General features: G+C 43.0%; 1 protein-coding gene across 1 annotated transcript; it reads right to left on the bottom strand.

Moving 5' to 3' along the window:
- Nucleotides 1-715: 715 nt before the first annotated feature.
- On the bottom strand, nt 716-36,693 carry LOC121002446 (histamine H3 receptor-like). Its single transcript, XM_040433903.1, has 4 exons — nt 36,444-36,693; nt 28,681-28,850; nt 24,198-24,536; nt 716-913 (listed from the first exon to the last, which is right to left on the bottom strand). Exons 1-4 carry the CDS (start codon nt 36,691-36,693, stop codon nt 716-718), a joined length of 957 nt encoding a protein of 318 aa, XP_040289837.1.
- Nucleotides 36,694-61,284: the final 24,591 nt, after the last annotated feature.

Raw genomic sequence — 61,284 nt, 5'->3', positions numbered from 1 at the left:
TTGCCTCTACCTAGACATTAGTAGCTTACACCACGCATACATTTTTTCAGACATGCTGTTCAGGAGTGGCTCTAAATTGTTTTTCACATAATGCCCAATGTTCGATGAAACCACTATTCCCAAATACTTGAAGTTGTGGGCGACTTGCAGCTGAGTGGATGGAAGAGAGGAGCTAGCCGAGGTCGGGTCCAACGGGAACAGAATGGACTTGTCCCAATTTATACGAAGGCCAGACCTTTCTCAAAAGTCATTTATATGAGACATTATGGGGCCCAGCGATCCTTTCACATCTCCCACGTATATGAGCATGTCGTCTACATACAGGGACACGCGTTCCTCCCTTGATCCCATGGGAAATCCCATAATTCTATCTGAAGAGCAAAGTAAGAATGCAAGCGGCTCTATTGCAATGGCGAATAGAAGAGGGGACAGCGGGCATCCCTGATGTGTACCTCTTCCCTACTCAAAGACTTCTGATGTACCACCATTAGCTCTGATCCTAGCTTTAGGGCCATAGTATAATAGTTGGACTCAAAAAATAAATGTGCTCCCGAATCCCATGACTCGCAGCACCTCCCACATATTCAAGTCTTTGGCAGCATCAAGGGACAATACAGCCCGCTGTCCTGCCGACACTTATATATTGCACTTATCAGGCACATCTCTCGATCCGGACAAGATCCATCAGAGTCCCAGGAACTAGCAATGGACAAATTCATCCCGTGCTTGTTAAGGATTTAAGAGAACGTTCGTTGGTCTCCAGCCACTGCGCTGCATCCATCGGTGTTTCAAATATGCAGACCTCTCCGTGCGCCACCACCCGCAGCTTGGCCAGATACAGCATAGAGTAGGGAATCTGTAAATCCTGAAGATAGCGTTTCACATCCTGGAACTTCACTCTTCTGCGCTGAACCTGGAAAATCTGGAAAAATTTATACTTTATTTCCATTGATTAGGAGATCAGGGTGATCCCTGGCTTTCTTAAGAATATTATTTCTGTCCCTGAAATGCAGCAACTTCAAGATTCGACGAGCGGGGGCCCCTGGTGGTGGACTGTGAAATGGCACTCTATGTGCTCTCTCAATGGCAAACACTCGAGACAGAGAGTCCTTGCCAAATTTAAGGATCAGCCAATCTTCAAAAAATACAACTGGATAAGATCCCTCCGCCTTTTCAGGGAGACCAATCACCCTGAGATTGTTTCTGCTCGACCTTTTTTTTAGGTCGTCAGTTTTGGACATCAGTAAAGACACATTATTAATAATATGAATAATTCTGCCGAGATCTCCCTTAACTGGGGGTATCTGATCCTCAATTGTGCTCACTCTCTTTTCCACCTCTTTGATCCTTTCATTCACTTGCCTTAGGTCCTGCCTCATGAGGGAGACATTTTCCTTTAAGCTACACATATTGGTATTAAGAATATGTAATGAACTGCTCAGCTCCAGGAGCAGTAGAATTCTCCAAAGCCATTGATGTGACTGGTGTCTCAGGTTGTGGGGTGCTTTCCTGTATATTTTGTGTTAAAGGGAGTATTAATTATTGATATTTAGGGTAATCTCAATAATTAATATTTATGACTCCGCCTATTTATAACTAAAATATAACTATAAATTATGACTACCTCTGTTGCCTCACTTTACACTTTTTCCCTGAACTAACTTACTACTGCGACGACCATAAAAGACTATACACTGTACTATGAACAATAAAGTACCGGGTATATTTATTAATACAATAACAAGCTTACAGTCCAATTAGTGCTATAATTATATATATCTATATCAAAGGACATATAAATATATATACTTATAGTCGCACACCGTAATATTAACAACACTACAATACACACCTAGCTACACTACACACAGTACAATATAATATACAATTCCAATTTTATTGCAACAGGAGGCTCTCATTGTGCTAAACTTTCTTTTACTACTCCCATAGCAGGTGCATGAAAACTTTTTTCAAACAGATAATCAGTAATGTAAATAAGGAAGGCAGGTGACCAATCAGTGTGTGTCTCAGTGCATATAAGGTGATGCCTCTTTCTTGCTGCTCCCAACTAGAGAAAGGATACGTATAGATTTTCTTTGATAATTGTGTATCTATTGTTATTTGTCACTTGTTATTTCTTTATTTTTTCACTTTCCCACCTCTCTGCCGCCGATATTCCATTGTAGTCACTCTGTCTACTTACTTTTATCCTGCTTCTGGGTCCCAGTTTCTTACCCTGCGTCCGGCGGCATCATCATCTTAAGCAGAGCGCCGAAGTCTCGAATATCGCGAGACTTCGAGCGCTCCTCAAACTGTGAGTTAATTTGCGCGCACTGCTGTGTTTCTCTGCAGCGCTCAGCTGATTTACCTCACAGTGCATCTTCTCCACTCCTCTCCCTACTGTATACCAATATTTTCAGTCATACATTTACATATATTATCCCAATTTACATTTGTAAGTATAATTAATTTACTGCTTATGTGTGTATATATATATATATATATATATATATATACAGTACAGACCAAAAGTTTGGACACACCTTCTCATTCAAAGAGTTTTCTTTATTTTCATGACTATGAAGGCATCAAAACTATGAATTAACACATGTGGAATACATAACATAACAAACAAGTGTGAAACAACTGAAAACATGTCATATTCTAGGTTCTTCAAAGTAGCCACCTTTTGCTTTGATTACTGCTTTGCACACTCTTGGCATTCTCTTGATGAGCTTCAAGAGGTAGTCCCCTGAAATGGTCTTCCAACAGTCTTAAAGGAGTTCCCAGAGATGCTTAGCACTTGTTGGCCCTTTTGCCTTCACTCTGCGGTCCAGCTCACCCCAAACCATCTCGATTGGGTTCAAGTCCGGTGACTGTGGAGGCCAGGTCATCTGGCGCAGCACCCCATCACTCTCCTTCATGGTCAAATAGCCCTTACTTTCAAAGTTTTCCCAATTTTTCGGCTGACTGACTGACCTTCATTTCTTAAAGTAATGATGGTCACTCGTTTTTCTTTACTTAGCTGCTTTTTTCTTGCCATAATACAAATTCTAACAGTCTATTCAGTAGGACTATCAGCTGTGTATCCACCTGACTTCTCCTCAACGCAACTGATGGTCCCAACCCCATTTATAAGGCAAGAAATCCCACTTATTAAACCTGACAGGGCACACCTGTGAAGTGAAAACCATTTCAGGGGACTACCTCTTGAAGCTCATCAAGAGAATGCCAAGAGTGTGCAAAGCAGTAATCAAAGCAAAAGGTGGCTACTTTGAAGAACGTAGAATATGACATATTTTCAGTTGTTTTACACTTGTTTATGTATATAATTCCACATGTGTTAATTCATAGTTTTGATGCCTTCAGTGTGAATCTACAATTTTCATAGTCATGAAAATAAAGAAAACTCTTTGAATGAGAAGGTGTGTCCAAACTTTTGGTCTGTATTGTATATATATGTTACCTAGATAGCATTAACACAGCTGGTATATGATACATACACTGATCAAAAAAATAAAGGGAACACAAAAATAACACATCCTAGATCTGAATTAATGAAATATTCTTCTGAAATACTTTGTTCTTTACATAGTTGAATGTGCTGACAACAAAATCACACAAAAATAAATAAATGGAAATCAAATTTTTCAACCCATGGAGGTCTGGATTTGGAGTCACACTCAAAATTTAAGTGGAAAAACACACTACAGGCTGATCCAACTTTGATGTAATGTCTTTAAAACAAGTCAAAATGAGGCTCAGTAGTGTGTGTGGCCTCCACGTGCCTGTATGACCTCCCTACAACACCTGTGCATGCTCCTGATGAGGTGGCGGACGGTCTCCTGAGGGATCTCCTCCCAGACCTGGACTAAAGCATCTGCCAACTCCTGGACAGTCTGTGGTGCAACGTGACGTTGGTGGATAGAGCGAGACATGATGTCCCAGATGTGCTCAATTGGATTCAGGTCTGGGGAACGGGCGGGCCAGTCCATAGCATCAATGCCTTCGTCTTGCAGGAACTGCTGACACACTCCAGCCACATGAGGTCTAGCATTGTCTTGCATTGGGAGGAACCCAGGGCCAACCGCACCAGCATATGGTCTCACAAGGGGTCTGAGGATCTCATCTCGGTACCTAATGGCAGTCAGGCTACCTCTGGCGAGCACATGGAGGGTTATGCGGCCCTCTAAAGAAATGCCACCCCACACCATTACTGACCCAATGCCAAACCGGTCATGCTGGAGGATGTTGCAGGCAGCAGAACGTTCTCCACGGCGTCTCCAGACTCTGTCACGTCTGTCACATGTGCTCATTGATAACCTGCTTTAATCTGTGAAGAGCACAGGGCGCCAGTGGCGAATTTGCCAATCTTGGTGTTCTCTGGCAAATGCCAAACGTCCTGCACGGTGTTGGGCTGTAAGCACAACCCCCACCTGTGGACGTCGGGCCCTCATATCACCCTCATGGAGTCTGTTTCTGTCCGTTTGTGCAGACACATGCACATTTGTGGCCTGCTGGAGGTCATTTTGCAGGGCTCTGGCAGTGCTCCTCCTGTTCCTCCTTGCACAAAGGCGGAGGTAGCGGTCCTGCTGCTGAGTTGTTGCCCTCCTACGGCCTCCTCCACGTCTCCTGATGTACTGGCCTGTCTCCTGGTAGCGCCTCCATGCTCTGGACACTACGCTGACAGACACAGCAAACCTTCTTGCCACAGCTCGCATTGATGTGCCATCCTGGATAAGCTGCACTACCTGAGCCACTTGTGTGGGTTTTAGACTCCGTCTCATGCTACCACTAGAGTGAAAGCACCGCCAGAATTCAAAAGTGACCAAAACATCAGCCAGGAAGCATAGGAACCACGCCTTTATTGGGGGTGTCTTGCTAATTGCCTATAATTTCCACCTGTTGTCTATCCCATTTGCACAACAGCATGTGAAATTGATTGTCACTCAGTGTTGCTTCCTAAGTGGACAGTTTGATTTCACAGAAGTGTGATTGACTTGGAGTTACATTGTGTTGTTTAAGTGTTCCCTTTATTTTTTTGGAGCAGTATATATATATATATATATATATATATATATATACACAACTATTGTTCTTAATTACACTATTCCATACACACATACAGTCAGGTTTATAAATATTGGGCCATTGACACAATTCTAACATTTTTGGCTCTATACACCACCACAATGGATTTAAAATGAAACGAACAAGATGTGCTTTAACTGCAGACTGTCAGCTTTAATTTTAGGGTATTTACATCCAAATCAGGTGAACGGTGTAGGAATTACAACAGTTTGCATATGTGCCTCCCACTTGTTACGGGACCAAAAGTAATGGGACAGAATAATAATCATAAATCAAACTTTCACTTTTTAATACTTGGTTGCAAATCCTTTGCAGTCAATTACAGCCTGAAGTCTGGAACGCATAGACATCACCAGATGCTGGGTTTTATCCCTGGTGATGCTCTGCCAGGCCTCTACTGCAACTGTCTTCAGTTCCTGCTTGTTCTTCGGGCATTTTCCCTTCAGTTTTTTCTTCAGCAAGTGAAATGCATCTCAATCGGATTCAGGTCAGGTGATTGACTTGGCCATTGCATAACATTCCACTTATTTCCCTTAAAAAAAACCTCTTTGGTTGTTTTTGCAGTATGCTTTGAGTCATTGTCCATCTGCACTGTGAAGCGCCGTCCAATGAGTTCTGAAGCATTTGGCTGAATATGAGCAGATAATATTGCCCGAAACACTTCAGAATTCATCCTGCTGCTTTTGTCAGCAGTCACATCAATAAATACAAGAGAACCAGTTCCATTGGCAGCCATACATGCCCACGCCATGACACTACCACCACCATGCTTCACTGATGAGGTGGTATGCTTAGGATCATGAGCAGTTCCTTTCCTTCTCCATACTCTTCTCTTCCCATCACTCTGGTACAAGTTGATCTTGGTCTTATCTGTCCATAGGATGTTTTTCCAGAACTGTGAAGGCTTTTTTAGATTTCATTTGGCAAACTCTAATCTGGCCTTCCTGTTTTTGAGGCTCACCAATGGTTTACATCTTGTGGTGAACCCTCTGTATTCACTCTGGTGAATTCTTCTCTTGATTGTTTTTTTATTTTATTTTTTTTAAATCTTTATTTTCAAATTTTTAGCAATACAAAACAGTACAGTATAGTAGAACAACATCTTAACTGCTCCATATGTAAGACAAATCATCACTGGCCATTTGAGTCAATAATTGAGTATACATGCAAGGATACATTACAATCAGGTATAAAAGCAAATGACAACCTAATTCCATCAAATCCTTTCCACCCCAGTACATGGTGAAAAAGCTTCATTAATATTAATATGTTCTTAACCCCCATCGCAGAAATCCAACTATCTCATATTGAGGATGAGAGTTTGCTAGTCCCTCACTACTCCTATATCTTTCATAAGACGTAAGCTAGGATTCTACTACTCTAGAGCTTCTTGGGGAGTTCTCCTCTCTATTCTCCGTCTAATGCGGTTTTATACCATTCTTTCCACTTTCCCCAAGTCAAAAGGAATTTGTCATGGGATAACGATTCCCAGCTCGTTAATTCCTCAAGTTGGCACAATTCTTGAACTTTATACTTCCATTCCTGCATATTAGGGGTTTCCTTGGCCAGCCAATATTTTGGGATCAACAATTTAGCTGCTGAGATCAGGTGTGCTGAAAGAGAATGTGCAGTTAACTTGTAATTGCAGTCTGGTACATTAAGAATGGCTACTAGTGAAGTGATAGGAGCCCCTATCTTGCAAATATTTTGCACCCTACTGGACACCTTATCCCAAAAGACCTTTATTAGTGGACAGGACCACCATATGTGAAACATAGTGCCTCTAGCAGCCCCGCATCTCCAACAGTCTGCGGATACAGAGGGAGAGATTTTATGTAGTTTATCAGGGGTCTTGTACCACCTAGTTACAATCTTAAAGGAGTTCTCTTGTATTTTTATGCACCTTGAAAATCCATGAGTATGGGTGAGTATTTTCTCTGATGTTTTGTTATCAATAGGAACTCCCATATCCTTGGCCCATTGCTCTACGAACAGCGGTTTGGAGTCAGGATTAAATTCTAGGATTTTGTTGTACAGACGGGAGATTGCACCTTTATTACTTGCTGACTGACTCCAGATTGCATCATACCATGTAGGGACATAGTTTCCCTGAGTGATATCAAGGTAACTCTTACAAATCTTGGTAAACTGTGAGACATGTGACAAGGACCAAGGAACCCTATTAAAGGATTCTTTTAAAAATGCTACTTCTGGAATCTGACGATGTGTTAATAGATCACCTATTGCTATATCTCCCAAGGCCTCCCACAGTCCCATGTCGTCCTTATATCCATCTATAATTAGATAAGGCAAAAGTCTGATAGGAGTCATGTTAGAAATCATTCTGGAGGGATACAAAAATGGGGATAATTTACTCCATGAGTCAACGACACCCATTAATGTAGCAGGTATGTTTTCTTTATGTGTCATTTTCCTACCAACTTTCCATAACAGAGCTAGACCCTTGGATCCTAGTTGTTTCCTCGCTATCTGACATCCTAGCTTGTTAATTTTAGGGTTTATTAATTCTGAGTGGAGTCTCAATTGTATGGCCCTATAGTATCCACTTACGTCCGGTAAACCAAAACCACCCTTATGTTTTGGTAAAACTAATCTCCGATAAGCAATTCTGGGTTTGGCTTGGTTCCATACAAAACAGGAGAAAGTTCTCCTAATCTGTCCCAAAAATTGACGGGGTAAAGCTACTGGCAAGGCCTGCATTAAATATAATAGTTTGGGTAGAACATATGTTTTAATAACATTCTTTCTCCCCAACCATGTTAAGAAAGGTATCATAAGGTCTTTTAGTTGTTTTTTAAGGTCATCTAACAATTTGGGGTAATTCTGGGAGAAAAGTTGTTCTGGATTCTTAGTTATTTGGACTCCTAAGTAGGTGATATGGTCTGACTGCCATTGGAACGGGTAATTGGTTTTGAGATGAGATATGGTCGACTGCGGGGTATTAACTCCTAAGGCTACACACTTGGCTAAATTAATTTTAAAATTGGATAGTGCCCCGAAGTGCTCTAGTTGCTCAAGAAGCGCAGGAAAAGCCACTCTCGGGTTAGAAAGCAAAAGAAGCATGTCATCAGCGAAGGCTGCAACAGTATGCATTTGAGAACCTACTCTAAGTCCCTGAATGTCTTCATCTTGTCTAATAGCTTGTAAGAAAGTTTCTAAACACAATATGAATAGGGTGGGGGATAGTGGACATCCCTGCCTGGTCCCATTTCTGATAATAAAAGGAGAGGTGAGATTCCCATTAACTTGAATCCTCGCCGTAGGGGAGGAGTATAGGGACAGCACAGCCGCAACAAATTGAGACGGAAAGCCAAACTTGCTAAGGGTGGCTGCCATGAATTGCCAGTCCACCCTATCAAACGCTTTTTCAGCGTCAGTACTTAATAAGGTAATTTTTTTACCATGAGATTAGGCATATTGTTGAGCTAGAATGACTCGGAGTGTGCTATCCCTACACTCCCTACCCCCCACAAAACCAGATTGCTCCTGCGAGATCAAGTTTACCAGAAAGGATGAAGTTCTGTGAGCCACAATCTTCGCCCAAAGCTTGATATCAGCATTGAGCAAAGAGATTGGGCGATAACTGGAAGGTAAGTTGGGTCTTTACCCTGTTTCGGCAGGATCGTTATGTGGGCCTCTAATGACTGCTTGGGAAGGGGGGAACCACTTAACAGAGAATTGAAAAGCGACTCCTCTTGATTGTTGACTTTGACACACATACACCTACCTCCTGGAGAGTGTTCTTGATCTGGCCAACTGTTGTGAATGGTGTTTTCTTCACCAGGGAAAGAATTCTTCGGTCATCCACCACAGTTGTTTTCCGTGGTCTTCCGGGTTTTTTGGTGTTGCTGAGCTCACCGGTGCGTTCCTTCTTTTTAAGAATGTTCCAAACTGTTGTTTTAGCCATGCCTAATGTTTTTGCTATCTCTCTGATGTTTTTTTTTGTTTTTTCAGCCTAATGATGGCTTGCTTCACTATTAGTTTCAGCTCTTTGGATCTCATCTTGAGAGTTGACAGCAACAGATTCCAAATGCAAATAGCACACTTGAAATTAACTCTGAACCTTTTATCTGCTCATTGTAATTGGGATAATGAGGGAATAACACACACCTGGCCATGGAACAGCTGAGAAGCCAATGGTCCCATTACTTTTGGTCCCTTAACAAGTGGGAGGCACATATGCAAACTGTTGTAATTCTTACACCATTCACCTGATTTGGATGTAAATACCCTAAAATTAAAGCTGACAGTCTGCAGTTAAAGCACATCTTGTTCGTTTCATTTCAAATCCATTGTGGTGGTATATAGAGCTAAAAAATGTTAGAATTGTGTCGATGTCCCAATATTTATGGACCTGGCTGTATTTAGCAGCATGAATCCCTCAGAGGAACATTATAACCCCCTGACCAGTCAACCCATGTCTGTTAGCTATGAGGTATTAACTACGGATTCCATCCAACAGATGGTGGATCAATCCGTATCTAGATCAGTATCTGTGGCTATACAATCAGCCATGGTGTCTCTTCAGGACTCCATTACTAAGTCCTTTTCTTTAATGGTGAATCATGAAACACCTCAGGTTTACCCTTCTACCCCATCAGATAACTTCCTCTCAGCGGAAGATTCTATTACGGACCTAGAAAAAGGCTTAAAAAAATCTGTCAAATCTGTCAAGAAAAGTAAATTTTGTGATGACCCTATTGTCCCCAATATATCAAAATCCCACACCATGGGGACAGGTTCAAACTCAAATAAAAACCTGAATAATTTAGGCGATAAAAATGAACGTGGCGAAGAATCCCACAAAAGACCGTCCACCCGAGAGGAGACTACCAATATACGGGCTATGACAGCCAGTAAGAGGGCTAAGAACATCTCTTACAAATGAACATCTTCCACATCCCCATCCACTGAGTCTGACTCGGAAGACGAATTACCATTTTACTCTAATGACGACTCCTCAGATGATAATGAGAATTCAGCCTCAGCTAACAAACTCTCAGACTCCCTGGTCCTAGACAGTCAGGGTATCCCCTTTTTCAGCCCTGACCAAATAAAACATCCCAGATCTGGAGAGTGGGTTCCTGATCCTCAAATCTCAATTTTTTTTATCTCTATGGGTCAATAAATCCTTAGACAGATCCTCCAGAAACAAATTGAAAGCGGAATGTCCGAGACCTACCCTACCTCAGAAAGCATCCCAAACTCCGGAACTTGATCCCATTATTTTCAAATACTTAAATAAAACGGGAAAAAATCCCAAAAGAGGCCTAGATATATCCAGTGCTTTAAGTGGGCCAAAAGAGGTGCCGGTACTCTATTAGGCGCCGGTGCTCCCCCCCCCTGCACATCAGACCCCCCCATCACACACATATATATTAGTTCCTCTATGTACCAGTACAGTACCCCCCCCACCACCGCACATTCGTTCCTCTCTGTACCAGTACCCCCCTGCACATCAGACCCCCCCCCCCACTCATCACACACACACACATTAATTCCTCTCTGTACCAGTACCCCCCTGCCAGGGGGGTACTGGTACAGAGAGGAATTAATGTGTGTGTGTGTGTGATGAGGGGGGGGTCTGATGTGCAGGGGGGTACTGGTTCAGAGAGGAACGAATGTGCGGTGGTGGGGGGGGGGGGGGTACTGGTACATAGAGGAACTAATATATATGTGTGTGATGGGGGGTCTGATGTGCAGAGGGGTACTGGTACAGAGAGGCACTAATGTGTGGTGGTGGTGGGGGGGGGGGGGGGGTACTGGTAAAGAGAGGAACTAATGTGTGATGAGGGGGGGGGGTCTGATGTGCAGGGGGGTACTGGTTCAGAGAGGAACGAATGTGCGGTGGTGGGGGGGGGGGGGTACTGGTACATAGAGGAACTAATATATATGTGTGTGATGGGGGGTCTGATGTGCAGAGGGGTACTGGTACAGAGAGGCACTAATGTGTGGTGGTGGTGGGGGGGGGGGGGGTACTGGTAAAGAGAGGAACTAATGTGTGTGATGAGGGGGGGGGGTCTGATGTGCAGGGGGGTACTGGTACAGAGAGGAACGAATGTGCGGTGGTGGGGGGGGGTCCTGGTACATAGAGGAACTAATATATATGTGTGTGATGGGGGGGTCTGATGTGCAGGGGCCCCCTACACATCAGACCCACCCATCAGACACATATATATTAGTTCCTCTATGTACCAGTACCCCCCCCCCCCACCACCGCACATTCGTTCCTCTCTGTACCAGTACCCCCCTGCACATCAGACCCCCCCCCCCCCTCATCACACACATTAATTCCTCTCTGTACCAGTACCCCCCTGCCAGGGGGGGGGGGGGTACTGGTACAGAGAGGAACTAATGTGTGTGGGGGGAGGGGGGGTGCCTGTCACTCACCAGTACTCTTCAGAAGTTGGATTCCAAAGCAAAGTCGATGTTCTTTGCTGCACCGTCCGACTCCTGACTCCAAGGAGGACCAGTCACTGGTCGCCGCACTGATCGCTCCTCAGTCACAGGCGCGCGGGAAGGAGTTGACGTCACCTAACGTGAGGTCAACTCCCTGCCTGCGCCAGCCTGAGCCGTACTCTGCAACGACCCGCCCCCCTCCACTAGCTGCCCAGCCAACGACATTAGGGAGGAGATACTGCCAGCTCTCCGCTGCGCTCCGGCAGGGCCGGCCTTAGGTGTCCAGGCGCCCTGTGCGAGCTAACCTTGTGGCGCCCCCCCCCCCCCCCCCAAAAAAACAAAAAAACACTGCTTGTTGCTGGCATCATGGCATAGGCTGGCTGACTATCCAACCAAGTAGTTACCAGCCCGCACACCCCAAAGGCCGGTGTAATGTTATACTTCCCTACTTCGTGAGATTTCCCTACCTTCGTCACTTCCGGTCGCACCGGACATGACGTGAGGAGGTGTGCAGCGCCGCGCAGGCGCACAATGACAGGTTAGGGAAGTTTCACAGCAGAGTGCGCATGCGCCAGGAGTCTCGCCGGCGGTTAGGGTAGGGAAAAACTATGGGCCAGTGCGCAGGCGCAGTGATCGGATGGATGTTCTCAGCTGGACACCGGCCGACACTGCGCATGCACCGGGAGCCTCACCAGCGGTTAGGGAAGGGAAAAATTATGTACGGGTCAGTGCTTTTTCCCTACCCTAACCGCTGGTGAGGCTCCCAGCGCATGCGCAGTGTCGGCCGGTGTCCTGCTGAGAACATCCATCCGATCACCGCACCTGTGCACTGGCCCATAATTTTTCCCTACCCTAACCGCCGGCGAGGCTCCCAGCGCATGCGCACTCTGCTGTGAAATTTCCCTAACCCGTCATTGTGCGCAGTGCGCCCCCCCAATATAATAAACATTGGTGGCGCAGTGCGCCCCTCCCAACACTCCAGTATAATAAACATTGGTGGCGCAGTGCGCCCCCCCAACACCCCAGTATAATAAACATTGGTGGCGCAGTGCGCCCCCCCAACACCCCAGTATAATAAACATTGGTGGCGCAGTGCGCCCCCCCCAATATAATAAACATTGGCGCAGTGCGCCCCCCCAATATAATAAACATTGGTGGCGCAGTGCGCCCCCCGAACACCCCAGTATAATAAACATTGGTGGCGCAGTGCGCCCCCCCAACACCCCAGTATAATAAACATTGGTGGCGCAGTGCGCCCCCCCATCACCCCAGTATAATAAACATTGGTGGCGCAGTGCGCCCCCCCCCAATATAATAAACATTGGCGCAGTGCGCCCCCCCCAATATAATAAACATTGGTGGCGCAGTGCGCCCCCCGAACACCCCAGTATAATAAACATTGGTGGCGCAGTGCGCCCCCCCATCACCCCAGTATAATAAACATTGGTGGCGCAGTGCGCCCCCCCAACACCCCAGTATAATAAACATTGGTGGCGCAGTGCGCCCCCCCATCACCCCAGTATAATAAACATTGGTGGCGCAGTGCGCCCCCCCAACACCCCAGTATAATAAACATTGGTGGCGCAGTGCGCCCCCCCATCACCCCAGTATAATAAACATTGGTGGCGCAGTGCGCCCCCCCTCAATATAATAAACATTGGTGGCGCAGTGGGCCCCCCCTCAATATAATAAACATTGGTGGCGCAGTGCGCCCCCCCTCAATATAATAATCATTGGTGGCGCAGTGGGCCCCCCCTCAATATAATAATCATTGGTGGCGCAGTGGGCAGTGCCAATGAGGGTTAAAAAATAAAAATAATAATTAACTCACCTCCTCCAATTGATCGTCTTCTGTTCTTTCTTCATGACCTGTCAAAGGACCTGTGGTGACATCACTGTTAGCATCACATGATCCATCACCATGGTAATGGGTCATGTGATGAGCTCAGTGATGTCACCACAGGTCTTGAAGAAAACAGGAGAACGGCAGCTACGCGATCATCTGGAGGAGGTGAGTTAAAAAAAAATTATTATTTTTTAACCCTCACTGGCACTTCCCACTGAGCCACCAATGTTTCTTATACTGGGGTGTTTGGGGGGGAAAGCGCACTGCCTACCAACGTTTCTTATACTGGGGTGTTGGGGGGGGGGGGGGCGCACTGTGCCACAAACGTTTCTTATACTGAGGGGGGGGTAGGGGCGCACTGCCTACCAACGTTTCTTATACTGGGGTGTTGGGGGGGGGGGGGGGGGGCACTGTGCCACAAACGTTTCTTATACAAAAACAGGAGGCGGGTGCTGGAATCAAATAGCCGGCACCCGACCTTTGTGACAGGGGGCTGCGATCAGCTACAATTAACCCCTCAGGTACCGCACCTGAAGGGTTAACTCAACTGCAGCTGATCGCAGCTCCCTGTCACAGAGGTTGGCTGTCGGCTATTTGATTCCAGCACCCGCCTCCTGTTTTTGTATTCAGGTCAGTTATCTTCATTGGTGGCGCAGTGGCCACAGCCCCTCCCCTCCTCCTCCCGTCTCTCTTCTTATTGGCAGCGGCGGGGGCAGCAGGCAGGTCAGACAGGGGAGGAGGAACGAATCAGGTCAGACAGGGGAGGGCTAGATGGAGGGGGCGCCCCGAGGGAGAACACAAGTTCAGCCTCGCCTGCCGCATATTACATTGCGAGCTGTCGGCCGCCCAGCGCCCCTGTTACTATGGCGCCCTGTGCGGCCGCACAGCCCGCACACCCCAAAGGCCGGCCCTGCGCTCCGGTACCGGAAACCCACGTACTGGGCGCACGGAGAGGTGCTGGTACTCTCCAGGGCAATTTTTGGAAGTGGCGGTACTGAGTACCGCCGCGTTCCGGCCCACTTCAAGCACTGGATATATCATTCAAATTGTGCCAGGATAAACTCCTAGACCTTCTTCTAGGGCCTCTCACAAAAATATTGGACTTATCCGAACAAGCTGCTGCTACAAATCAACCTGAAGACACATCAGTCCTCCGCGGCTGGGCCCAAAGAGCCATATGTTTCTTTGGAAATATCAACTCTTCTCTCAGCGCGGAAAGAACACGTAATGTATTAATGAAATTAGACCTACAACTCACTCACCTGGCCAACTCAAAGTCTCGTCCATCTGCTGAGGGTCTTCTCTTCGGAGACACCCTCATCAAAGAAATAGGAAAGTTTGTCTGAGTGTTTACCTCTATTGACAAAGCTAAAACATCTCTGAAAAAAGTAGGTCAACCAAAATTTTTGGGCAGGGCTGGGAAAGGCAGGGGCCGCTTTCCCAGCCGAGCTTCACACTTCAGACAATTTCAGCAGGCCGCCTACCACACAGACAGACCTACTACTGCTACATCATCTGCCATACCTACACCATTCTTCCCTACCAGAGGACGTCCATGGAGAGCTTGAGGCCTTCGAGGTTTCCCTAGATCTAGACCATTGTCCACATACCTCTAGGGGGATGACTGAAACATTTTTTTCAGACTTGGGCGTCACTAACTTCAGACTCATGGGTCCTAAATACTATCTTAGGTTATCAGATAGATTTCCTATCCCCTCCTTCACAAATCCACACCCCCAACCAATACGCTTCTCTACTCTAGATCAGAACCTCATAGAGTCAGAGAAAAAAGACCTCTTGTACAAAGGAGCCATCATCCAAGTTCCCCCCCTATCTCTGGGTTTTATCAGCAACATCTTTCTTGTAAAAAAAAAAGATGGGGGTCACAGACCTGTCATAAATTTAAGAACACTCAACGATTTTGTCACTTACCATCACTTCAAGATGGAGGGAATCCATCTTCTCAGGGACCTGATACTTCACCAAGATTGGCTCATAAAAATTGACCTCAAGGACGCCTACCTTACTGTACCTATCCACCCTTGCCATCAACCTTACCTACAATTCTTCTGGAACAACCAAAAATGGCAATTTACTTGCCTTCCATTTGGCCTATCATCCGCCCCTTGGTGCTTCACCAAACTAATGAAACCAGTTGTTTCATCCCTAAGATCCCGAGGTGTACGTCTAATCATCTATTTGGACGACATCCTAATTATGGCACAATCCCTTCCACTAATCCAACTTCATCTACAATGGACTTTGTCCCTTCTAACCAATCTTGGTTTTCTAATCAACTCCAAGAAATCTATTCTTTCCCCATCCAAGGAAGCAGAATTCCTAGGTTTCGATATTAATTCTGTTTCAGCTCTCCTGAGTTATCCTACCAGGAAACTCTCGCTGATTCGGAAAGAAATCCGCTCAGTCTTAAAAATCTGGTATCACTACGCACTATTGCATGGATCGTGGGGCTGTTATCGGCCTCCATTCAAGCCATCTTCCCCGCTCCATTACACTACAGAGCCCTCCAACGCCTAAAGGCACAACATTTACGGGAAGGCCTACAATATTCGAACAAAATCCTCCTCTCCCCAGAAGCCAAGGAAGAACTTCTTTAGTGGCTCCAACACATCCAGGTCTGGAATGGAAAAATGATATTTAATTCCAGATCTGGTCTTAGAATCAGACGCCAGTCAATCAGGCTGGGGCGCTCGTTGCGGCCCTTATTCCACAGGAGGGAAATGGTCAGAAACAGAATCTCTCTTACACATCAACTGTTTGGAACTTCTAGCAGGTTCTTTCGCCCTGAAAAGTTTTGCTAAAGACAGATCACACTGCTGCATACTACTACGTATGGACAATATCGCAGCAGTACAATACATCAACCGTCTAGGGGGTACCACTTCCAAAATTTTAAATGATATTGCCAAGGAATTTTGGCATTTCTGCTTGGAAAGGGATATCCCCCTGAGAGCAGAATACCTTCCGGGTTTGATCAATTCAGTTGGCGATTGGAATTCCCGATACCTATCGGATTCCAGCGACTGGCAATTGAATCCTCTCATCTTCCAACAAATCAACAGCTTATGGGGCCCCCTCCACATGGATCTTTTCGCATCACGATTGAACAGCCAATTACCCATTTTCTTCAGCTGGTGTCCAGATCTGTATGCTCTGGCTCTGGATGCTCTTCGCCAAATCTGGCCACAGAAACTCCTTTACGCTTTTCCCCCCTTTGCCTTACTTCCCAGAGTTCTCCTTCCAGAAAATTTCCCAGAGATCAACATTAGTGATCATCACTCCTTGGTGGCCGTCTCAAGCATGGTTCCCCACACTACTCAGCCTGGCCATAGATATCCCAAGAGTTCTACCACTTTCCCAGGATCTTCTCTGAAATCCTTCAGGACATTCTCACCCTCTTATCTCGTCGGGACTCCTATCATTAATAGCCTGGTTGATCTCAGGCAATCAGCATTCGATCAAGGCCTTTCACAATCTACTCTTGACATCCTCTCTGACGCATGGGCCCCAGGTACCAGAAAGGCTTATAGATCAGCCTGGAAAATTTGGCTTCACTGGTGCTCTCAACGGGATTTGGATCTCGTTCACGCATCTTTTACCCATATCTTAAACTTCTTATCGGCATCCTTTGAATCTGGGAAGGCCTATAGAACCATAAACCTTTACCGTTCCGCGATATCAGCAGAACATGCCCCGTTAACTCCATCCCTGTTGGTAAACACCCAATGATCTGCAGACTTATGAAGGGCATACGTTTTAGGAAACCTCCTGAACCTAGGTAACACTCCACTTGTGATGTTACCCTCCTCCTAAACCTCTTCTCGTCTTGGGAAGACAACGAACTTCTACCCCTAAAACTACTTTCCTTTAAACTCACAGCTCTTTTATGTCTCATCTCCATTAAGAGAGTGTCAGACGGCAGAGCTTTAGACATCACTCACAGATATTTTTACCTCTAACGGAGTAACTTTCCGTATTGTTAGATGAACCAAAACCAACCTACACACGGTCTTCTACCCAGCTTTCCATTTTCATGATAAACTATGTGTTGTCCGCTGTCTAAAGACATATGAACTTATGACTCAACCTCTACGCAGCCCTCAATCTTCTCAACTTCTTATCTCCTTCCGTAAACCACATCTTCCAGTATCTTCTCCTACACTATCCAGATGGGTTAAACTTACCATGCAAATGGCTGGGATTAATACATCAATATTTGGTGCCCATTCAGTCCGAGGAGCAATATCCACCAAAGCCTTCCAAAAAGGAGGCTCTCTCTCGGATATTCTGAAGGCCACAGATTGGTCTTCAGAGTCCACTTTCAAAACATTTTATTTCTCCCATATCTCTATGTCCATTTTGTAAATCATTATTATTACCATGTTGTTTTTCTATACTGTTTAGCTTTAAACTTCCACAATGCGAGCCTCCTGTTGCAATAAAATTGAAGATTTTCCTAACTATTGTAACAGAAAATATAGATTTTATTAAAGACAGGAGGCAAACATTGTCCCTCCCTATTAACCCAACCCTGACTATATATATTTGTTTCCACAGCATACTAGAATACTTTGGATACCTCATCATTTCATCCATCCTCAGAAATTCCTGTTATTCCAATCTTTTATCACCTAGTTCTACGTTTATTCCATTGCCACCATATTCCGATTACTCCAAGCCGGTTCCATTTCTTCTCTGGTCGTCATCAAGAAAGAGGCGGGGTCTATACTCGCATCACCTTATATGCACTGAGACGCACACTGATTGGTCAACTGCCTTCATAATTTACATTACTGATTATCTGTTTGAAAAAAGTTTTCATACACCTGTTGTAATAATTCTTGCTGCTATGGGAGTAGTAAAAGAAAGCTTAACACAATGGTTCGTCTCCTGTCATCAATAAAATCTATATCTTCCATGATTTTGTAATTTCACAGATCTTACAGTTTTCACTTCTGCAAAGGTAGTTAACAGATCTTTCTCTAAAGCAAAGTTAAGTAATAAGGCCCCCTAAAATGCCCCCAAGTAGTAATAAGGCTCCCTAAAATGCCCCCAGTAGTAATTAACCCCCTAAAGAACCCCCAGTAATAATAACGCTCCATACAGTGCCTCCAGTAGTAATAAGGCCGCCCAGAAATTCTCCTAGTAGTAATAATGCTCCTCCATAAGGCCCCCTGCAGAACCCCCACTAGTTATAATGTTCCAATGTAGTGGCCTCAGTAGTTATAATGCCCTCTGTATAGCCCCAGTACATATGTCCGTATGTAGTGCTCCCAGTAGTTATGGTGTCCCTAGTAGTTATACTGCATCCCTGTATTGCCCCAGAACTGACAGAAGAAAAAATAGTCTCGCTCCATGCTTGAGTCTTTCACGCAGTCTTGGAAGCAGGCAATAGGTATCTTCCAGCCTGTGGCACTGCTTTATAGGCTTCAGGCCTAGTGCCCTGTGGCCTATGAGAGTGAATGGCGGAGCATGGGGACCAGCACTTTTTAGCTACATTGCCGTTCTGAGGACAGCAATACAGTTGTATTAGCGGGCACTATTTTTGGGACCCTGAGCAAAACATCCAGGGCCCAAGCTCCCAGATGTTTTGGCCTAGCAATGCTTCACAAGTGGGCAGCCCATCTGGCATTTGCCATAATTGCCAGATAGCCAGTCCGGCCCAGTATGTAAACAATATTTTTTTTTCAAATATATCTATGAATGATGCTTAGGAGTAAGCTGTACTGGAGTTGAATGTGCCAAAAATTTAATATTTTAAATACATTTTATGAGCATCAAGGTGTCTTATTTGAGGTGTGGAACAACAAATCCCAGCAGCTGTGTCTTTGCAAATAGGTTTCTTTTATTTCATCACAGGTTTCCAGAAAATGTCCTATAACCAGGACGCGTTTCGGCGTACAAGCCTTTCTCAACAGGTACTGTTGAACAAAACGGCGTACATATAGATTTGGTAACATTGCCAGCCTTAATGCCAGTAGTGCCAGCTGTAGTATATATACATGGTACAAAATAAAGCACATTCAGCTGAATAGCTATTATGCCTAGTTATACAGTGATAATTCCTCCCTTTACTGCCTGATTGTACAGATTTGCTTTTCAGCAGCTTTGGAAAGCTGGGTAGCACTCGGAAGTGTTCTGGAGATCAAACTACATATATAGTAAATGCTCATGGTTGCCTTGATGTTATATTTATTTATGTAGTGTATACAGAATGTAGTTACCAGGTCTGCCCTGCAGAGTGTTACCCAGCTTTCCCACACTGCTGAATTCCAAATTTAGTAATTTAATGTAGTGATAAATCCCTTCATAGAGCTGCATTGGTGTGAACAGATTATGTTGCCCTCATACAATATAATAGATTCACATAATTTATATGGGCAACATTGTGTGTATTTCATATATCCAATATGACCCCATCACTGACCCACAGAGATTGGTAACCAGCTTTCCCAGACTGCACAATGCTAGACTTTGGTGAACAGCAGTGAAAACAACATTGAGAGACTATAACATAACTATACTGCCGTCGCCCCGCTAATTCTGGTTATCTTAAATATCTCGGTACTATATATGAGAAACTGTCCGTCCATCTCCAGCCCAACATTCCAGATCTGGTAGCGGCACTTTACTTGGAACACGTGGGACGCCGAGGACTTAACAGGCGAACAAACCCATCAGCCGAGCGCTGCGGCCGGCAGCTGCGCATCATCCAGACAGGCTGCAAGGAGACTGACGGGGTATTGAGACCACGTGGGACCACGTGAGCTCACTGAGTAACGAACAGACATACAGACCAGCGGGAGGCAAATGATGAAGCAATAAAACTGCAGGAGTGGTAACGTACATTCAAATATATATAGTATCAAGTCATGACTAACCTGAAAAAGTAGCTACTATATATTGGATGAAAATATAACCATCAGAACTAACACCAAGATATACAGGATATAAGGAGTGTTATTATCTATTCGAGTATATGGACATTGTGGTGACTTTACCAAAGATTGCATAACTACTATAATTCAATATATGAATATTGTGTGACAATAACTACTTTTTATCCATTGATACTACAGAAAAAGGAATCTATTTCAGTGGACTTTTTTGGGAGGATATATGGAATATAGACAACACTTATAACTTTATCGCACATTTCTGAATACTTTTATCCATTTTTTTATTCAAAAATTTTTATGTTTATGTTTAGAATACTAGGTCACCTGGTCATATATAATATCTGCAATTTGGAGTATTTACATGTATGGAAGCTTGCCTTTAATACATTTTACATTTAAATATATACATCTCTCCGCCTGGTTCCAGATAGCAGAGTGTTCCCCTAATTTCTATTATTTCTCTCATTCTTAGGATCCATTCACATGTCCGTAAGTGTTTTGCGAATTGCCGATCCGCAAAACACGGACACCTGCAATGTGAGATCTGCAATTTGCGGATCGCACATCACAGACACTATAATAGCAATTGCGGACAAGAATAGGACATGTTCTATTTTTTTTCAGGAATGGAATTGCGGATCCCGAAAAAACTGATCCCGAAAAAATGGATGCGGATCCTGAAAATGAGGATGCGGATCCCGGAAATGCGGATTCGCATCCGTTCCAGCCCCATTAAAAGTGAATGGGACCCAAATTACGGACGTGTGAATGGACCCTTAGTACGACATTGGGTGTGTCGAGGGGTGAGCACCACACTGTTATTTATCAAATTGTTGAGCCACTATCACTTTTTTTATTACAATGCTAGACTAGCCTATTTAGGAATTTATAAGGCCTTAGTATTAGTAGTAAAATACCTAGCTGGATTTGCTAGGTCTGTAGGTACCTGGAAAAGCTAAGTTAGAATCCCAGTGACAAATCCTCTATACCAGGGGTGCACAACCTTTTCTGGTTGGGGGCCACATTGTCAGCCTAAACCAATTCCAAGGGCCGAAAATAAAACTTAAAGGGGTTCTGCAGTTTGCTTCCAGAGGTTAGCCCCGCCCAGGCCAGTTAATACAAATCGTGACGTCACTGGGCCTGCTGTAAACAGTGAGAGGGCTGCGGCGCTCCTGGAGTGCTGCTCTTAAACAAACTGCAGAACCCCTTTAAAGAGGTGCTACTAACTGAAATACTATATTTTTGGCATATTGAACATACAGTATATATCATAAATGTCTAGTCACACTTCTAGTACTCCCATCTACTGGGAGAATACATGTGAGCAGCCACAAGACATAGACATACATGTCTGTTACCAGATGGTTGGGGGCCACACAGAATGGTATCAAGGGCCGCATGTGGCCCCTGGGCCGCAGGTTGTGCACCCCTGCTCTATACTGTTGCATGGCTATTCATAATCGTCATTTGGGGTCCTGGAAAAGCTTGGTAATAAATTATATGGATCTGTAATAGGGACTAAATACCAAGTCTACCTAAATAAATCCTTCTAACTCCCAAATAGTGCCATAGCTAAGTAGGTTTGCCTTCAAGGGTCTTGGGAAAGCTGGTTTACCACAATGTGGAACTGAAATAGACTTCAGAATACTAAATCTACCAAGATAAATCCTCTCCCCACCACAGTTGGCAGATTTGTCTTTCAGGGTCATGAGAAAGCTGGTTCACTACCATGTGGTACTGTAATAGAGACTGTAGGATACTAATCTACCAAGAGAAATCCCCCTCCCACTCCTAAATAGTGTCATAGCTAGTCAGATTCGCCTCTCAGGATGCTGGGAAAGCTGGATTACATGTACAGTATAAGGTAACATTATCTGGACAGTGTGGCTCAGTGGTGAAACGCATGTCGAAGGTCTTTTGGACCTGACCATCTCTATTATGGTATATCCTAATTATTATTGCCTGTTTCTTAGATCTTTGGGGCTGGATGCACATTTTTGACCCTGTAAGTCAGGGACGTTTTTCTGCCATGTCCTTTTACATGCCACTCCTTTATTGCTGCTTTATAGCCATGCTGTGTGCTACTTAGGTGCGATGGGAATTGATTGCATTATTGCTGGTTATAGCTTAATATGTATTGCATCTTCTGTTGTACACTGTTTGGCTAATATATTTTATTCTGTATACTTAATACTGTTTAAGCAGTTTTTTTTTATCCAGCACTGTGTGGGAATCTTTATCTGTGATGTTTATATATGCTACAGTAGTTATATTATTGTATTGCCACTTATTGTTTGGTTGCCATTTATCTTTATGGTTTAGTTTAGCAGTTTTTAGAGTCTTACGGCCTTCTGTATTTACTCCTTTTTGTGGCCTCCAAGGACAGGAGTCACCCTCCTGAGTTGTATTTGCAGAGTTTTCTACTGTACAATGGTGGGCATTTGTGCCACTATACACCTTTATATAATTAATGTATACTTAGGGTTATTTCCTTCTAAAGTGGCACATCCTTGTATACGTGAATAGGCATTTGTGATTATACGGTTCAGGTGGCCCATTTGGTTGCTTCCTCATCTGCAACGGTTGGGCTTAGCTCCATCTTCCCCCTTTTGTTTCACTTGTTTGTTATTTGTTTAAGTATTCTAATAATCTACAAAGAAAAATGTGGGGGATTCAGTCAGCACAACCCTGTATGCAGGTGCACATCGCTATGGCGAAATACATATACAAACGCAAAAACACAAATGCAATCGCACTCTGCATCCAGCATTCTGCCCTGCCTCCATGCTGGATGTTGAATGAGGCATTGGTGTACATTTTGGCCAAAGCGTAATAAGCTACTCACCACGTCATAGAGGCGACCTTGACGTGGTGAGTGGCTTATTACGCTTTGGCCAAAATGTACACCAATGCCTCATTCAACATCCAGCATGGAGGCAGGGCAGAATACTGGATGCAGAGTGCGATTGCATTTGTGTTTTTGCATTTGTATATTCTAATAATCTATTTCATTTTATATACATTGTGTATGCGATTTATGATAGGGGTTATTAGCATGTTTTCTAGGTTTATAGTAATGGTTGGCTAGGCCCTGCTACGTTTGTTGTTATGTTGTGAGGTTCTTATTGGTAACCCAAATCTGCTTTCTGTAGCAGTCTAGCAGGTATTTATGCAGTATGCTAAAGAAAAATGCTATTTTTTTCTTGTTTTTCAGGGTGGAGCACAGACAATTTTGTGTGGATTCTGGGAGCAGCAATGTGTTTTTGTAAGAAGAAAGCGCATCTTAAATAGAAATCTCTACCCTATTAGATTCATATGGAAAAATGGCACTATATGAGAATGGTCTTGTTGTCAGACGTTTGTTAACAGTCTAGATGCATAATTTTGTACAAGCTTTCAGGTCTTGAAGAATATTGCATAAATATCCATTCTGTAAAATCAGAAAGGTAATTAATTCTTTGTTTCAACTATGTTTTTTTTTTAATACAAATCATTTGTAGTAAGGTTTTCTTAAATGCGGGGTGGCAAAAAGGATACAGAAATGGATTAATTGAAGAGTTAAAGAAAAATAGCCAACATGTAATATCATATACAACTGTCGATACACAAATATCACAAAACCCTTCTGAGATAATCGTTAAGAAAGAGTATGGCGCCCAACAGATGCAAAAGGTGCAGACAAGAATAGCTAGAGATTTTGCCATTTTCTTATCCTTGGCTAATGCTGAATTTTTTGTTAGATCGAGATTCCGATGTCTATTTCTCTCTTCATTTCTTGCATTGTTTGCAGCCAGATTGAGACTTTTAATTTTAAAGATTGACAACAAATATCCTGTATTCCTATTTTTCGCTGCTCCAGGCTCTTGGCTGCATTGTATTGAAGCTGTTGCACAATTAGAATGATCTTCTCTACAATCTACAACAAATATATCATCGCTCCTCTTGTCTTCATATGATTCACTATGACTACTGTTTTGTATTTTGCTCCTCATTCGACCTCTTATATTAAAATAAATACTAAGGTTAAAAAAGGCTATTGCGGACATTGGGATAAAAAAGTCAAAAACAGACGAATAGAGTAAATATCGTCCACTATAGTAAAATTCTGGGTTACATTCACCATCTGGCATCAAACTATAACCCACCACATACTCCCAAAAAATAATTGCTGGTCCAAAATTTAAGAAGGCTAAAATCCAAACTGTAGCCATCTTTGTGAAAGCTGGTTTCAGTTTATTTTGCTGATTTCTATATTTTACCTACAAAATAGAAATTAACTAATGTAAGCTCAACAAAATGCTTTAACTAAAATAACATTTATTTGAAACATGCAAAAAGTTGTCATATTCATTTTTTTTATTTGTATTAAGAATATATGAAATGTTCCTGGCCTACCTGTGCTAGGATAGGGCACAAACAAGTTTGTGTGGAAGTACAAAGGGGGCATTATTATTGTTTGGGCAATTAGAGAAGCTTTATTACTATTACTGCATAGAAAAACAAGGGGGTTATTATTATGGTCTTGGACAATATTACACCCAGAGACACTATTGATTTATGGATTGGGACTTTGTTTAGAGATGAGATGGTCTGGAGAAGTAGTTGTGGTAGTGTGGGCCAGGTGGGGGAAAAAAAAACAGAAAGAAAAAAGAATATCTACAATCAGAGATATCAACTGTTATTTACTAGATTTGACTTTGTTATATTAACACTATAAATATATGTATAGGGTGTGTGTGTGTGTGTGGCATTGTGTTCTAAACTTGCCCCTGAAACCAAGGCAAATACACAGTGCTTCATCCGAGATTTGGACACAGCTGAGAGTAGAACACAATGGTTGACAAAGCTGCGGTTGATGTTCCCTGCCATCAAGAATATCAATAATGTTTGAGCAGACTTAGGCCTCATGCACACGACCGTTGTGTGCATCCGTGGCCGTTGTGCCGTTTTCCGTGATTTTCTGCGGACCCATTGACTTTCAATGGGTCCGTTGAAAACTCGGATAATGCACCGTTGTTCATCCGCGGCCGTGATCCGTGTTTCCTGTCCGTCAAAAAAATATGACCTGTCCTATTTTTATTTTTTTTATTTAAACTTTTTATTGGTTTTCAAAAAGGGACAGGGAATAACAGGGTTACAGGTACAGGCACGCAGGCCATGTAAATACATACAGATAGGCTTCAATTACATTCAAGTACATGGCATTCTTGAGCATGGAGATTGATGATAGTCAGTCAGACCGGTATTTCGTGAAATAAGAGTAACAGCCTATGGGGTGAGTGGTAGATTGAGAAAAAAAAGGGGGTGGTAGGTATGGGTCCCACAATTAGGCTACAGGATACTAGTCGTTGTGTAGTGATCGAACAGTGTGAGGGGGTGGTGAGTAGGAGGTCTATATTTGAGTTGAAGGGGGTGGTAAAGAGTGGGGTAAAAGTCTCTATGAGAGAGCCAGGATGAGTGTGGCTAATGGCCAGATGGATCTTGCCCAATGGTTAGGGATATTGGGCTTGAGAGAATGGCCCTGTTGGGAGATCTGTAGATCGACCATGGGAGCCACTTTTTGAGAAATATAGTATAAGTGCGTGTTTCCCATGATGACATTTCCTCAAACCTATGTAGTTGATCTACTTTAAGTATCAACTTTTCTATGGAAGGAGTCTGGGTTTGCAACCAGTAGCAGGGAAGTATGAGACGAGCAGCTAGTAACAATTGGGAGAAAACAAAGGGAAGTCGTGGGGGGTTCGTTCCCAGATATATTGATATTAAGGCCAGTTGGGGTGAGGGTTGGATAGAAGTGTTGCATATATTGTTTGCTATGGAAAATATTTCGAACCACCATTTGGATATGGAGGGGCATGACCACCAGATGTGGATGAAGTCTTCCTTATCCTGAAGGCACCTCCAGCAAATATTTGAGGCGGTGGGGGAATAGAGAGACGTCTTATCAGGAGTACGGTACCATCTTGTGAGGATCTTGTATCCATTTTCTTGGATACGGACACAGCGGGAAGTCCTGTGGGGAGATTCAAGAAGTTTGGGGAGGGACGTGAAAGGGATAACAATGTTAAGATCTGTTTCCCATTGTTTCACAAAGGCTGGTTTTGCCAACATAGGTGCTGATCGTAGTCTACTATAGATTTGTGATACTGTTTTTTTGGGGGTAGAGGGTAGGGAGATCACAGAGTCAAGCCAGACAATGGGACGTTGGAGGGCGCCTGGCTGGATGTGTTGGTTTAGGTAAGCTCTAAGGTAAAGTACTGAGAACATATCACATGGACTTGGGTTAAGGAGGCTTTTCATGTCATCTAGGTTAAGGGGTTTGCCAGTATGGTCCAGCAACGATGAGATAGCTATGGTTGAGGATGACAGTCTTACAGAGGTAGTCGATCTCAGGGCTGAGGGGGCTGTACCGAGCACATCCCTAGTTGTAAGAAGTGGTGAGGGGAAGGGTATTGAACAATGAGATGTGGAAAACCACTTCCATGCCTCAAGCTGTCCTATTTTTTTGACGGACAACAGATTCACGAACCCATTCAAGTCAATGGGTCCGTGAAAAAACACGGATGCACACAAGATTGGCATCCGCGTCCGTGATCCGTGGCCGTAGGCTACTTTCACACAGACGGATCCGCAGATCCGTCTGCATAAAAGCTTTTTCAGAGCTGAGTTTTCACTTCGTGAAAACTCAGATCCGACACTATATTCTAACACAGAGGCGTTCCCGTAGTGATGGGGACGCTTCAAGTTAGAATATACTACGAACTGTGTACATGACTGCCCCCTGCTGCCTGGCAGCACCCGATCTCTTACAGGGGGCTGTGATCCGCACAATTAACCCCTCAGGTGCCGTAGCCCCCTGTAAGAGATCAGGTGCTGCCAGGCAGGAGGGGGCAGACCCCCCTCCCTCCCCTGTTTTAAATTCATTGGTGGCCAGTGTGCCCCCCTCCCTCCCTCCCTCCCTCCCCTGTATTTAACTCATTGGTGGCCAGTGCGGCCCCCCCTCCCTCCCCTGTATTACTGTACATTCATTGGTGGCCAGTGTGCTGGGGCTCCGATCGGTAACCATGGCAACCAGGACGCTACTGCAGTCCTGGTTGCCATGGTTACTTAGCAATTTTTAGAAGCATTATACTTACCTGCGATGTCTGTGACCGGCCGGGCGCTCCTCCTACTGGTAAGTGAAAGGTCTGTGCTATGAGCAATGCGCCATACAGACCTTTCAGTTACCAGTAGGAGGAGCGCCCAGCCGGTCACAGACAGTGAAGGTAAGTATAATGCTTCTAAAATTGCTAACTAACCATGGCAACCAGGACTGCAGTAGCGTCCTGGTTGCCATGGTTACCGATCGGAGTCCCAGCGATTAAACTGGGACTCCGATTGGAACTCTCCGCTGCCACCAATGATGGGGGGGGGGGATTTTAATTAGGAGGGGCAGGGAGGGGGGCCTACTGGCCACCAATGAATGTACAGTAATACAGGGGAGGGAGGGGGGGCCGCACTGGCCACCAATGAATTTAAAACTGGGGAGGGAGGGGGGTGTGCCCCCTCCTGCCTCGCAGCACCTGATCTCTTACAGGGGGCTATGATACGCACAATTAACCCCTCAGGTACAGCACCTGAGGGGTTAATTGTGCGGATCACAGCCCCCTGTAAGAGATCGGGTGCTGCCAGGCAGCAGGGGGCAGTCATGTACACATAGTATATTCTAACTTGAAGCGTCCCCATTACTATGGGAACGCCTCTGTGTTAGAATATACTGTCGGATATGAGTTTTCGCGATCTAACTCAAATCCGATGGTATATTCTAACATAGAGGTGTTCCCATGGTGATGGGGACGCTTCAAGTTAAAATATACCATCGGATTGGAGAAAACTCAGATCCGATGGTATAATAGGGACTCCTGACTTTACATCTAAAGTCAATGGGGACGGATCCGTTTGCAATTGCACCATATTGTGTCAACGTCAAACGGATCCGTCCCCATTGACTTGCATTGTAAGTCAGGACGGATCCGTTTGGCTCCGCACGGCCAGGCGGACACCAAAACGACATTTTTTTTATGTCCGTGGATCCTCCAAAAATCAAGGAAGACTCATGGACGAAAAAACGGTCACGGAACAACGTCAAACGTGTGCATGAGGCCTTAGCCTGAGTTTGCACTTGCATCTTAGCCTCCTTTACTTCAAACACCTTATTTCCTTGGCAAAATGAGGCTTCTGCATGGGCAATAAAGAACACCTCTGGAGATTTGAAAAGCAGAATGGTCAGGTACTGTTGTCTTTTTTTTTGGAGTCGGGGGTGGGTGGGGTGGGGTGGCAGTGTCCTTGTGATAGGTTTCTAGTCAAGTGGTACAAAATTTGTATTGGTTATCATTTGGTCAGTGCTGTATGCTAGATACTTACAGCTTTAGTGACTGCCAGAAAACGATCACAGCTGATCAGAACAATATTATATATCGTACACTGGCACAACGTATAATCAATAGCGAGCCAAAGTTTACAGATAATTTTTCCAAGCACCCATCCTTTATTTAGAATGTAATTCTTCATGTACAATGGAAGAGAAAAAGTACCTAAGAGAAGGGAACATGTTTCATGTGTTCATTGACGGTACAGTTTATGCAATTACTTTTTTGATCAAATGCTAAATTATTTGTTATACATCACCATCATTTGTTACATTGTAGTAATTATCAAATTCTGCAACAATGAACAAGAAGTGCAGATGGATATAGTGCATGGCAAATATTCAGTAAATTTTAATCTTGCTAGAGGGATATGTATATAGAGGGACATCTATATGCTAGAAATGTAACTTACCTTATAGGAAATTTGGATAAAAAAATAAATAAAAGTAACAGATCTAGTAGTACATACTATATATGGGGTACTTACCTTATTTTGGTGAGGCATCTTTTGGGAACCTATATACAGTAGCTACTATGTTATAACTTTCTAAAACATATATTTTAAGGTTAGTATGTTATAACCACTAACTGCTATCTAGTTGTTTACAGAGATGTTTTTAGGCCTCTTTCAGACGGGCGTTGCGGGAAAATGTGCGGGTGCGTTGTGGGAACACGCGCAATTTTTCCGCGCGAGTGCAAAACATTGTAATGCGTTTTGCACTCGCGTGAGAAAAATCGCACATGTTTGGTACCCAAACCCGAACTTCTTCACAGAAGTTCGGGCTTGGGATCGGTGTTCTGTAGATTGTATTATTTTCCCTTATAACATGGTTATAAGGGAAAATAATAGCATTCTGAATACAGAATGCAAAGTAAAATAGCAATAACAATTTAACTCACCTTAATCCACTTGATCGCGGAGCCTGGCATCTCTTCTGTCTCCTTCTGTCTCCTTTGCTGAACAGGACCTGTGGTGACGTCACTCCGGTCATCACATGATCCATCACATGATCCATCACCATGGTAAAAGATCATGTGATGGATCATGTGATGACCGGAGTGACGTCATCAAAGGTCCTGTTCCTGTAATGAATGCTCACCACAGGTCCTGTTCAGCAAAGGAGACAGAAGGAGATGCCGGGCTCCGCGATCAAGTGGACTAAGGTGAGTTAAATTATTTATTTATTTTTTTAACCCCTCCAGCGCTATTTTACTTTGCATTCTGTATTCAGAATGCTATTATTTTCCCTTATAACCATGTTATAAGGGAAAATAATAATGATTGGGTCTCCATCCCGATCGTCTCCTAGCAACCGTGCGTGAAAATCGCACCGCATCCGCACTTGCTTGCGGATGCTTGCGATTTTCACGCAACCCCATTCATTTCTATGGGGCCTGCGTTACGTGAAAAACGCAGAATATAGAGCATGCTGCGATTTTCACGCAACGCACAAGTGATGCGTGTAAATCACCGCTCATGTGAACAGCCCCATAGAAATTAATGGGTCGGTATTCAGTGTGGGTGCAATGCGTTCAACTCACGCATCGCATCCGCGCGGAATACTCGCCCGTGTGAAAGGGGCCTAAAAGGTACGGCAATTTATAGTTAATTGTGGTTTTATATTGCTTGATTATGTGATTACACAGTTTGCCCATTACTTTTAAAAAGGGCTGTATTTAGAAAGTAAAATTTCCCTTTTTTAATGCAATTTTGACTGTGTGGTTAACTACTTAATTACCAGAGTGTTTTCCCCCTTCCTTACCAGGCCAATTTTTTTTATTAATTTTTGCAATGGGCCTACCTAACTGCAAATAACTATTTAATTTCTAAGCTAACCTACATGTATTTGATATAATTTTTCACAAACACCTTAGACCTTTTTGTGCCATAAGATGAAAGATATATATTTTTTTAATATAAAAAAAGTGAAAATGATTAAACAAATTGATATTTTTCTTTCTTATAATTTTTTTAAATTCTAATAAAAGATTTCAAGATTAGTGTTGAGCGAACCCAAACTGTAAAGTTCGGGTCCGTACTGAACTTTGCAAATTCGGGTACCCGAACCCGAACTTTTCCAGCAAAGTTCGGCTTCGAATTTGGTGTTCGGGCATTTAATAAAGTTTTTGAGCTGTGGTCACTTAGAAGCTATTACTAGGCATGGCTTTGATTGGTTGGTGCATCATGTGACCCAGCCTCTATAAAAGTTGGATCACGTGTAGCACCGCCCATCAGCTCTGAGTAGTGCAGGGACAGGAAGCAGGCAGCTGAAGCGATGGAGAGTGTTAGGAATCTGGCTATTTGTTTTGTGGGTGACCTATAATGATTTTTTGTGGGTGCAATGCACCAACTTTGCACCCCTGACACAGAAATGTAATAATAAATCTGGCTGTTAATTCTGTGGTTGACCTATAGTGATTTTTCGTGAGCGCAGTGCACCATTTTTGTACCCCTGACACAAAAATTTTATAGTTGATCCGATGGGTGACATATACCAATTTTTGGTGTGAGATACATGTGCACTTTATGCGTGACAGGGAAATTAATATAGTTAATCTGACGTTATATCTCCCTAACTCCACACTGGGTAAATGCAGTGGCTGCTGGTCCTGAGTCGGATATCAGTTTGGCGCATGTCCTACCGCCACACCAAGATTGCAGGACATTTCTCGTTGCCTCCTCCTTCTCCGCTTCCTCCTCTACTGCCTCCTCATCCGGTCAGCATAACACCTGCACCACCAAGATCAGCACAGCAAGGGGAAAACGACAGCAGGCTGTTTTGAAACGTATCGGTTTGGGGGGAAAAACCCACACTGCGCAGGAGCTGTGGACGGGCATGGAACAACAGACCGATGAGTGGTTAGTGCCGCTGAGCCTCAAGCCTGGCCTGGTGGTGTGCGATAACGGGCGAAATCTCGTAGCAGCTCTGGGGTTAGCCAATTTGACGCACATCCCTTGCCTGGCGCATGTGCTGAATTTGGTGGTGCAGAGGTTCCTGAAAAATTACCCTGATATGTCAGAGCTGCTGCAGAAAGTGCGGGCCGTCTTTGTGTGCTTTCGGCGTTCTCACCCTGCTGCTGCTCGCCTTTCTGCGCTGCAGCATAACTTCTGCCTTCCTGCTCACCTCCTCAAAAGAGACGTACCCACAAGTTGGAGCTGCAGCATGCACGGGTGAGTCGCTCTGCGGAACAGCACCACTTCACAACCAAAGAGTGGGGCTCCATGCGGGACGTGTGTGCCGTGTTGCGCTGTTTCGAGTACTCCACCAACATGGCCAGTGCTGATGACGCAGTCCTCAGCGTTACTATCCCACTTCTATGTCTCCTTGAAAAAACACTTCGGGCGATGGCATTCCCACCTGACAGCGGGGGCTCAGTGGAAGCACAAGGTGAAGGCAGAGGAGGAGGAAGAAGTCGCCAATGCAGCTGGGGCACCGCCAGCACCGCAGTAGGGAGGGTTAGCATGGCCAAAATATGGAAAGCTTTGTCAGCATGCCACAACAACCAGCACCACCAGCTGATACGGAACGTCTTAGCAGGAGGCAGCATTTCAGCAACATGGTGGAACAGTACGTGTGCACATGCCTACACGTACTGACTGATGGGTCTGCCCCATTCAAGTTCTGGGTCTCCAAATTGGGCACATGGCCTGAGCTTGCCCTTTACGCCTTGGAGGTGCTGGCCTGCCCTGCAGCAAATGTATTGTCCGAACGTGTGTTTAGCATGGCAGGGGGTGGTATTCACAGACAAGCACAGCCACCTGTCCACAGGGCATGGATCCCACAGGACTTGTCAATACCTTGTGCTGAGTAGACAAGTATACCGGCCGCACCCAACCATTGTTATACTCCAGCGCACTTTCTCTTTGCATTCTCTTTTCTACAAACCGGATTCCAAAAAAGTTGGGACACTAAACAAATTGTGAATAAAAACTGAATGTAATGATGTGGAGATGGCAAATGTCAATATTTTATTTGTAATAGAACGTAGATGACAGATCAAATGTTTAATCCGAGTAAATGTATCATTTTAAAGGAAAAATAAGTTGATTCCAATTTTCACGGTGTCAACAAATCCCAAAAAAGTTGGGACAAGTAGCAATAAGAGGCTGGAAAAAGTAAATTTGAGCATAACGAAGAGCTGGAAGACCAATTAACACTAATTAGGTCAATTGGCAACATGATTGGGTATAAAAAGAGCTTCTCAGAGTGGCAGTGTCTCTCAGAAGCCAAGATGGGTAGAGGATCACCAATTCCCACAATGTTGCGCAGAAAGATAGTGGAGCAATATCAGAAAGGTGTTACCCAGCGAAAAATTGCAAAGACTTTGCATCTATCATCATCAACTGTGCATAACATCATCCGAAGATTCAGAGAATCTGGAACAATCTCTGTGCGTAAGGGTCAAGGCCGTAAAACCATACTGGATGCTCGTGATCTCCAGGCCCTTAAACGACACTGCACCACAAACAGGAATGCTACTGTAAAGGAAATCACAGAATGGGCTCAGGAATACTTCCAGAAACCATTGTCAGTGAACACAATCCACCGTGCCATCCGCCGTTGCCAGCTGAAACTCTACAGTGCAAAGAAGAAGCCATTTCTAAGCAAGATCCACAAGCTCAGGCGTTTTCACTGGGCCAGGGATAATTTAAAATGGAGTGTGGCAAAATGAAAGACTGTTCTGTGGTCAGACGAGTCACGATTCGAAGTTCTTTTTGGAAATCTGGGACGCCATGTCATCCGGACCAAAGAGGACAAGGACATCCCAAGTTGTTATCAACGCTCAGTTCAGAAGCCTGCATCTCTAATGGTATGGGGTTGCATGAGTGCATGTGGCATGGGCAGCTTGCATGTCTGGAAAGGCACCATCAATGCAGAAAAATATATTCAGGTTCTAGAACAACATATGCTCCCATCCAGACGTCATCTCTTTCAGGGAAGACCTGCATTTTTCAACAAGATAATGCCAGACCACATTCTGCATCAATCACAACATGATGGCTGCGTAGGAGAAGGATCCGGGTACTGAAATGGCCAGTCTGCAGTCCAGATCTTTCACCTATAGAGAACATTTGGCGCATCATAAAGAGGAAGGCGCAACAAAGAAGGCCCAAGACGATTGAACAGTTAGAGGCCTGTATTAGACAAGAATGGGAGAGCATTCCTATTTCTAAACTTGAGAAACTGGTCTCCTCGGTCCCCAGACGTCTGTTGAGTGTTGTAAGAAGAAGGGGAGATGCCACACAGTGGTGAAAATGGCCTTGTCCCAACTTTTTGGGGATTTGTTGACACCATGAAATTCTGATTCAACATATTTTTCCCTTAAAATGGTACATTTTCTCAGTTTAAACTTTTGTTCTGTGATTTACTGTATGTTCTATTCTGAATAAAATATTAGAAGTTGGCACCTCCACATCATTGCATTCAGTTTTTATTCACGATTTGTATAGTGTCCCAACTTTTTTGGAATCCGGTTTGTATTTCCCAATGTTTTGGGGTCTTCCCAAATTTATAAAAAAAATAAAATTAAAATAAATTAAGGGAAAGAAAAACAAAAAAAAACAGTGTTGGCTACTTCCTTCTCCACCGCCACTTCCACCTACACCGCCTCCCCAACCTCCTACTCCACTTTGACCTCCGCCTCCGAGTTCAAGATTATTATTATTATTTTTTCCTATTCTATGTTATTTTAAGTCATTTCCCTATCCACATTTATTTGCAGGGCAATTGTCCTGCTCTTACCCCCATTTTGCTTCCTTTTGCAGCCCTCTAGGCCTTATTACGACTATTTTACAGCCATTTTAGTGCACCAAAGTTCAGGTCATTGACTTCATTGGGGTTCAGGTTCGGGTTCGAGTTCAGGTCAAGTTCGGGTCCCGAACCTGAAGTTTGACCCGAAGTTAGGCCGAACCCGGCAAACCCGAACATCCACGGGTCCGCTCATCCCTATTCAAGATACAACATTTCTAAAACCATTACAGTGAAAATGGATGCTACTTGTGTAATTCATCTCAAGACTTCAAAGAACTGAAGCGCATTTTGGCTGCCAAAACATTAAAAACTCCTTTAAAGTATTTTTTTAATGTTGCCCCCCTAAGGTATTCATCTTAGGGATATTTACACATTTTTAGCTTTTGCCTTATTTTTTTAATATTTTTTTTATGAATGAAAAAATATGCATACTATTTATATTTTAAGCACACCAAAACACTATACTAAATATAGCTAAAACAAGTACCTTTTATTTTTTTTTATGATGGAAAAACAAGTGTGTATGCTTGTATATTTTATACTGAAAGTCTTTTATACTGTTGCTAAAACTAATACATTTTTATCTTATTTTATTTTTTTATGAAATAAAAAGGGAAAATGTGTTTGTGTATCTAGTCTGCTATACTTTGCTAAAACTGATAATTCATCTTGTATGATCTGAACATTAACTGTACAGCTGAATGGTTTATAACTGCCCATGTAATTTCATGGCAGATATTTATAGTTTGTTAGGCTGGGTTTACAGTTTCATCCAACCACAAAATATAATCATGGCAAAAGTCTAAATTGGCCAAATTATCATATCAATGAGATTCAAACATTATCCGATTTACTTCCTATATCCTAGGAAAGATCTCTACAATCATAGCATATAAAAAGTGACTGGATTATGAATGTTATAAAGGTTATATAGGCAATGGTAGTAAGTATTTTATTATAATGTTCCCTGTTATTTATGTTCCATCCTACCAGACATTCCTGCATTTAAGTGGTAGACTCAAACCAATAGCTTTATTATAAATTATTGGGGGCCACAATCTACATCCTTATCATTATCAAATTCTAAAATGATTTATAGTAGTGTTATTCTAAGTTTTATGTATGTGGTTATGAAAAGATATTTGCTTTAATGTTTATAAATTGTATTTAAAAAATAAATTAAAAAAGTCAGAAATTTTCAGGTAATTACAAGATGCTGCACTTGCATGATGTCGATCTTAAAATAATGTGGACATTTGGGGACACATTTATTAAGACCTGCATTATTGAGGCTGGTCTTAATAAAGGCCCATAGCTGGCTTCTCCATAACTTCAGCGCATCCAGCGCCAGTTATAAATGTAAGACAGCTTCTGAGCAGTCTTACATTTAGACCATTTTCTACGCCGAACGAGACAGGGCTGCCGACACGTCCCCTTCCCCACCAATTTTAGATCTGCCGTGAGCGGGACGAAAATTGCAGATAGTGGCTAATCTGCCATCTGCGCCTGAAATACGCCTAATTTAAGGGAATTTCAGAATAGTAAATGACCCCCCTCGGTCTTTGTCACACACAGCGCATATCTAAAAAATTATCTCTATATGTACTCTGTCTTATCTTTCCTGTGCAATGTCCTTGTGCCCTCAACCGCTTGAATGAGATCAGAAACAAGTCTGTGCTGTGAATACAGGCAGTCTCTGGTACAGTAGCTAGAACTTCCTTTAGCCATTTCAATGCTTTTAGCTATATGTATGACTCTGGCAGGAGGACATTGGGTTACCATAAGTCAGGTATAGCGTAGATTAAGACAAGTCTGTGTCATAGAGCGAGTAGAGAATGTAAAATACTGTTTTGTTTAATATCTAGACACATTCTCAGAAGTAAAAAAAAAACTATAGGAATGGAATATGAATGACAATAGACACCCTATTGTTTAGATGCAGTTATGTAAAATAAATAAATTATATATATATATATATATATACTTTTATAAAAAAAAAATTTACCTGTGAAAAAGTCACTGATGGCCAAGTTTAAAAGAAAGTAGTTGCTTGGAGTTCTGAGTTTTTTGTTGATTATAAAACCAAGTATAACAAGTGCATTCCCTGTGCCTGTCACACTGATCATGAAAGACATCAGAACAGCCTGAAACATTGTCTCATCATCTACAGTGTGACTTTGGAGAGAAATATTGCTGTTGGTGAAGAACACACTATTTCCATCATAATCCCAGGATCCATTGTTGTACGCATGCATGGTACGCCTCCTTGCTGGATATCACCGTAAAAACACTCATACAGTTAGAATATTCTGGCAACGTAATGCTACTTACAGAAAAAGACAAAGTCTTCATTTATAAAACAAATACACACATTTTGGTGAACCTTCCAATTGCAGCCAGTAATTATAAATGCTGGCCTGAGAGTTGTCTGACGTTTATAAGCCCTGAAAGTTCCACTGGGGACATTTTCTTCTGAGACTTATCTAATAAACAGAGGTAATGGCCAGTCTTGCAGGATTTGCTTATTATTCCCTGGTTTATGCTGGCAGTTATATAATTCCCTCAAGGCATAATGGCCTCAGGATGAATTTTTTTTTTATTAACTCCTTAAGGACACAGCCTTATTTCACCTTAAGGATCAGGCCATTTTTTGCAAATCTAACCAGTGTCACTTTAAGTGGTGATAACTTTAAAACGCTTTGACTTATCCAGGCCATTCTGAGATTGTTTTTCGTCACATATTGTACTTTATGACACTGGTAAAATGAAGTAAAAAAAAAAAGCATTTTTATTTATAAAAAAAATACCAAATTTAGCAAAAATTTGTAAAAAATTGCAAATTTCCAAGTTTCAATTTCTCTACCTCTGTAATACATAGTAATACCTCCAAAAATAGTTATTACTTTACATTCCCCATATGTCTACTTCATGTTTGGATCATTTTGGGAATGATATTTTATATTTTGGGGATGTAACAAGGCTTAGAAATTTAGAAGCAAATCTTGAAATTTTTCAGAAATTTTCAAAAACCCAATTTTTAGGGACCAGTTCAGGTCTGAAGTCACTTTGTGAGGCTTACATAATAGAAACCCCATTCTAGAAACTACACCCCTCAAGCTATTCAAAACTGATTTTACAAACGTCATTAACCCTTTAGGTGTTCCACAAGAGTTAATGGCAAATGTAGATAAAATTTCCGAATTCTGATTTTTTGGCAAATTATTCATTTTAATCCATTTTTTCCAGTAACAAAGCAAGGGTTAACAGCCAAATAAAACTCAATATTTATTGCCCCGATTCTGTAGTTTGCAGAAGCACCCCATATGTGGCCGTAAACTACTGTACGGGCACACAGTAGGGCGTAGAGGGAAAGGTGCGCCGTGTGGTTTTTGGAAGGCAGATTTTGCTGGACTGGTTTATTTACACCATGTCCCATTTGAAGCCCCCCTGATGCACCCCTAGAGTAGAAACTCCATAAAAGTGACCCCATCTATAAAACTACACCCCTCAAGGTATTCAAAACTGATTTTACAAACTTTGTTAACTCTTTAGGTGTTGCACAAGAGTTATTGGCAAATGGGGATGAAATATGAGAATTTCAATTTTTTGTGCAAATTTTCCATTTTAATCAATTTTTTCCAGTAACAAAGCAAGGGTTAACAGCCAAACAAAATGCTATATTTATTCCCCCGATTCTGTAGTTTGCAGAAACACCCCATATGTGGCCATAAACTACTGTACGGGCACACAGTAGGGCGTAGAGGGAAAGGTGCACCGTGTGGTTTTTGGAAGGCAATTTTGCTGGACTGGTTTATTTACACCATGTCCCATTTGAAGCCCCCCTGATGCACCCCTAGAGTAGAAACTCAATAAAAGTGACCCCACCTAAGAAACTACACCCCTCAAGGTATTCAAAACAGATTTTACAAACTTTGTTAACCCTTTAGGCGTTGCACAAGAGTTATTGGCAAATGGAGATGGAAAATTAAAAATGGAGATGGAAAATTCTCTTTTAATCCATTTTTCCAGTAACAAAGCAAGGGTTAACAGTCAAATAAAACTCAATATTTATTGCCCCGATTCTGTAGTTTGCAGAAACACCCCATATGTGGCCGTAAACTACTGTACATGTCCCATTTGAAGCCCCCCGATGCACCCCTAGAGTAGAAACTTCATAAAAGTGACCCCATTTTGGAAACTATGGGATAAGGTGGCAGTTTTGTTGGGACTATTTTTAGGGTACATATGATTTTTTGTTTATCTATATTACATTTTTGTGAGGCAAGGTTACCAGAAATAGAAATTCAGAAATTTCATCTCCATTTGCCAATAACTCTTGTGGAACACCTAAAGGGTTAACGACATTTGTAAAATCAGTTTTGAATACCTTGAGGGGTGTAGTTTCTTAGATGGGGTCGCTTTTATGGAGTTTTTACTCTAGGGGGGCTTCAAATGGGACATGGTGCCAAAAAAAAAAAGGCCATCAAAATCTGCCTTCCAGAAACCATACGGCATTCCTTTCCTTCTGCGCCCCCTGCCGTTTTGGTCATTCAGCAGGGTTACGACCACATATGGGGTGTTTCTGTAAACTGCAGTATGAGGGTAATAAATATTAAGTTTTGTTTGGCTGTTAACCCTTGCTTTGTTACTGGAAAAAACCGGATTAACATGGAAAATGTGCCAAAAAATAGCTTTTTTGGCACCGTTTTTATTTTTTATCTTTTACCGTGTTCATCTGAGGGGTTAGGGGGGTATTTTTATAGAGCAGATTCTTACAGATGCGGCGATACCTAATATGTCTACTTTTTATTTATTTATATTTTACACTATATTATCTTTTTATAAAGAAATAAAAAACATTTTAGTATCTCCATAGTCTAAGAGTCATTTTATTTTTAGTTTTTAGCCGATTATCTTATGTAGGAGCTCTTTTTTTGTGGGATGAGAGGACGGTTTTATTGGCGCTATTTTGGGGGGCATATGACTTTTTGATCGCTTGCTATTACAATTTTTGTGATGTAAGGTGACCAAAAAATACCTTTTTTTGCACGTTTTTTTTTTTTTTTTACCGTGTTCATCTGAGGGGTTGGGGGGGTATTTTTATAGAGCAGATTCCTACGGACGCGGCGATACCTAATATGTCTACTTTTTATTTATTTATGTTTTACACTATATTATCTTTTTATGAAAAAAAAAACATTTTAGTATCTCTATAGTCTAAGAGTCATTTTTGAGCAGGCATCAGGCTCAATGATTTGAGCAGGCATCGGGTTCCGATCACCGGCCGCCGGGCGGCGGTGATCGGAACTATACATGACGTACCGGTACGTCATGTGTCCTTAAGTACCAGGACAACATGCCGTACCGGTACGTCATGTGTCCTGAAGAGGTTAATCCATTGTCAGTCCTCATTTAGGCCCCATGCCCTGACAGGCCTCACTGGGAATTTTAATTGTACAACTTTCAGTAGCACTAGTTAGATTGGGGCATGCATGGAGCCAAAATGGGATTTACAAATGGATTAATTAACCCCTTTGCGCCCCTGAAATATAACCAGGCCAGCACCCCGCTGCAATGACAGGGATCGGAGATAATACTGATCCTGGTCAATAGCGACTGTGGCACCTGAACGTAGACAGGTTTTGCCACATTTGAAAATGTCCGAACAATTAAATGTTTCAATTAAAGGAAACCTGTCACCTCCAAAACACATTTTAAACCGACATGATTACCTTACAGTAGCCCCCAGTGTGTTTCTAATCATGTTTTTCATTCCTCCACTGGTTGTTGCATACTTTATAAAAACGCTGTTTTAAGCCTCTTTCACACTGGCGTGTGCGGCCCGTCGCACGAGCACAGTCCGTGGGGCAGCCGCAGCGGATCGCGGACCCATTCACTTGAATGTGTCCGCGATCCGGCCGTTGCGCAAAAAGATAGGACATGTTCTATCTTTTTGCCGAACAGAAGTATGGGACGAAACCCCACAGAAGCACTCTGTAGTGCTTTCGTAGGGTTCCGTTCCGTGGTTCCGTTCCGCACCATTCTGCATCTCCGGATTTGCGGACCCATTCAAATGAATAGGTCCGCATCCGTGATGCGGAATGCCGACGGAACGGCGCCCGTGTATTGTGGCCCGCATTTTGCTGCCCACAATACGGCAACGGGCCGCACACGCCAGTGTGAAAGAGGCCTTAATCTGTGTTTTCGCTATCCTCAGAGTCAGCTTGAAGTTAAGGGGGCAGCGGCCTCCTTGCTTCAAGTCAAGCTAAGCCTGCCCTTTACCCGTCCTCCCTTCACTGTGATTGACATCCTGCTGTGAGGCTGGGATCGTGCAAGTCTCGGCGCATGCGCAGAGAGCGGAGAGCGGACGGCTGAGTGCGGGAGCCGGAGACGGGATCGCCCAGTGACAAGGAGCGCACCATGCATGCGCGAGACTTGCACAATCCCAGCCTCACAGCAGGATGTCAATCACAGTGAAGGGAGGACGGGTAAGGGGCGGGCTTAGCTTGACTTGAAGCAAGGAGGCAGCTGACTCTGAGGATAGCGAAAACACAGATTAAAGTATACAACAACCAGAAGAATGAAAAACAGGATTAGGAACACACTGGGGGGCTACTGTAAAGTAATGATGTCGGTTTAAGATGTGTTTTGGAGGTGACAGGTTCCCTTTAAAAAGGTTTTTCTTGCTTGCTGAATGACATTACGAAAAAAAAGGCATTTTCAGCACATAGTGCATCTCATAAACACCCAAAAAAACATGGCCAGAATACATTTTTTTCACCCAAAAAAGATTCTTTTTCAGATTTTCAATACAAGATATAGTGAATTAACTGCTGCCATTAAAAAAATACAGATTGTCATACAAAAATATAAGCCCTCAAGCTGTGTGATTGAAAAAGTAAAAAAAAAAAAGGGTCTTGGAAGGGGGGGGACTTAAAAATTAAAACACAATAATAAAAATTGGTCGGTCCTTAAAGGGGTTGTACCATCTCGCATTTCCATGGTGAAATGGGACAAACGCTGAGCGGGCCAGTGTCCCACTGTTTCTGTAGTTCCTATTGCTGTGAATTGGAGCTACTTAAACAACATAGCTAAGCAAGGTAGGCTATTTCCAAGAGTAACTTGATAGTTACAGTGTGTTCAGCTACACTGTTTATATACATGTAGCTCCCATTTTCTGCAAGCCTGGTCATCTGAGGTCGGCCTTAGTCCCATCTCACCACGGAAGCGTGAGATGGGACAATCCTTTTAAGGAGTTAATAAGAAGGAAAAATTGGGGTACAGCTACATGGTTCCAAGGATCACAGTGTAGCAGTGCTACGATAGAAATAAATTGTGCGACTTGCACATGTGATATGACCAAAGAATCGAAAAAAAATCCCACCAGGCTGGATTTTTTGTGATTACACAGTTGCAGTACATGTGTGATTCACGCTATGGCTCATTCATTTCCATGGTAGCACTCCTTGGGAGTGACAGCTGTCATATGGCTAGGATTGCTTTGTAGCCGAACAGTTAGGCTAGGGGTACAGGGCTGTATTCGTTTTTTTGGCTAATATTACATTTTTGTATAGGGTAATGTATCCACCTGTTTATGGGCTGCATTTGTCATCTAAATCACAGAGAAAACCATTATACCACAACAGGGACGAAGAATTGGTGGGAATCCCAGCAAATATTAATTATGGAGAGAGATCCCTCCCCCTTATTTATCTTGTATATGTTCAGGTCTGAATTTGATAGATTCCCGTGTCATACCCAGCTTTCCTCTGGAAGCTATTTTAGAGACTGTTCAAGACTTCATTTTGTGTTTAAATTCTTTGTGGGCCATAAGAAGATGACGACTGGCTGTCTGCCAGTTTGAGTGACTTGCTTAAAATGTAGAAGTTGGTGGTCTTTTGTTGGAATGAGATAAGCTGTGCTTGTGTTGTCAAATGACCAATTAACCATAAAGAGTTATTAAAGGCATGGCTTTAAGTTTTAACCAATTCTGAGTGTTATTTGGATGTGTGTTAACCAATTACGATGATACTTTGAGAAGTTACACCTGGCACACTCTGTTGGAAAATGTATAAATAAATGGGCTAGGACCCGCCCGCAAGTGGGATTCTGGCAAAGTTTTACCTGTGCACTGACTTCTGTCATTTTCCTCCATCGACGTCATTCACCTGTAACACGAGGCTCGGTCCCCTACTTGACTAACCATTGTGTTAGCCACGACACCAGCTATTGCCATTTGGAGACCAACGTGGTGAACAATAAAAAGAACCTCCTTACTAAACTCAACTGCAGCATCACTGCTAGTAGGAGAAAGAAGGATTTTCTCAACATCATTACAAAGGCACAAGATAAGTGACTGTGAATGTATAGTGTAAAGTATTGTAACGGACAGGTGGCAGGAGATCGGTGAGACTGGCAACACGTGGTTTGATCTGACATGTTCTCCGTTTGGATCAAATGACGTCTGTGTTGTTTCTGGTGCTTGCCACATCTTCTTTCCCCAGGTGTGGCTTTTATGGTCATTTAACCTTCTCTATTTATTGTTGTTTCTCCCACTATGCTATGCGGTTTATAGCTTCTCTTTGAGTTGTGGATTGCTGGTATGTGGTTCTCGTCTGAGTTCCTGGTACTGCCATAGCCACTTGAAGTTAAGTGTTTTCTTTCCCTTTTGTACTTTGGGTTATTTTGTGTGTTGCATTTCCCTGTCATTTGTATTAAGGCCTGAGGGAGACTTCTGTTCATCCTTCCTTTTGGCGGAACAGGTTGTCTCAGTCCTGACATTAGTACCAGGGTCCTTTAGGGTGAGTTAGGACACTAGGTATTCCTGTGTATGAACTCTCCTACCTCAGGGGTCTGTTCATACTTGTAGTTAGTCAGGACTTTGATTAGGGTTTTACTAGGAGGTGTCCATCTCCTTTTCCTAGTCTCTAGGCCATATTCCCTCACCCCTTTCCCTCCTATGTTCAGTGTGGTGTTTCCCTCCCACACCCTAACGTGACAAGTATCCACCTGTTAAAGGACTGCATTTGCCATCTCAATCACAGAGAAGACCATTATACCACAACAGGGATGAGGGATTGGTGGGAATCCCAGGAATCAAATATTAATTATGGAGAGACATCCCCCCCTCTTCCCCCCAATTTATCTTGTATATGTTTAGGTCTGAATTTGATAGATAGATTCCTGTGCAATTCCAGCTATTGCCATTTGGAGACCAACATGATGAACAATAAGGAGAACCTCTTTACTAACCTCAACTACAACATCACTTCTAAATAGAAATTATTGCTGTGGGGGCCTAAATGGGAATTATGGGCCATATTATCCAGGCTGATCATGATCTTGTCATGTATATGCTGCCCTGTTACGTGAAAGTGAATAAATATTTTGGTTTGATTTTTTGCAGAAGACTATACCTCTGCTGTTGGGCATAATGCCAAACAAAAAAGGTTCACAAGGCAGGAAGAGGAGGAAGATAGAGCAGGAGCAGCAAGCTAAAGTAGCTGGAAGCCTTGACAGGTTTCTTGTGAACAGAGCTGAAAGGACACTAAGATCACCAGCAGCACCACAAAAGCCTTGCGAAATCGATGAAGTGCCTGTGGACATTCATTTTGCTACTTTAGAAGCCGGAGAGACAGCTTTGTGTGAAGATGCTTCTACTTCTGCTCAGCCAAATTTTATGCCAGAGAGAACTGACCTAAAAGTCTTTACTGATATTGGCTATTGGCCTGAAACTGTTGATTAAACTTTGGAAACTGAACTTGTCTAGAAAGGAATAGTGAAACTGCAGAATAAGGATGCATTGTTTCCAAAAGACAGCAATGGTGGGTAATTTTCCAAGGATTGGTTCTACATGAATTTTAGGAAGAAGAAACAAAATGGACACCATAACATTAGCATTAATGGTGGAAACGTGGAGATAGTTCAAAGTTTCAGATTCTTGGGAGTTCATATTAGTCAGGACCTGTCATGGATAAAAAAACACAACAGAAATTACCAAAAAGGCCTTCAGAGGCTTTATTTTCTGAGGAGTCTGAAGAAAGTACAACTCCCAAAACAGCTGCTAGTCAATTTTTACAGGTGCACCATAGAATCTGTTATCACATACTGCATTACAGTGTGGTACTCCGGCTGCTCTTCTGAGGACAAGAAGACCCTTAGGCGCATCATCAGAATGGCTGGCAGAATCACTGGTACTCAGTTACCATCACTGGATGACATCTTCACTGCTCGCTGCAGCAACAGGGCAAAAATTATCTGCGGGGATCCAACTCACCCCGGCCACAGCCTTTTCATTCCCCTACCCTCCGGTAGGCGTCTTAGAGCCCTACACGCCCGCACCACTAGGCTGAAGAACAGCTTTTACCCCAAAGCAATCAGTCTTAAATGCTCAGAGACTATTGCCCCTCCCTAGGATAGAAACTACCACAGACTGAAAGTGACTGCTGCATTCATGAACCCATGATGATCTCTTGTCTGCAGTGGTGTCTGAATCAGTGTGTATATATACTCATAAGCACTTCCTACTTTGCTCTTGCTATATATATATATATATATATATATATATATATGCTGTGAACTGTGAATAGTAATGCTTTCTAGTGCAATGTTTTGTTTTTTTCTAGTGTAATGCTTTAGTTTAAATGTCAGTTCTTGTTCCTCTGTCCATGGCATCTAGGATTGCTCCAAACAACATTTCATTGTATTGTACATTGTATTACATTGTATTGTACAGTGACAATAAAGGCAATTTATCTTATTTGGACAATGTTAAGGGTGTGGTTAGTGTTTTCACCTATAAAATGTGCTGCATATTGTTTTCCTTGCATACTTTTCCAGAAGGCCAAAGGGCAAAGTTCTTTTGATAAGTAAAGTGGATTTAAGGCATGGAAAGCTAAACCCCAGGTTGCTAGAACATGAGCGCAATTCATACCACCTTGTATTTACAATGTGAAAAGAATATGATAAGCAGCTATAGAACTATAGAGACTATTGATGCTGCTGCCCAGCTTGCACAGCAGAGGTCATTTGAAAAATGGAAGGCAATCCTGGCCAGAATAGTTGATTGTGTGCTGTATCTAGCCAGGCAATCCTTACCTTATGTGGTCACTCAGAACACCTAAGCACAGATGATAACTGTGGAAATTTCCTAGAAACTTGCCAAATATGACCCAGTTGGCAGCATCTTCACAAAGTTCAGCAGACACATGGCAGTGGCGTAGCGTGAGGGAAGGGGGGAGCCTGGGGGCCATTGCCCCGGGCACAAGATTGCAGGAGGCGCCAGGCAGCAAGCACTTCAATGAGGACGACGGGAGCCTATGGTTCCCGTCCCCTTCGTTCTTCCTCATAGGCTTCAGGCTAGTGGCCTGAAGCCTATGAGGCAGTAGAGCGACCGTAGTGACTATAATGGAGTTGCTCCTAGAACATATGATGTCGGGGAAGAGGTGGAGTCTCATCATCCAGGGGCGGGGCCTCAATATTTGCAGGAGATTCTATAGAGCACATTGTTGGAGAGAGGAGCAGAGGCTGCAGGTCAGTGTGTTGAGGAGAATATTGACTGGTATGTTTATATGGGGGGCTTTTTTGCAGGGGCTGAAGGGAGGAGGAATAATCCTTGTACTGGAGACTGTATGTTAGAGGGGTCTGAAGAGAGGGTAGTGGGGGTGATATTATTTACATGGGACTGTATGCTGGAGGGGATGAAGGCGGGGGGTGATATTATTTTACATGGGACTGTATGCTGGAGGGCTGAAGGCAGGAAGAGTGGTGAATTTTACATGGGACTGTTTGCAAGAAGGGCTGGAAGGCAGGGAGAGTGATGTATCTTATGGGACTGTATGCTGGAGGGGCTGAAGGCCAGCGGTGAAGAGAGGGAGGGTGATATTATTTACATGGGCTGTATGCTGGAGGGGCCAAAGGCAGGGGGAGTTTTGTATTTTACATGGGACTGTATGTTGGAGGGGCTGAAGGTGGGGAGTAATGTATTTTATATGAGACTGTATGCTGGAGGGGCTAAGGCAGGGGGGGGGTGTATCTTACATAGGACTATATGCTGGAGGGGCTGAAGGCAGGAGAGTGATGTATCTTACATGGGACTGTATGCTGGAGGGGCTGAAGGCAGATGGCAAAGAGAGGGAGTGTGATATTATTTACATCGGACTGTGTTGGAGAGGCTGAAGGCGGGGAGTGATGTATTTTACATGGGACTGTATGCTGGAGGGGCTGAAGGCAGGAGAGTGATGTATCTTACATGGGACTGTATGCTGGAGGGGCTGAAGGCAGAGAAGTGATGTGTCTTACATGGGACTGTATGCTGCAGGGGCTGAAGGCAGGGGGAAAGTTGTATCTTACATGGGACTGTATGCAGGAGGGGCTGAAGGGGGGCATAATCATTACTATAATACTACAGAGGGGGCCATTATAATATTATTATTAATAATAATAATAAATAATAATAATAATACAGAGGGGGAAATAATAATAATACAGAGGGGCCAGTATACACTCACCTAAAGAATTATTAGGAACACCTGTTCTATTTCTCATTAATGCAATTATCTAGTCAGCCAATCACATGGCAGTTGCTTCAATGGATTTAGGGGTGTGGTCCTGGTCAAGACAATCTCCTGAACTCCAAACTGAATGTCAGAATGGGAAAGAAAGGTGATTTAAGCAATTTTGAGCGTGGCATGGTTGTTGGTGCCAGACGGGCCGGTCTGAGTATTTCACAATCTGCTCAGTTACTGGGATTTTCACTCACAACCATTTCTAGGGTTTACAAAGAATGGTGTGAAAAGGGAAAAACATCCAGTATGCGGCAGTCCTGTGGGCGAAAATGCCTTGTGGATGCTAGAGGTCAGAGGAGAATGGGCCGACTGATTCAAGCTGATAGAAGAGCAACATTGACTGAAATAACCACTCGTTACAACCGAGGTATGCAGCAAAGCATTTGTGAAGCCACAACACGCACAACCTTGAGGCGGATGGGCTACAACAGCAGAAGACCCCACCGGGTACCACTCATCTCCACTACAAATACAAACTGGATTCCAAAAAAGTTGGGACACTAAACAAATTGTGAATAAAAGATCACCAATTCCCACAATGTTGCGCAGAAAGATAGTGGAGCAATATCAGAAAGGTGTTACCCAGCGAAAAATTGCAAAGACTTTGCATCTATCATCATCAACTGTGCATAACATCATCCGAAGATTCAGAGAATCTGGAACAATCTCTGTGTGTAAGGGTCAAGGCCGTAAAACCATACTGGATGCCCGTGAGTTCCGGGCCCTTAAACGACACTGCACCACAAACAGGAATGCTACTGTAAAGGAAATCACAGAATGGGCTCAGGAATACTTCCAGAAACCATTGTCAGTGAACACAATCCACCGTGCCATCCGCCGTTGCCAGCTGAAACTCTACAGTGCAAAGAAGAAGCCATTTCTAAGCAAGATCCACAAGCTCAGGCGTTTTCACTGGGCCAGGGATCATTTAAAATGGAGTGTGGCAAAATTGAAGACCCTTCTATGGTCAGAAGAGTCACGATTCGAAGTTCTTTTTGGAAATCTGGGACGCCATGTCATCCGGACCAAAGAGGACAAGGACAACCCAAGTTGTTATCAACGCTCAGTTCAGAAGCCTGCATCTCTGATGGTATGGGGTTGCATGAGTGCGTGTGGCATGGGCAGCTTGCATGTCTGGGAAGGCACCATCAATGCAGAAAAATATATTCAGGTTCTAGAACAACATATGCTCCCATCCAGACGTCATCTCTTTCAGGGAAGACCTGCATTTTTCAACAAGATAATGCCAGACCACATTCTGCATCAATCACAACATCATGGCTGCGTAGGAGAAGTATCCGGGTACTGAAATGGCCAGTCTGCAGTCCAGATCTTTCACCTATAGAGAACATTTGGCGCATCATAAAGAGGAAGGTGCAACAAAGAAGGCCCAAGACGATTGAACAGTTAGAGGCCTGTATTAGACAAGAATGGGAGAGCATTCCTATTTCTAAACTTGAGAAACTGGTCTACTCGGTCCCCAGACGTCTGTTGAGTGTTGTAAGGGGAGATGCCACACAGTGGTGAAAATGGCCTTGTCCCAACTTTTTGGGGATTTGTTGACACCATGAAATTCAGATTCAACATATTTTCACCTTAACCACTTGCCGCAACTGTAACGCCGAAAGGCGTCATCGTGGCGGCTCCCCCAGGCTACGCTAACGCCGATTGGCGTCATCTCGCGTGAGCCGAGATTTCCTGTGAACGCGCGCACAGAGGCGCGCGCGCTCACAGGAACGGAAGGTAAGAGAGTGGATCTCCAGCCTGCCAGCGGCGATCGTTCGCTGGCAGGCTGGAGATGTGTTTTTTTTTAACCCCTAACAGGTATATTAGACGCTGTTTTGATAACAGCGTCTAATATACCTGCTACCTGGTCCTCTGGTGGTCCCCTTTGTTTGGATCGACCACCAGAGGACACAGGTAGCTCAGTAATATGTTGCACCAAGCACCACTACACTACACCCCCCCTGTCACTTATTAACCCCTTATTCACCCTTGATCACCCCTGATCACCCCATATAGACTCCCTGATCACCCCCCTGTCATTGATCACCCCCCTGTAAAGCTCCATTCAGATGTCCGCATGATTTTTACGGATCCACTGATAGATGGATCGGATCCGCAAAACGCATACGGACGTCTGAATGGAGCCTTACAGGGGCGTGATCAATGACTGTGGTGATCACCCCATATAGACTCCCTGATCACCCCCCTGTCATTGATTACCCCCCTGTAAAGCTCCATTCAGACGTCCGCATGATTTTTACGGATCCACTGATAGATGGATCGGATCCGCAAAACACATACAGGCGTCTCCCTGGAGCCTTCCAGGGGGGGTGATCACCCCATATAGACTCCCTGATCACCCCCCTGTCATTGATCACCCCCCCTGTCATTGATCACCCCCCCTGTCAGGCTGCATTCAGATGTCCGTATGATTTTTACGGATCCACGGATACATGGATCGGATCCGCAAAACACATACGGACATCTGAATGGAGCCTTATAGGGGGGGTGATCAATGACAGGGGGGTGATCACCCCATATAGACTCCCTGATCACCCCCCTGTCATTGATCACCCCCCTGTCATTGATCACCCCTCTGTCCTTACATTTTCACCCCTCTGTCCATTCAGACATTTTTTTGGCCCAAGTTAGCGGAAATTATTATTTTTTTCTTACAAAGTCTCACATTCCACTAACTTGTGTCAAAAAATTAAATCTCACATGAACTCACCATACCCCTCACGGAATCCAAATGCGTAAAATTTTTTAGACATTTATATTCCAGACTTCTTCTCACGCTTTAGGGCCCCTAGAATGCCAGGGCAGTATAAATACGCCACATGTGACCCCATTTCGGAAAGAAGACACCCCCAGGTATTCCGTGAGGGGCATATTGAGTCCATGAAAGATTGAAATTTTTGTCCCAAGTTAGCGGAAAGGGAGACTTTGTGAGAAAAAAATTAATAAAATCAATTTCCGCTAACTTGTGCCAAAAAAAAAAATTTCTATGAACTCGCCATGCCCCTCATTGAATACCTTGGGGTGTCTTCTTTCCAAAATGGGGTCGTATGTGGGGTATTTATACTACCCTGGCATTTTAGGGGCCCTAAAGCGTAAGAAGAAGTCTGGGATCCAAATGTCTAAAAATGCCCTCATAAAAGGAATGTGGGCCCTTTTGCGCATCTAGGCTGCAAAAAAGTGTCACACATCTGGTATCGCCGTACTCAGGAGAAGTTGGGCAATGTGTTTTGGGGTGTCATTTTACATATACCCATGCTGGGGGAGATAAATATCTTGGTCAAATGCCAACTTTGTATAAAAAAATGGGAAAAGTTGTCTTTTGCCGAGATATTTCTCTCACCCAGCATGAGTATATGTAAAAAGACACCCCAAAACACATTGCCCAACTTCTCCTGAATACGGCGATACCACATGTGTGACACTTTTTTGCAGCCTAGGTGGGCAAAGGGGCCCACATTCCAAAGAGCACCTTTAGGATTTCACAGGTCATTTACCTACTTACCACACATTAGGGCCCCTGGAAAATGCCAGGGCAGTATAACTACCCCACAAGTGACCCCATTTTGGAAAGAAGACACCCCAAGGTATTGCGTGAGGGGCATGGCGAGTTCCTAGAATTTTATATTTTTTGTCACAAGTTAGCGGAAAATGCTGATTTTTTTTTATTTTTATTTTTTTCCCTTACAAAGTCTCATATTCCACTAACTTGTGACAAAAAATAAAAACTTCCATGAACTCACTATGCCCATCACGAAATACCTGGGGGTGTCTTCTTTCCAAAATGGGGTCACTTGTGGGGTAGTTATACTGCCCTGGCATTCTAGGGGCCCAAATGTGTGGTAAGAAGTTTGAAATCAAAATGTGTAAAAAATGACCAGTGAAATCCGAAAGGTGCTCTTTGGAATATGGGCCCCTTTGCCCACCTAGGCTGCAAAAAAGTGTCACACATGTGGTATCTCCGTACTCAGGAGAAGTTGGGGAATGTGTTTTGGGGTGTCATTTTACATATACCCATGCTGGGTGAGAGAAATATCTTGGCAAAAGACAACTTTTCCCATTTTTTTAAACAAAGTTGGCATTTGACCAAGATATTTCTCTCACCCAGCATGGGTATATGTAAAATGACACCCCAAAACACATTCCCCAACTTCTCCTGAGTACGGCGATACCACATGTGTGGCACTTTTTTGCAGCCTAGGTGGGCAAAGGGGCCCACATTCCAAAGAGCACCTTTCGGATTTCACCGGTCATTTTTTACACATTTTGATTTCAAACTACTTACCACACATTTGGGCCCCTAGAATGCCAGGGCAGTATAACTACCCCACAAGTGACCCCATTTTGGAAAGAAGACACCCCAAGGTATTCGCTGATGGGCATAGTGAGTTCATAGAAGTTTTTATTTTTTGTCACAAGTTAGTGGAATATTAGACTTTGTAAGAATTTTTTTTTTTTTTTTTTAAATCATCATTTTCCACTAACTTGTGACAAAAAATAAAAAGTTCTATGAACTCACTATGCCCATCAGCGAATACCTTAGGGTGTCTACTTTCCGAAATGGGGTCATTTGTGGGGTGTTTGTACTGTCTGGGCATTGTAGAACCTCAGGAAACATGACAGGTGCTCAGAAAGTCAGAGCTGCTTCAAAAAGCGGAAATTCACATTTTTGTACCATAGTTTGTAAACGCTATAACTTTTACCCAAACCATTTTTTTTTTACCCAAACATTTTTTTTTTATCAAGGACATGTAGAACAATAAATTTAGAGAAAAATGTATATATGGATGTCGTTTTTTTTGCAAAATTTTGCAACTGAAAGTGAAAAATGTCATTTTTTTGCAAAAAAATCGTAAAATTTTGATTAATAACAAAAAAAAGTAAAAATGTCAGCAGCAATGAAATACCACCAAATGAAAGCTCTATTAGTGAGAAGAAAAGGAGGTAAAATTCATTTGGGTGGTAAGTTGCATGACCGAGCAATAAACCGCTAAAGTTGTGGAGTGCCGATTTGTAAAAAAGGGCCTGGTCTTTAGGGGGGTATAAACCTGTGGTCCTTAAGTGGTTAAAATGGTACATTTTCTCAGTTTAAACTTTTGTTCTGTGATTTATGTTCTATTCTGAATAAAATATTAGAAGTTGGCACCTCCACATCATTGCATTCAGTTTTTATTCACGATTTGTATAGTGTCCCAACTTTTTTGGAATCCGGTTTGTAGGAAAAAGAGGCTACAATTTGCACGAGCTCACCAAAATTGGACTGTTGAAGACTGGAAAAATGTTGCCTGGTCTGATGAGTCTCGATTTCTGTTGAGACATTCAAATGGTAGAGTCCAAATTTGGCGTCAACAGAATGAGAACATGTATCCATCCTCTGATGGCTACTTCCAGCAGGATAATGCACCATGTCACAAAGCTCAAATCATTTCAAATTGGTTTCTTGAACATGACAATGAGTTCACTGTACTAAAATGGCCCCCACAGTCACCAGATCTCAACCCAATAGAGCATCTTTGGGATGTGGTGGAACGGGAGCTTCGTGCCCTGGATGTGCATCCCTCAAATCTCCATCAACTGCAAGATGCTATCCTATCAATATGGGCCAACATTTCTAAAGAATGCTATCAGCACCTTGTTGAATCAATGCCACGTAGAATTAAGGCAGTTCTGAAGGCAAAAGAGGGTCCAACACCGTATTAGTATGGTGTTCCTAATAATTCTTTAGGTGAGTGTATATTATACACTGCGTGCAGAATTATTAGGCAAATGAGTATTTTGACCACATCATCCTCTTTATGCATGTTGTCTTACTCCAAGCTGTATAGGCTCGAAAGCCTACTACCAATTAAGCATATTAGGTGATGTGCATCTCTGTAATGAGAAGGGGTGTGGTCTAATGACATCCACACCCTATATTAGGTGTGCATAATTATTAGGCAACTTCCTTTCCTTTGGCAAAATGGGTCAAAAGAAGGACTTGACAGGCTCAGAAAAGTCAAAAATAGTGAGATATCTTGCAGAGGGATGCAGCACTCTTAAAATTGCAAAGCTTCTGAAGCGTGATCATCGAACAATCAAGCGTTTCATTCAAAATAGTCAACAGGGTACCAAGGCGCAAAATAACTGCCCATGAACTGAGAAAAGTCAAGGGTGCAGCTGCCAAGATGCCACTTGCCACCAGTTTGGCCATATTTCAGAGCTGCAACATCACTGGAGTGCCCAAAAGCACAAGGTGTGCAATACTCAGAGACATGGCCAAGGTAAGAAAGGCTGAAAGACGACCACCACTGAACAAGACACACAAGCTGAAACGTCAAGACTGGGCCAAGAAATATCTCAAGACTGATTTTTCTAAGGTTTTATGGACTGATGAAATGAGAGTGAGTCTTGATGGGCCAGATGGATGGGCCCGTGGCTGGATTGGTAAAGGGCAGAGAGCTCCAGTCCGACTCAGACGCCAGCAAGGTGGAGGTGGAGTACTGGTTTGGGCTGGTATCACCAAAGATGAGCTTGTGGGGCCTTTTCGGGTTGAGGATGGAGTCAAGCTCAACTCCCAGTCCTACTGCCAGTTTCTGGAAGACACCTTCTTCAAGCAGTGGTACAGGAAGAAGTCTGCATCCTTCAAGAAAAACATGATTTTCATGCAGGACAATGCTCCATCACACGCGTCCAAGTACTCCACAGCGTGGCTGGCAAGAAAGGGTATAAAAGAAGAAAATCTAATGACATGGCCTCCTTGTTCACCTGATCTGAACCCCATTGAGAACCTGTGGTCCATCATCAAATGTGAGATTTTCAAGGAGGGAAAACAGTACACCTCTCTGAACAGTGTCTGGGAGGCTGTGGTTGCTGCTGCACGCAATGTTGATGGTGAACAGATCAAAACACTGACAGAATCCATGGATGGCAGGCTTTTGAGTGTCCTTGCAAAGAAAGGTGGCTATATTGGTCACTGATTTGTTTTTGTTTTTTTTTGAATGTCAGAAATGTATATTTGTGAATGTTGAGATGTTATATTGGTTTCACTGGTAAAAATAAATAATTGAAATGGGTATATATTTGTTTTTTGTTAAGTTGCCTAATAATTATGCACAGTAATAGTCACCTGCACACACAGATATCCCCCTAAAATAGCTAAAACTAAAAACAAACTAAAAACTACTTCCAAAAATATTCAGCTTTGATATTAATGAGTATTTTGGGTTCATTGAGAACATGGTTGTTGTTCAATAATAAAATTAATCCTCAAAAATACAACTTGCCTAATACTTCTGCACTCCCTGTAATTATACAGAGGGCATCATAGTTATGGGCACTACAGGGGAAGGGGAGGTCTGTTATCTGAGGATGATAGTAAAGTGAGAAATCCCCCAAAAATTCTGTGAAACTCTATAGAGACGAGACGCGGCTGAAAGAAGTTATCATGATGGTCCTATTTCCGAATGACGACGCTGAGGAAAGTCTACATCACAGGAGATGTCACTGGATGTAACAGGTATATGCTGTACTCTCCTGTATATTTCATAGCAATGTATGTTATGTCCATCCAAATATCTGTTTTGGGGGGGGGGTGGATATAGAATTTGGGCCACACGGAAACCTGGCCCCAGACTGCAGGTCACACTGTTCGTGTTCTGAATTCTGGAACCTCACACCCATCTACTATATTATCTGTACTCAGAGTTATCACTGTGTTATCTGTCTTGTTACGTAGGATTGCAGGTGACATCTTCTGCATTATTTGTAAAAAAAAGGGGCGTGGTCACAGGTGGGGTGGGGGGGGGGGGGGCGCAATACTTGGCTTGCCCCGGGTGATGGCAACCCACGCTATGCCACTGATGCTGTGTCCTTCTTCTCTTCACAGAGCCAAAATGAGTTCATCTTTAAAAAAATTACAAAGGCCAATTTTTTTTTAAATGTTTTTTATTAACCCCTTAACTCCTTAAGGACACAGCCTTATTTCACCTTAAGGACCAGGCCATTTTTTGCAAATCTGACCAGTGTCAATTTAAGTGGTGATAACTTTAAAACGCTTTGACTTATCCAGGCCATTCTGAGATGTTTTTTTCGTCACATATTGTACTTCATGACACTGGTAAAATTTCAATTTCTCTACTTTTATAATAGATAGCAATACCTCCAAAAATAGTTATTACTTTACATTCCCCATATGTCTACTTCATGTTTGGATCATTTTGTGAATACCATTTTATTTTTGGGGGACGTTACAAGGCTTAGAAGTTTAGAAGCAAATCTTGAAATTTTTTAGAAAATTTCTAAAACCCACTTTTTCAGGACCAGTTCAGGTCTGAAGTTACTTTGTGAGGCTTACATAATAGAAACCACGCAAAAATGTACAAACTACACCCCTCTAGGTATTCAAAACTGATTTTACTTTGTTAACCCTTTAGGTGTTCCACAAGAATTTATGGAAAATAGAAATCAAATTTCAAAATGTCACTTTTTTGGCAGATTTTTCATTTGAATAAATTTTTTCCAGTTACAAAGCAAGGGTTAACAGCCAAACAAAACTCAATATCTGCTGTACGGGCACACGGCAGGGCGCAGAAGGAAGGAACGCCATACGGTTTTTGGAAGGCAGATTTTGCTGGACTGGCTTTTTGATACTATGTCCCATTTGAAGCCCCCCTGATGCACCCCTAGAGTAGAAACTCCAAAAAAGTGACCCCATTTTGGAAACTACGGTTAAGGTGGCAGTTTTGTTGGTACTATTTTAGGATACATATGATTTTGGTTGCTCTATATTACACTTTTTCTGAGGCAAGGTAACAAGAAATAGCTGCTTTGGCACCGTTTTTATTTTTTGGTATTTACAACATTCATCTGACAGGTTAGATTATGTGGTATTTTTATAGAACAGGTTGTCACGGACGTGACAATACCAAATATGACTACTTTTTTGGGTTGTTTGTTTCAGTTTTTCATAAAAAAGCAGTTTTGAAAGAAAATATGATTTTTTTGTGTCTCCACATTCTGAAAGCCGTAGTTTTATTTATTTTTTGGGCGACTTTCTTGTGTAGGGGCTAATTTTTGGGATGAGATGACTGTTTGATTGGTACTATTTTGTGGTGAATATGATTTTTTGATCGCTTGCTATTACACTTTTTGTGATGTAAGTTGACAAAAAATTGCTTTTTTACACCGTTTTTATAAAAAAAAATTGCGGTATTCACCTGAGTGGTTAGGTCATGTGATATTTTTATAGAGCAGGTTATTACAGATGCGGCAATACCTAATATGTCAACTTCTTTATTTATTTATGTAAGTTTTACACAATGATTTCATTTTTGAAACAAAAGAAATCATGTTTTAGTGTTGCCATAGTCTGAGAGCCATAGTTTATTCAGTTTTTTGGCGATTATCTTAGGTAGGGTATGATTTTTGCGGGATGAGATGACGGTTTGATTGGCACTATTTTGGGGTGCGTATGACTTTTTGATCGCTTGCTATTACACTTTTTGTGATGTAAGGTGACAAAAAATTGCTTTTACACAGTTTTTATTTTTAATTTTTTATGGTATTCACCTGAGGGGTTAGGTCATGTGATATTTTTATAGAGCAGGTTCTTACGAACGCTGCGATACCTAATATGTATACTTTTTTTTATTTACTTAAAATTTACACAATACCAGCATTTTTTAAACCAAAAAAATTATGTTTTAGTGTCTCCATATTCTGAGCCATAGTTTTTTTTATATTTTGGGCGATTGCCTTAGGTAGGGATTCATTTTTTGTGGGATGAGGTGATGGTTAGACAGTTATTTTGGGGGGCATACGCCTTTTTGATCACTTGGTGTTGCACTTTTTGTGATGTAAGGTGACAAAAATGGCTTTTTTTTTATACCGTTTTTTATTTTTCATGGTATTTATTGGACAGGGTGGATCATGTGATATATTTCTAGAGCAGGTCATTACGGACGCATGATACCTAATATGTGTGTGTTTTTTATTTTTTTTCTATTTTTTATTATAAAATAAGGGCTCACTCAAACACAAACCCCTTCTATGCCGCGGTCAGCAGCAGAGAAGGGGTTAATCCGCAGCGATTGCCGTGACGGGGAGGTTACAGGACCCCCCTCGGCATTGTCCCAGGGTGCCTGCTAATTGATTTCAGCAGGCACACAGTTCCGATCACCGCCCGCCGCGCGGCGGTGATCGGAGATACACAGGGCGTACATGTTTGTGTCCTTAAGTACCGGGACATCAGGGCGTACCTGTACGTCCTATGTCCCCAAGATGTTAATTCAATCAATACTAGATATAATATAGTTATACGTTACCAGAAAATGCAAATGATATTCAGGGTCTATGGGAAGTCAGCTCTAAAGTCTGTTCTGATCATTGGGATTTTCTCCTGGGGTGTCCTTTCTTTCTTTGTCCCTCTCTCCTTTTTTTTCCCCCTCTTGTGTGTGGTTTATTATCAAAAACTTATCAGTTAGACACACCTTCCTAACTTGGAGTTTTCCCAATCATTGTTGGTTAGGCGTGTACATATGATAATGACTGTGATGCCACTGTATCACCCAGAATGCATTTCGGCTGTTGGTGCAATGTTATTCATTCATACCTACTGCATAAGATACTAGCATCATTATTAGTAAGGGTTAAATGTCCAGGTCTGACTTCATCTTACAATCCATACACATAACATATGGAATCCTAAATCAGAGATATAGGGATTAACTTTGACACACATACCATTAAAGCATAGACATTAAGGTACCAGTTTAGACATTTCCCAAACTATCAAACTTATGGTACTGATAAGAATATATAGACCTTGTACTATCACAGACATGTGTGTCTCCTCTGTCACTTCAACGGGTGATTTGACACTGATGGAAAAACATCGGCCAGGAAGGTTCGCGAACGTGATCGCGATCAAATGTTCGCGAACCGCAAGTTCGCGGCGGGCCCCATTCACTTTAATGGCAGGCGAACCTGAAAAACCTTCAGCTCATATTTGCAGCCACCAAATACTTAGTAGAAGTGCACAAATAGTCCCACAACATGGACAGTGACATACTAGAGGGGAGATCAATGACAAAAATTCCAACAACAAATATTTATCTTGATCAGGGGACATGAAATGTGCCCTGTTGGAGCCTAGAAATTTTTTATTTTAGGCTACGGGAGTACGGGCCTTAAAAATTAGGCATTCACCTGACATAAAAGAAATTCTGAATATGTGGCTCGAGGTACATTATGCGGTCAATGGATAAAATTTTTACTGTAGGCCACTGGACTACAGGCCCCAAACATTAGGCATTCACATAACAAAAAAGATCAAGTGATTATGTGGCCGGAGGTATATTACACGGTCAATGGATATAAATTTTACTGCAGGACACTACAAATACAGGTCAAATGCATATGTTTAAAAGAACTAAAAATATAAATTGGATTAAACACATGGCTAACGAAATCCCCCTCTTGAAAAAACAACTAATGATAATAGTTGAAATTCGATAACATGTGGTCGTTACTGGTGTTGAATTTCTCCAAGGCCCCAACAATTATTCATTCCCCGTACAGGAAAGAACAAGTAAGTATGTGGCTGGAGGTAGATTACACGGTCATTGGATATCAATTTTACAGCAGGCCATTGGACTACAGGCCCCAAAAATTATGCATTTAGCGTACAGAAAAGAACAAGTAAGTATGTGGCTGGAGGTAGATTACACGGTCATTGGATATCAATTTTACAGCAGGCCAGTGGACTACAGGCCCCAAAAATTATGCATTCAGCAGAAAAAAAAGAACAAGTAAGTATGTGGCTGGAGGTATATTACACGGTCATTGGAAATCAATTTTACAGCAGGCCAGTGGACTACAGGCCCCAAAAGTTATGTATTCAGCGGAAAGAAAAGAACAAGTGATTATGTGGCTGGAGGTAGATTACACGGTCATTGGATATCAATTTTACTGTAGGCCAGTACAAATACAGGTCAAATACATATGTTTAAAAGAACTAAAAATATAAAATTGGATTAAAAACATGGCTAACGAAATCCCCCCTCTTGAAAAAAAAACTAATGATAATTGTTGAAACAATTGGTCGTCACAGGTGTTGAATTCCTCCAAGGTCCAAAACATTAGGCATTCAACGGACAGAAAAGGCCTTTTATTAGCACCCGAGCACCAGAGTATAAGAGAAGTCAATGGGAGAACCCGAGCATTAAACCAGGTACCCCCTGCTCTGAAGAGGGGAGGGTGCCTTGTTCATAAGAAAATGTCAGAAATTGTTGGCAACACCACCGAAATGGTTCTGTAACAGCATGGGGAGGATGTATGGATGCATCTTGAGCTCACTGGTCGCTGCTGGGAACTATGTTGTTCGAATAGTATGCCACTTTTACATAATGACAATAATACGCACAAAACCAAGGGGAAAAAAATCGTTTTTAGAGGAAAAATTTATAGAAAACATTCTTTCCTGAATATTTACTTGTATATAAAGTGCAAGTGCTGCCAAAAATTACAAGGAAGAGGCACTCTGATACACCCTTAGTTACACATAAAGGAGGGCATCATAGACACCCTTTAAAAATTATGATTGATGGCCTGCTGGTGACCCTCAAAAACATTAGGAGCAAGGGCCTGCTGATCTGACCGTCTAAAACACTATGGGTGGTGGCCTGCTGCCGCTTTGGTGACTCTAGTTAACCTGGGGCCAACGGCACGTCCCCGTGACGACGACGATCCATTCGGATGTCTGGCCTATCAACTTTCGATGTAATTGTCAGCTCAAAACCATTGTAAACTACGGTTAACAGGGAATCAGTGTTTGATTCCGGAGAGGGAGCCTGAGAAACGGCTACTACATCCAAGGAAGGCAAGTGGGTGACACACAAATCACACACTCTCGAGTCGTGCAGGTAGTGACGATAAATAACAATACAGGACTCTTAAGATGCCCTATTATTGAAATGAGTAATAAAAAATTACAGGGAATGTCACTACAGTATTTTGGTGTGCCGAGCATAGCGATGCTCGATCCGAACAGGTATTCGGCCGAGCATGCTCGCTCAACACTAATGAGGAAACATTATACAGGAGAGGCCCTGCTGCCGCTTTGTTGACTCTAGATAACTTCTGCCTGATCGCACGTCCCTGTGACATCCACGATCTATTTGGATATCTTCCCCATCAACTTTCAATGTTCTTTTATGCGCCTAACATGGTGACCACCAGTAACGGGGAATCATTGTTCGATTTCAGAGAGAGAGCCTGATAAACGGCTACTACTTCAAAGCAAGGCAGCATGAGTTGCGGGCCTGCAGATGAGCTGACCCTGTAAAAGATTTTAAGTGCGGGCCTGCTGGTGAGCTGACCCCGTAAAACATTATACGCGAGTGCCTGCAGGTGAGCTGACCCTGTAAAATATTATATGCTAGGGCCGGCAGCTGAGCTGACCCTGTAAAAGATTTGAGTTACGGGCCGGCATGTGAGCTGACCCAGTAAAAGATTTGAGTTGCCGGCCTGCAGCTGAGCTGACCCAGTAAAAGATTTGAGTTGGGGGCCTGCAGGTAAGCTGACCCAGTAAAAGATTTTAGGTGCGGGCCTGCTGGTGAGCTGAGGTGGAACCGACAAACCCAACTTGATTTTTATAGCTGCATTAATCTGCAGCTGACCGTGATACAGCTCTACAGATTCTTTCCAGTCATTGTGCCACTCCTCGTGCTGCCATCTCCACACCCTGTCACTTTGCCACTCATTTTTATCACCATGCTGCTGCTGATGCTGCTTAAAAGGCCTTAAAGTGATCACCAGGCCCACAATTTAATTAAGGTTTTGGAATGGATAAACCCAACTTGCTTTTGTGGGCTGCATCAGTGGCGTAGCTAGAAATGACTGGGCCCCGCAGCAATTTTTTGAATGGGGCTCCATCCCACAGTAATTTTTTAGCGACCCTTTCCTTTCATGCCACCCCATTCCTGTGGCTAGTAAAGATTGCTCTCTCAGACCAGGGCCGGCAGCTGTTCCATCCTTTTTATACACTGTCTATACTGTCACTGTATATCATTTCATTGTATAATACTGTTGAGGGGCCCTGACCAAATCCTTTAGTCCTCCTCCTCCTGGATGGGCCCCTTCTGGGTCAGGGCCCCAAAGCTGCAGCTTCCCCTCCTTCCCCTAAAGCTAAGTCCCTGGTCTGCATTAATCTGCAGGTGACCCTGATACAGCTCCACAGATTCTTTCCATCTGCATCTTTCGAAGCAAACTGTGGCCTTA

This window comes from Bufo bufo, chromosome 5 (genome assembly GCF_905171765.1).
Source record: "Bufo bufo chromosome 5, aBufBuf1.1, whole genome shotgun sequence".
Lineage (NCBI taxonomy): Eukaryota > Metazoa > Chordata > Amphibia > Anura > Bufonidae > Bufo > Bufo bufo.
Note: the sequence above shows the minus strand (reverse complement) of the source record. Positions and strands in the feature narration are given on the sequence as shown.

Bases quoted from the DNA above. Each gene is read 5' to 3' on its own strand.
- LOC121002446 (XM_040433903.1), bottom strand. From the start codon at position 36,693: ATGCATGCGTACAACAATGGATCCTGGGATTATGATGGAAATAGTGTG. The intron at 24,537-28,680 runs GTAAGTATCTAG...TCTATTTTGTAG, and splicing joins TTCTGGCAGTCACTAAAGCT to GTAAAATATAGAAATCAGCA. The intron at 914-24,197 runs GTAGATTGTAGA...CAGATTTTCCAG, and splicing joins GGAGCGATGATATATTTGTT to GTTCAGCGCAGAAGAGTGAA.